The 72,089-nt window shown below is 37.2% G+C and overlaps 1 protein-coding gene and 1 long non-coding RNA gene across 5 annotated transcripts; both read left to right on the top strand.

The window, feature by feature from the left end:
- The first annotated feature begins 37,784 nt into the window (after window positions 1-37,784).
- On the top strand, window positions 37,785-41,969 carry LOC139125365 (uncharacterized). Of its 4 annotated transcripts, XM_070691454.1 has the most exons (6): window positions 37,785-38,326; window positions 39,259-39,335; window positions 40,057-40,473; window positions 40,916-41,068; window positions 41,294-41,384; window positions 41,608-41,969. In XM_070691454.1, exons 3-5 carry the CDS (start codon window positions 40,111-40,113, stop codon window positions 41,354-41,356), a joined length of 579 nt encoding a protein of 192 aa, XP_070547555.1. In that variant the 5' UTR covers window positions 37,785-38,326; window positions 39,259-39,335; window positions 40,057-40,110; the 3' UTR covers window positions 41,357-41,384; window positions 41,608-41,969. The 4 variants fall into 4 exon arrangements, with proteins under 4 accessions (XP_070547555.1, XP_070547556.1, XP_070547554.1 ...); XM_070691453.1 differs by lacking the exons at window positions 37,785-38,326; window positions 41,608-41,969 and adding an exon at window positions 38,799-38,933 and having other exon boundaries at window positions 41,294-41,535; XM_070691455.1 differs by lacking the exons at window positions 40,916-41,068; window positions 41,608-41,969 and having other exon boundaries at window positions 41,294-41,535.
- An 11,633-nt stretch (window positions 41,970-53,602) lies between these two features.
- LOC139125620 (uncharacterized) lies at window positions 53,603-56,639 on the top strand. The gene is made up of 2 exons (XR_011550304.1): window positions 53,603-54,984; window positions 56,452-56,639. It is a non-coding gene; the product is annotated as an uncharacterized lncRNA (long non-coding RNA).
- Window positions 56,640-72,089: the final 15,450 nt, after the last annotated feature.

The raw sequence follows: 72,089 nt of genomic DNA on the forward strand, positions 1-72,089 counted from the left end.
GCAAAATATGTCTAGCAACTTTTGTGGAGTTTGAGGCAGGGGTTCTTTATTTATAGTGGAAATTGCTTAAACTCCTTAAATATTCAAATTACAGCAAATTTCTTTTGTTCTCGATGGTAGATGTCTAATAAATATTAGTATGTGCACAAATAACATGGTGTTTGTTTAACTATATTATGGTGGAGATTTCAGAATCCGATCGTTACCACCCCTCACAAAGTCTAATGGTGCGTCCCTAAGAGAATTGTTGGTATGGGGAAGTAAACTTAACATTACATGATTTTATTAGAGCCAGTTAAGAGGCCTGAGAGGTAACTGCAAAATTTAACCAACCTCAAGTTACCATTTAATTTTCGCAGATATTCATTGCTATCTATAAATTTTGCTTATGGCAGAATAGGCTAAACAAAGAAAAGATATTTGTTAATTCTGCCATTTTCCAAAGCTTGCCATACTATTTGAAAAAAAGGGTACAAATGGAGTGGATTCCTGTCCCATCCTGAAGTAGGTTGCACCATGTTGTATTTGTAAAAGATTGAAAGATTGCACGTGCACCATTTTTGGTGTTTATCATAATTGTATGGCAGTACTGTGGCCATATTCGGGAAGAGAACTGGTTGCCTTACAGAAATCTATCCTTGTAGTTCAACTCAATGGATAATTATACTTGAATAAACATCGCAGAGTCAGAACATTTCCATGAACTAACTTTAATATAATAATAAAATCAAAAAATATTCTCAAAAGTTGTGCAAAATTTGCATCAACTTAATGAGTGTTTGATATAACCTACTAATCTATGAACTGCTAGACAAACTTTTGAACTGTTAATCAAGTGTCAAACATAGCACCAGAAATCGAAGCACAATCTGGAAACCTTTTTGAAAATAACACAACTTGGGAGTTTTTTTTTTCCTGAGGAAACATTAAAAACAAAACTGAATTAACTATATTATCAAACAACATGTGCTCTTATTACACGTAACTCTCTTGACATTTGGGTTTGGAAAAATACAAGATTATCCACTAAACGAGTGGTAACCTACACATGTATGAAACTATTGAACACGTTTATCAAACATTCATTATCTATACAAGTTGAATAGTTGTTTGAATGGAAATTGTCAGTGAAACATGGTTAATTTGCCATTCTATATGAACAATGAGAGGAAGTGAAAAACACAACATAATTGGCTTTTAAGGTTATTTTTATGACAATTAGCAAAATGTCACCACAACAGATTACACTGCATTTTTAGAATTGGTAGACTTGCTTTTATTAAACACTGCAGGATTATCGATTAATATGCCGAGTTAGCACTAATTTGATGTATCCAGACGCAGATTCTGAAGTGATTGCATGCATGCATGCAAGCTGTTGTAAAACGAGTCATTGACAATGACATAGTCCCCACTTGTAATAGGAGTATTAGTCTTGATGGGGCAGGGAAATGTGGTCATTAAGAAGCATCACTGAAGTGTACATGTTTGAGATCTATGGGCACATAGGTCTATGTTGTTGTTCCCAATTTGAAACATCAGGCATGTCTAAGTTCTGGTTCTAAATCGGGAAAAAAGATCAGACCTCTATTGAGCCAGACCCCAAAATTGGTCGATTGGTACCATTGGGTGGGCAAATTCCCCCATATATTTTCTGAAAGCCCGAAATCTGAACTTTCTGAAAATCTTTTGTGGACATGTCTCAGAAGTAGCTTTCTGTCTCAAAAGTTGTTGTCATGGCAACCATACTAAAAATCTTAAAAGTTAAGAATACTATACAAAACTGACTATTTACTGAACGGCAAAAGATATTTACATGATTTCATGACACATACTGGTACCTCACATTATGGCCTTTCAGATGACCCATGATCTTGAACATTCTGGGTCAAGGTCAATAGGTCATGCCCATAACATCTCAGAATTTCGATAAAATAGAGCATCTTTCATAAATACTTTTCCGCTACGTTTACATAACATATAATAGAAACTCAAAACCTTGCTCAACAATAGCCACAGATGTGTGCTCTTTGAAATTAGTATGTTCTGTATCAGGGATGATATCGTTAGTGAGTAATTACCGAGGCAACCATATGTGTGTTTTCAGTTATGCATGTAGCCTATGAGCAAGACCCAAAATTTTGTCAATTTGCTTTCATTTGACTCGAGTGGGGAACAAAGCAGCCTTTTAAACCTGAAAATCTGAATATTGAGAAAATCTTTATTGGACAGTTTGCTGAATACACTTTCAGTGTAAATATTGTTGTCATGGAATTAAGCATATTATGTAAAATAGATTATCAAATACGCGACAAAAGATATTTGATTGATTTAAGGATGCATATCAATAGTTCCCATTGCTTCTTAATTGACCCCATGACCTTTAGATTTGTAGGTCAAGGTCAATAGGCATTGCCTTCAGCAACTTAGAAATCGTTTAAGGTGGGATTTTTTTTGCAAATAGCTTTGCAACATTGTTATCAAATCAAAAAGTACAAACATGAAAACCTAGTCAGCTATACTATAAGAGCTAATGCGATCTCTTTAAAATACTAGTGTTTTTTTATCATATACCTTTTTGACAGGGCGGCAATCACCATAGCAACCATCAATGCATTTTCAGATACAGTAATAGAGCGACATTGGACATACCTTTGCATGTATATTAATGGTTATAAAATCATAACTTTGTGTGCTAAGTACACAGCAATGTCAACTAAAGTCATATCGACAGTAAAAGAGGTCAAAAGGCAAATATACGTATGTGTGTTTGATTGTATAAAGACAAAATTTTATCCAAAGTTTTATGTTTTTGTTTTCACGATTGAAGTAACATGTTTACTTATCAAAATGAGTATCTGTGTCGGACAACGTAGTTAGTTGGAGATGATTATAAGCTTGTCACCAAGTAGACAAGTAGTCTGATCTCAAGAGATACCGATATACTATAACTTTTTCCGGATTTCATATTGAGCTACCCTGTATCTCCAGATAAATGCTTTTGGTTGTTATTTTCCATCGGGGCGGAGCTTACGTCACATGGGGAAAAGCTTTAACAAGAGGCCTAGCAACCGATAGACTTCTGCTGTTATGTATTGCTTAAAAATAAAAAAGGTCAGGTTTTGTCTGTAAATAAACTTTATGATACTGATACATCTACTTATGTTGATTTTAGGAACACTGAACAAGGACATCCTTGAAAATGCATGTATTACGACTATATAATAATGGGCTCTTGTTTTTCATCTGTACCATAAATATGCAAGTATATTAGCAAAATTTGAAGAAACTAAAGTAATACCTAGGAACCTTTAAAGATAATTGTGGGAAAATTGTGTTTTTCAAACAAAAACGAAAAAAGGCCCCAAAAATTTCAAGTACGAAACTTTTCTTCTCAACTTGAATAAACCTCACCCACGTTGTCCCCAGGAACCCACATAACACATTTCAAAGTTGATAAAAAGGAAGAAATGCCCCAAAATACAAATATGTAAATTTCACCATGATTTGAGCAAATCTAACTGAACTCAGCCAAATGATTTGCATACCAGTATTGAAAGCAATAATTAGACCAGCAGTTTCAGAAAATAAAACAATTGTTGATAGATGACGGATGACGACGGACAATCCACCTATCTGATATGCTCCACGTCACTGACAGCGGAGGTAAAAACTGTGTAACCACCTTAATTCCTGAAAAATGATCGCTGTGTCGTGAATATGTTGGTCAGGTTAGTTGGGCTGATTGATGACTGTCGGTTTCAATGTTACACATGTTGCTACAGCAAGTAGAACTGCAACTTCAGTTCGCCTTTTTTGAATCTATCTATTCGCCTTTTGTTGAAGTTTTGAATTTTGTCTAGGCATGTACAATACACATATCATGCGCATATAATATCCGAGTAATTAAGTAACAAAGAAATCATCAACATATAAAATAATTCAGCTTCATGCGATATTTCTTATAAAACTGGAAAAGTGAGTTGTGTAAGTAATAAAATCAAACATCTTGAAATTAAACTTCACTAGTACTCCAAGGGAGTGATTCATTTGTTGTACATCCTATTGGTTTTGTGGTCATATACTCACTTATTTTTTCAGACATGGAAATTCACTTAACATTTGGTGATTAAAATACAATTAGCCACCTCTTTAATATATTTAATTTCAATAAAGTAAAAAAGATTAAGTGGCAATTATTTTTTCACGTAATATCATTGTCTCGATTGATTTTGTGAAAGAAATTGTTAAATCTTACGTAATGGATGTTTCAGAGGATGTTAATCAAAACAAGCGGGCGAAAAAATATGCAAATATTACGTCCACGTATCATTTAAGGTGCTATGGCTCACATCTTAAGGCTATTGTAGCGGCTATTTTAAAACACTAACCGTGTAGTACCTTGTTTTCAGAGTTTGTCATCTTTTTGTTGCAGTAGATGGTAAAATGCAGTGCAGGGGGAAAACCGGATATTCGATTGCCATGGCGACAATTTTAGGGTTAAAAATATGAGAAATTTGTGGCAAAGATATCTATTGAACGAAAAGTCATACAACAACCGAATTTTTTCTGTAGCATTCAGATGTATATGTATTACAATATAAACCTAAATCTATGACTGTATAAGATGTCAATATAAATTAAATCATAGTCATCTCGGTAAGATTGAAAAATTAATAAATTTCACAACTTTCCGTCAAGTTTTTACTATGACATGATTGGATGACCTTGTTTTTTGAAGTTTATTTTGTAAAGTATTTAATTTCACATATGTTGGCTGATTTCATTGCATCCAACCATTCTTTCAAGAGTTATTACTGCCACAAGAAACGAACGCAGTACAAAACACAATTGTTAGGAGTATTGGATTGAAATGTTTACAACATAAAGGTGATACTCATACTTCATGCAAAGTTTACGACCTCAAAATAGGGTATTGGACAAGTTTAAATTGTCAGTTAGAATTCTATTTACAAAAGCCTGGTTGTAATTGCTTTCTAAGTGAAAAATGAACTGTTAATTATGAAAAAAACATTGATTTTATAATCAGCATGATAATGAAATTCATGTGAGATTCTTTACTTGTTATGTATATGGACATCATAACGTCTAATATGGTTTGTTTTCTGGTTTAATTGCTATACTTGAATGAAAATCTTCATATGCCTTACAGTAATATCTACACAAAATATTAAACAGAATCATTTGTTGCAAATTTCTTCCCGATTACTCATTGATCTGGCTTTTTTAGACTGCAATTAGTCTCAAACTCACAATTTCCACAACGCCATATTTTTACCTCTGAAAAAGCTGCTTCAATAAGCAAGCAAATGGTCACTACTTCATACATGATGCCATAACTCAACAAAGTTTTTAGGCAACCAAAAATAGCGATTTACCTGTTTTGAATATATAATTAGACTAAATAAAATTTGACCAGGGGTCAGTGGGAAAAAAACGCGATTTTTCTCGATTTTAGTTAATATTTTTTGAAGAATGATATAGCTTATTTGAAAGTATACATGTCGAGGGTGACAACGAAGGAAAAAAATAAAATTAGATTTTTTGAGCATTTTGACCGACATTAGCCCAGACAATGGCCTTAATAAGCTCGGGGAACTAAAATTTGGAAAGGTTTGTTCAAAGCAACCAAAATTCGCAAATTTGAAACTTTATTACATATTGTATAATCTAGACCGCGGAGAAAAAGTGTTCCCACCAGAAAACACTTAGTAGACTTGAATGTGAAAATTCAGTTCAATGTACTATTAACTGCAATCTGACTCTAGGGTGTCACAAAGGGATGCTACAAATGTAAATACTGGAGTCTATCAGAAAAAGATGTATAATTTGTGAAAGAACAGAATATGTTATAAAGGGGCTAAACACGAGAACCCCTACATCAAGCTGTAGACTTGAGGCCAAACATAAGTCTTTGGGAAAATGCTGTAGAAAGGATGATGGGTATAACGTGTAGCGGTTTTGTAGCAGCAGAAGCACACTGCCACCGCAGCTGTACCCGACAGAACTAACGCAACAAAAGGCAAGCCTCGGGCAGGCCATAGGCTTGCCCCAGGCCAGCTCAGGCTCACATAGGCTTGCCTGGGTCTGCTACAAAAACCCTTGATTTTACAGAATGCACAGTCTGAGCTTGTGTTTGATAGCTGGCATACCTTTACCAACATTACCTTGTCGTGATTGGCGACAGCAGCTGGAAAATTTGTCGTAGCTTACGCTTCGTTGTTATAATATTCGACAAATATTCGATATAATGGCTAACATGAACACATCTTGTAAGACTGAAGGACAGCCAGGGCGTAAGCAAGTGACAAGATGGAGTTCAGTTCAGATACAGCGCTGTGATGGAGATACTTGTAGAGCTCAGTAATTTTTCCTCACATAAATGAAATTGGTAAAGGAAAGAGCCGATACCGTGCAACAAAATATTTGGAAAATGGAATTCGATTGTATGGTCGTAAATGTTCAGAGTCGTTCATTGCCGTCCACACGACGTTAGGTAGTTATCGTTCAGCTGTCAGTGATTCTGATTCCGCTGGAGCCATTCACGTCATTTCCAAACCCGTCGAATATGTTCCGACGAAAATTCGCCTAAGAAGTAAATATTTCCTTCCTTCGCTATATATGTCGTTTTACCTTTCTGCCAAGTTTTCTTTTAAAAAGTACGCCGAAGTTTTCTTTTTTGTTCTTTAAAATGTATGGACATGCATCATTTCTGATCTCAAAATTGTATATGTCCCAGGACAATGGTAAATAAACACCCTAGCTGTCTTTATTTTTGGGCACATTACTAACGCTGGGATTTTTTTCAGAATCTGAATAACAGAACTATTATTGTTCGGAGTTTCCACTGACTTTTGACGGCAGGGCGTGACATCTGGCCACATTTAAGGTAACAGAAAAATTGTGTATTTTGTCCATTTACCACTCAGGCTTCCATTAGGAGATGAAGCCATGCAAGTGGTTCTGAAATTTTATTTTTAATTTACTAAACAACAGACATCAAAACAGGTCCAATCATCTTTAACATTCAAGGTAACTAAGAAATTTACCAGGTCCAAGGAATATATCGAAAATGACAAAGGCAATGGGGTCATCTTGAACCACGAAATACTTTTGTACCACTTGTCCGGAATGGGTACGCGTACCCTGCCAGCTAGCTGCCCCCGTCAAAATTGACCTAAAGCGACAAATCTAATACAACGTTACCGGAAATTTGATAAATATCTGATAAACATTACGTCGATGCGCAGTTAGTTTGTTCAAGCGTTTGGTTGATACTTGATGTCTTGATATCGATGATATAATGCGTTGATATGCAGTCAGCAACAGGCTGCCCTAGTTACATTGTCCGCTGGTTCAGTAAAATTGGATATTAAATGTCTAAACCTTCGCCAATTTCAAAATTAAGACTTTCTACAGCTGAGCAGCATACACAGATATAGATCGCTTAAATTTGATAATTTTCTCTTGATACATTTTCAGAAGCATTCCCTTGTCTTACTTGTTCGGCGTCGATTTTCATGATGAGCGTCCATTTTTAGTAATCCGCGTTAAAGGGGAAGTTCACCAAGGATGATTTCTACATATGTGCTAGCTTTGTGGTCACTTACCCCAGAAAAGCAATTTTCACCATTTATAACTTGCAAGATTTTTTACAAAAAACGATAGAAATAGTACAGGAAGTTGCCCATGTAATTTGAATCATGAGAAAAAGCGCCAAGCTTGGAGCTTGCATAATGTGATATGGAAGGGACCATTTTCCCATGGGTATGGCATTGTCCACTGACCAATGCTTAAACCAGGCTGTGCGTATTTACATAATATTTGTTTATATTGTTTATTCTTGCATAAACAATGATCACTTGTAATAAACTTTCCACTGTCAGATTATATGTTGCTGTTTACTACTGTGTTACTGTGAGTGGACAATGTGGGGGCCATACCCGTCCGAAGATGGTCCCTTCCATATCACATTATGCAAGCTCCAAGTTTGGAGCTTTTTTCCATGATTCAAATTACATGGGCAACTTCCTGTACTATTTTATCGTTTTTTGTAAAAAATCCTGCGAGTTATACATGGTGAAAACAGTTTTTCCTTGGTAAATGACCACAAGAGCTACCACATAAGTAAAAATCATCCTTGGTGAACTTCCCCTTTAAGTACCCGAGGAGCCCTATATATGTAATTATAGGAGATACGTCAATCCGAAAACCACTGGCGCAACTGGGGCAGCAACGGGTTGTCTGATGAATCTGATTAAAATCAGATGTAGGGTACGCTGACGCCTATATGGTATTCTGCTGCTGTTACCTCACAGCACCAGAATACCTTTTAGATATCTCATGACCTCTTTAGGTGGTGTGGCATGGAAAAATGTGATTTTGGCAATTTTCACCTTTTTTTACATAAATCAGTACGTCATATACTACCACCTTGTGAGGATTGCCTTTACATGCATGCTTTGCGTGCAAACTATCAGACTGCTGTCTGGAAAGGAAGCCTTGCTTGTCATCCATATATACTGAATTTTCATAAAGGGCATGGTTGGGTTATTAAAGACCGTTGTTTGTCAATCAAATCGATAGGGGGCATACCAGGGTTGTTGGAGTTTGAGGCATGTAAATGTTCAAAATAGTGCAAATTTCCGCCATGTCAATGTTTGGTAAACGGAATAAGGTATACTCCGGTATATATAATGTCCTGACATATGGAAATATTGTTGAGTTTGTAGAACAGCTAGGATACTGATGATGATGAAGATGATGATGATGAAGACGATGATGATGATGATGATGATGATGATGATGATGATGATGATGATGATGATGATGATGGAGAAGAAAATAATAATGAGGATCAATGTAAAGATTGTTACCTAGATATTACAACTTTCTTATGAAATGCTTTATAGTGTGTTAGTGGTGGTTGACTAATGTACGTAAGAATTACTGGTACTGTATTTGATAAAACCCATGCCAGGGAAAATGTAGAGGATCATAGAAAGTCAACATAACATTGGTCGTTGGTCATTTGTAATTAGTAAGTTAACGATGAACGTTAATATGTTTGTTTTATTTAGTGCTATTTACTTTTGATCAAGCGATTCAAACAGTAGTTTTATTATTAGCTCTATCAGACACAATTCATTTTGTTATCTATCGTTGATATATTTACGGCTGAGGTCCACCAGCATTAAAACTTATTTCTGATTGGTCTATTTCTTTGTTAGATCAGGTGCGGGCCACGCATATAAAGGTATAAGTACTGGGGCTCAGTACGTTGTTCAAATTGTCACGTTAAAGTTCAGATGTCATGTCACTAATGATTTTGCATTTACGTAAACATTAAAATGACACATGTTTGTTTACAGTAGTATGAAAATTCTGAAGATATACATTGTTGGCCAATACGTATAGCTATAGCCAATAGCTGTAGGCTGTTAGCTAAATATAAGCTTGTTGATATTGCTTATTATTGATAATTATGATGCTTAATACAAACTGGTACCATAAAATACTCTTTCCGTGTAAAAACATATACGTAACACCATAGAAATCACCATTTTATTCTATGTTAACCTTGTTCTTTCATTGACCTTGACCTTGGTTTGAAAAGAACATCAGACAATGTGGTCAAATTTAATACCGGTAGAAGCCACATGTATTGTTTATCAAAGATAAGAGTGCATCTTTGCTGACAAGAGTGCACCTTGCTTGAAAATGTCAAAAAGTGCACAACAAAGAGACACCATTTCTGTGCATAGCCACCTGAAATGTAAACTTTCCATGTTTTGAACTATGGCCTCATTTGGTCATGTACGCCTGACCTTGACTTAATGGTCGCATCTTGAGTGAAAGTTAGAATGTGTAACATATCCTATTTATGTTATCAATTTTGGTATGAACATTTTTATAAAGCAGGATATTCACTTTTGTATACAATTGTACTTTCTAAATAATTCAGATGTTTGTTTCTATGGCAACGGTTTTCACCCATTACTAAGCTACCAAACTTTTCAGAAATTCAGTTTCAACTTTCAAAAATATATAAAGTGTGAGATTGCCCTCTGCTTGCCCCAAATAGTACCAATTGACCATAATTGGGGCCTGGCTCATACAGTACATGTTTAACTGAAAACACACTGATATTTGCCTTGGCAATTACCCACTACCAACAACATCCCTGATACATGACATACTATTTTCAAAGAGCACATATCTGTGGCTATGTCTGAACAAGTTTTTGAGTTTCTATCATATTTTATGTTATGTAGCAGAAAAGTATTTATGCAAAATGCTCTATTTTATCGAAATTCTGAGATGTTATGGGCATGACCTATTGACCTTTACCCAGAATGTTCAAGGTCAGGGGTCAATTGAAAGGCCATGATGTGAGGTACCAGTGTCTGTCTTGAAATCACGTAAATATCTTTTACCGTTCCATAGGAAATCAGTTTTATCTAAAATTCTTAGCTTTTAAGATTGTAAGTATTGTTGCCATGACAACGACTTTTGAGACAAAAAGCTACTTCTGCAACCTGTCTACCAAAGATTTTCAGAAAGTTCAGATTTTGGGCTTTCAGAAAATGTATCGTGGAATTTGCCCACCCAAATGGTACCAATAACCTATCTAGCTCATGGACTACTAGCTGTATTGGCCAGCCAAGAAATACATATGTGCATAATAAATGAGGTGCAAGATGTGACATCTTAGGGTCTTATATCTTATCAAAATTGAAGGGTATAGAACTTGTGGTTACTGAGTTATGCATATATGTATAATCAAGGTCAAAGGTAATCAACACTGGACAAAATGCTTGATATGCGCTTTCCATATGTACGTATATTTACGTATATGGAACACAATACTAATTGCATATGCAGCGTATATTTTGTATATGGAACATTCCAATACGTTGATATTGGTAGCGTATTTCTATGAAGATCATGAGTATAAGTAATGCAGATCTTTGCACACTAAGTGTACACTGTAGTTTTGCATTTTATTAGCATACGTACTGTATACTTAATGTATTTGACACATGTACAAAATCTGTATATGTGTATATATTGTTGTATATCAAGCATTTTGCTAAGTGCAAGGTCACGTGACATTTGGAAAAAAAACATTGTATTGCTAATTTATCCCTATATGCCAAAAATCAGACCTCTAACTCTATTCGCTCGCCAAGAATTATATATGCGCATAATTAATGAGGTAAAGCGTTTATTGTCATAAAGTCACCCATCCTACTAAATATAAAGAACATAGCACTTGTGGTTACTTATTTAATGGCATAAACGTATATTTAAGGTAAAAGGTCATCGAGGTCACATGACATTTTGTCAAAAAATTTCTACCCTATAGTTATCCTTATATACCAAAAATCGGACATCCAGCTCTATTGGCTTGCTCAGAATTATATGCACATAATTGATGAACAACAATATGTGGCGTCTTAAGGTGTCCCATCATACCAAATATGAAGGATGTAGCACTTGATGGTTACTGAGTTGTGGAAAAGTATGTATATTTGATGTCAAAGGACATTGAGGTAACGTGACATTTTGTCAAAATAATTGTATTGTTAAGTTATCCCTATATACAAACAATCAGACCTCTAGCTCTATTGGCTTGCTCAAAATTAGATATGCACATAATAATGAGGTACAATATGAGGTGTCATAAGGTGTCCAATCATACCAAATATGAAGGTGTGGCACTTGTGGTGACTGAGTTGTGGACAAATATGTATATTTGATGTCAAAGGTCATTGAGGTCACGTGATGTTTTGTCAAAATAATTGTACTGCTAAGTTATCCTATATACAAAAAATCAGACCTCTAGCTCTATTGGCTCGCTCAAAATTAGATATGCACATAATTAATGAGGTACAATATGTGGTGTCATAAGGTATCCAATCATACCAAATATGTAAGGTCTAGCACTTGTGGTTACTAAGTTATGGACAATAATGTATATTTTCGGTCAAAGGTTACCAAGGTCACATGATATTTTGTCAAAATGTCTGAGATATCTGCATGAACGGATGGACTCACTGATGGACTCACGGACGGATATGACCCAATCTGTAAGCCCCCTGGACTTTATCCTTGGGGACAAAAAACTGTGTCACTGCATCCTTTAGGCAATATGAATACGATGAGAAACTAAATTTTATTTTTCTTGGCCTTATACATGGGAGTCTATGGAGAACTGCCTTATACATTGGAGTCTATGGAGGTGTAAACTAAAAAGTCCTCTAACACGGCCAAATTTGATCGCATTGTGCAACAAATCGACGTGCATCTGTATGGGTTGGGTACTATTCTTGTGCAAAGTTTGAAAGAAATTGACCAGGGCATGTCTGAGATATCTTCGTAAACAGACGGACGGACGGACAGACGGACATGACCAAACCTAGCACTAAAAACAATGCAACAGTTATTACAGCTACACCGGCGGTAGGTTCATATCCAGAGCCCCGTACGGTCTGCCGCCGTTGCTTGAAAACAATCTCATACACCCGGCCATATGGGCAGCTGTGTATAGGCAGCTGGATGCTGACTTCCCGGAGAAGGCGAGCTGTAACGTTAAAGCTCAGGATTATTTGTCGATCAAATTTCAGTAAATTTACCCTACCTAGATGAAATCTTGTCTATAGGCTGAAATTTCGCCGAAGTTTGACAAAATTACATCGATTTTTTAGGTTCATATCCGACATTTTAGAGTTTTGAGTGAGACAGAAATACGTTTGAGGCAACATGACTGCGACCGCATGTTGACCCCAAGTGAAAATGTGTTCGCGATCAAATCTTCAGTGTTCTCCCCAGGATCAAGCAAAAGCGTAGCGGCTAATTTGCATAATCATTTGCATATCATTAATTTATATTTGCATATGGATACAAGCTTGCACATGCACCCACGCATTCATAAACACTCACAACAAAATGCAATGGTAACACACAAGTATGCAATTTTAACATCATGGAAACTCTTTATTACATTAAATAAATCATCACAGTATGGTAGAATTGCAATTAAAGTAGAAGATTCAAACAGTAACAGCAAGTTCAGATTGAAATAAGAAGTGGTTCGTCTGATTTGAGTATCGTTAATACATATACTGCTAATAAAATTGTTAAAAATTGCCAACAAAGAGGAAAATTCACAAGTTTAAGCTTTACACAATTCAAATGTAATTGAGTTTTATATCATTTTTGAACAACAAACACCGCGAATAATGTTTCATCACGGGGATCAATTTCAACCAGCGGCGCGCCCCCCCCCGCATAACTACCACTGCCACTGAACATCGTCGTTCGATTCTTCATTTTAAAAATACCACCAAGATGATCACAAGACATGAACTAAGTATGACTAGAATCACTCGAAAATCAGGTGTAAAATCTTTCAGAGAACGTGTCAGAGTGGAACCACACGCGACGCCAGGATCAATGTCAACACGTTATAAACACGTCGGCCAACATGGCCGCCGCCATATTGGAATTTGTGCAATGTGAACGCGATCGCGATCGTGATCGTATTCGGACAAAAAAAAAAGATCATCGTTGCAAAATCATAATCAACCTCACTAGTCAACTGCTTCTTTTGTTTCTTTTGCGGTCCATTTCGTTGATCAAAGCATGGGAATGTGATCAAAGGCCCCACTAGTGCTACACCGCCTAACTCTGTGAATACTTGTCCTCGATGTATACCGACTAAAGGTCTTGTTGAATGTGGTCGTAATAGTCGTTGTAGAATGAAAACTTGTGAACAACCCAGCTGATTCTTCTATTGTTCTAACGTTCCTCTCAACACTTACAGACAACTTATCGGACGCATACCATACTTCACACCTTCCACTCTTTCACCAGGTTGAAAGTTGCAGTGAGCGCTAATGTGTAGACAATGCATGCAACAGCTGGTAGCTACGCAGAGCGCTAGCGTGTGAACTAAAGGATGGCAGGAAATATTTAAAGCGTAGCGGGGAGAATGAAAGCGTAGCGGGGAGAGGCGAAAGCGTAGCGGGACTGCTACACTAAAATGGCCTGGGGAGAACACTGAATCTTCCTATATTTTTTTCAGAGTTTTCGACAAAATCATTGCTTCTTACGTCTTTTGTAAAATATAAAATTTAAAATAAAAATGCGATGTGCCATGTCTCCAGATTTCTAAAATATCGTTCGTTGACCGTTCGACGGAATACTCATTTCGCAAACTTGTGACGCAGTTGAAACTCAATACTGACCGCTAAACAATCTTAATGAGACGAGATCATTCCAGACATCCTCCAAATTATCTAACCATTCGTATTGGAGTTCAGCTCGCTTAGAGTATCATAACATTCTTCGGCCTTCTTTAGATCGACCCTAATTTCTCCCATTTAGGAAATAAATACACAAGCTGCCTTGACAAAACTTCGTGCACCATCCATCCCAAAGCACTACAAATCTGTCTTGACGTCATCATCTCCTTACATGGTAATCGGTTTACCATATTTTTTAGCAAAGGAGTGTGTGATGTTGTCAAAAAAGGTAATGTTACTGCAGTGGTATAAATTAGAAAACACAAAAGTTCAAATCAGTTTATTTTGGACTGGCTTTACCCAACATTTCATATTGTTTCTTATGCCAGATTTGACCACGTGCTTACTGGCGACCCCTTTACATGCAAATTTTGTGTCAAATGGTGTGTTCTCCTGAAAAAACAAACGCACGATTTCTAAATGAAGGAGGCGAAATTTGCCCTCAAGACTAGAAACCACCCCTTTATGGGATGTACCGTACCTAGCTATTTTGAACGAGCTTCTCGAATCTGCAGATCTATTTAGAAATGATGGTCTTGTTTTCTCAGCTCAAGGATAAGTGTTCTCCATCGCTGTGGGCATTACTATTCTCAACTGGGGGTACATTTTCCAGTCGTAATGTTTTTCATTGTGTCCGGGGTATAAAACCTTTCCTTTTCACACTTTCACTTTGATTAACACTAGTCCACATCTTGTCAGTGATTAAACATGTTTCAAGTTTAAATGTTTAATTCTCGTCTCGAGCCTCCTGTTCGACCAAACTGAAATTACCCTCCCACTTTGGCTCGTCCAGTGGGTGTAGCAAGGGTCGTGCCATCGCCTAGGAAACGGAGGGTGCATTAATTGTTGCATTTCGATGCACATTTGATTATATTCAGAAGATTTTGTGGCAAAAACTCAGATAGAGAAGCATTAATATTCACATCTCACTTATTCAAGACTGGCTGAGAGCAGCACTTCCATTCAGTTAACATCATTACGCCATTTATTATGCCAAGAAAGATGAAGCCAAGACATTTTGCCCTCCCTGGTCTCAGCCAGAAATGGTTATACCTTACAGAGTTTTTTCCCACGGAATGAAAACAAATGTACTTGGGCTGAGGCCCAAGTACAATAATAATAATAATAATAATAATAATAATAATAATAATAAGAATAATTAACGCAAAGGAACGACACGGAGACAAGTGTTTGGCCGAAATCCGGGGTTATGCATGTACTGCCATGGCGGGGGCAACGAGGCGTCATAGCGGCCTGGATGGCGGTACCGGGTTATTGGTACCGTGCATCAGGCAACGTGCTACCAGTCGCCCACAGCAGACCCATGACAGTACCCCCCTGGAACTTTATTATGTAAAGTTAGCGATATAGAGACATACAGTATATTTTATTGTGAGCTGCTAGCCTGCAGCGAGGCTTTTTTTTTCTAGTGGAGGGTGGGTGGGAATTTTGTGGTGTGAACTTGAGCGTGGCAGAAGTTGAAATGGACGATCTGTGGCTTTGATCATACTGATATGCGCATGGATAATGACGTGGCAAGGGTGACGCAAGTTGTTTAGATAACGGTAAATTTGAAGGCGGTTGGTAGATAAGGTTACGTCTCCAGTGCATCCAGCAAGCAGTAGAAGTAGTGGTGCATGGTGACCCATACTTAGCAAGGTCTAAACCCTTCTCCCCGTGTCCCTCCAGACGTTAACAATGATTATAGCAAAGCCATAATCACCCATAATAATAATAATAATAATAATAATAATAATAATAATAATAATAATAATAATAATAATAATAATGAATAATTAATATAAGTATTATATAGTAGCTCAAAAACCGTGTGTCCCTCGGATTATCCTTCAGGATGTTACCAAGACCTTATACGTGCAATCAGAGGGTAATTTTATCACAGAAATGGAGAAAGCTACCAGACAATTAAACCATGCAAATTGCTACTGACTGACTGTTTAAAGTCATCTCGAGCTTGTGATTATACAGGTTCCATTACAAAGTGTGGTATTAAAAACTGCAAAACTTGCAGTATGCTCATCACTAAAGAACAGTTCAGTAGTAGTTTGACAGGTAAGACCTATTCTACCAAATGTCTGGAACCTCTGAATTGCACTACCAAAAACGTAATCTATGGAATTGAGTGTTCTTTGTGTGGGCTCATTTATGTTGGTGAAACAGGAAACAGCTTACGATCTACAATGAACGGACATCGAGGTAGAGTGAATCGATCTTTGGACGTGCAACTTCATAAGCATTTTAACCAAGACGATCACTCCACTTTGTCTATGCGTGTCCGTATTCTTGAAAAAATATACCATCCAACCAACAGCCCCACACTTAGTTCACCATTCCGTAGACAGAGAGAATACCACTGGATTAGACAGTTAGGTACCGCAATGCCTTATGGATGTAATGACATCAAAGATATAGGCATTCTCTCAAGTCCTGGTTGTTCAGAAGTGAATGTGATGGACCTTTTTCAGTCTTCTGTCCGTAGAAGACGTAGTCATGGTCATAGGCGTTACCATTTGCCTAAATTGAATACATCTACCTCCAACTGCCATGAAAAATTTCATGAAATGCTTCTTTTATTACAGAAGCCTTTAGGTCTCCATCACATTCATACTTCATTATTTGCTTTTTCCACCAAGGACTTGAGAAGGTTGCAAGCCTATACATTGGGATTGTCTTTGACAGATCCGAACAAGCAACCGTACAGACTGCTCAGTATTATTGCTGATATTGCACTATACAGACTACACAAGCCTGTTCATGCTAAACCTATGACTGATGATCATCGTCATTTCATACATCTTCCATTTACTAACAAAGGGATTGATGCCATTATATGAGCAATATACTTCACAACAAAAAGGTTACATCAACTATACCTGTATACTTTAAGAACCAGTGTGTACCTATTCTGTCATATCGGTACACCAAGACAATCTCGAATAAAATATTCAATTACAATAAGGCATTGCGGAACTTAAAAATTGATGAATTCCTTCAAACACCAGCATCCTGTGACTGCACTACATCTCCCTTCAAATATACTCAAGTTGGCCATGTCATCACTGGTGATCTGAACTTTGTTGAACATCACCACCTTCGTAAGATATTATCTTGTGGACCCAAGTTCAGAGAACTTCGCAGGATCAATGGAACCATAATTTTAGATCATTATGGACTCTGTTGAAGAATATGCCAGGAAATGGGCTAAAAGGGAGGATGTAGAGTTAGACACACTGTCAGAATGGGTCAAATCTGTGAGGAAAATAGTTCGTGGCCGTATTGATCGACTAAAATCACATTTTGTAGAAGACCCCATTCTGTATTTTAAGATCCTGATGCTGTGAGGTGTTTGAATGATATCCATGACAAATATGTTGTCGTTCCTGCTGATAAAGCTGCAATAACATTGTATTTGTCTGTAAGAAGTATTATTTTGAATGTCTTATAGACGAACTTGGTGTAACTAAGACCTCCACCAACTCCACTTACAGACAATCAATGTTCAACAAATCTGAAATTTTGGCAAACCATAAGTCATTCATGGATAATTTTAATATTACAACAAAGGATGGCCATAATAAGTTGCCTAGCTTATACTGGATACCAAAGCTCCACAAAACACCGAACAAAGCTAGGTTTATCGCAGGATCTTCCAAATGTCCAATAACAGAGTTATCGAAGATACTGACGTCTGTTCTTTGTTCTGTTAAACGGGGACTTCAAGCATACTGTGATGTTGTCTTTTCTCGGAGTAGTTTAAATCAAATGTGGATATTAATAATTCGAAAAACTCTTAGAAAATTTGAAATCAAGATCTGTTTCAAGAATAACATCTATTAAAACTTTTCAATTTTTCCACCTTGTATACTACAATACCACAAGATAAATTGAAAGAACGCTTGAAAAACATCATCAACCAAGCATTTTTCTACAAAAACGGTTCACACCGCTACAAATATGTGGTATTGGGGTATAATTCTCTATATTTTGTGAAAAAATATTGCTAACGCTAAAGTATTTTATACCGAGAAAGACATAATCAGTATGCTTGATTTCCTCATTGATAACATATTTGTTGAAATTGGAGGACACATTTTCCAACAGTATATATGAATTCCTATGGGCACTAACATTGCTCCCTTGCTTGCAGACTTATTTCTGTTCTCATACGAGGCAGAATTTATCCAGAACCTTATCAAACAGAAAAAGGTCTCTGTAGCTCGAGCTTTCAACCATACAGTTAGATACATAGACGATGTTATTTCATTGAATAACTCTGAATTCAGTAACTATCTCGCTATGATTTATCCTCCAGAATTGGAGATTAAAGAAACTACAGAAACGGCCTCTTCTGTTTCATATCTGAACATTTTACTTGAATTTGACGCTAATGGTCACCTTTCTACTAGGCTATATGACAAGAGAGATGATTTGGACTTTCGTATAATCAATTTTCCACACCTCATCAGTTATATTCCACTCCCACTTGCTTATGGGGTATACATTTCCCACCTTATTCGATATGCAAGAGCATGCAGTTCATATGGTGATTTTGTAGAGAGACATGGCCATCTCTCTTACAAACTGTTAAATCAAGGTTACACCAGAGCAAGACTTGTCTCTACATTCAAACGCTTTTTTGGCAGGTATCGCAAGCAGGTAGATAAATACAATATCTCTCTTCGACAAATGATCACTGATGGCATTGGTGACATGGGGCCTTAGTTAGTGACCACTACCTATCTGACTTACAGATTGATATATGGCGGGTGCCACATGTGGGGCAGGATGTGCTTACTATTTTCGAAACACCTGACATCACTTCTTGGTATTTTGGCCAGAGGTTCATATATCTTTCTTTCATGAATTTGACTTTGTTTGTGTACCGTCTATTTACTGTCTGTTCTGAGCTGTTTTGTGTCTATGTTGACAACTATTATCTTACAAATTCTGACCTATAGAAATATTTACGCGAATAAAGATATTTTAAATTTCACTGAAAATTTCACCACAAGGGTATTTTCGACTGAAAAGACCCAATGTGATATCGATTTTACTGCCCCATGTTTCCGTGGTAATCATTTGAGGGGTTGAAAATTTCAGTTTTCTAATATCCCATGAAAAGTTACTGTGATTGATATGAAAATTATCTAGTGGGTTAGTTCAGGTTAGAAAAATTAAAAACGAGACTTATTTTAATGTTTCAAGTTGCCATGGTAACTATTTTGGGATTGCAAATGTTACTTTTTCCCTAATTCCTATCAAAGAACTATTGATTGATGTAAAAAATTGATCATAGGGGTTTTTCTGGTTAGCACAGCAAAAAAATCACACTAACTGTAATGTGAGATGTTTCCATGGCAAGCATTCAAGAGTAAAAATTGCCAGTGTTTCAAAGATTCCCCTTAAATCCAGTAATCAAGAGCATGTTTTATATCAAAGGGACAGTTTGGGTTAGAAAGACCAATATCCAGTGTAAAAATCCAGTAATCAACAGAAATATTATACCAAAGGGTTATTTTTGCTTAGAAAGACAAAATATGACATCCATTTTTAGTGCCCTGTGTTCCGTAATAACCTATTTGTGTTTTAAAATTTTCTTTTTTTTTCCAAATTCCATTAAAAATTATCCCAGTTACTATACAAATGCTCTCCTAAGTGTATCTATAACAGCATGAACTCCATGTTCATTTTTGTTTTATGTTGCCGTGGTAACAATTTTGGTTACAACAGTTTTTTTTTATTTAAAACATAATTCAGTTTTTAGCTACGATAGACTATATAGTCTATAGAAGCTATTGGGATGGGTATCCGTCCTGCGTCCGCCATCAGTCCGTTTTTTTCTGTCTGTCTGTATGTATGTATGTACGTATGTATGTACGTATGTGTGTGTGTGTGTGTGTGTGTGTGTGTGTGAATGTATGTATGTATGTATGTATGTATGTCCGTTTGTGAGGCGTCCGTCCACTCAAATATCTTTAGAACCGCAGTACTTACTGATTTGATATTTGTTGTGTGGATGAAAAATATGAGTTTGAGAAACTATTTTTTTTTTAATTTTTTTTGATATTGTTGAAAATATGCAAATTAGCGCGAAAAAGGCTTTTTTGGTAAAAAATCGTCTTCTTCATAACCGCTGGTTAGACAGCTTTGTTATTTGGTATACAGGTCCCCAGACAACCCAACTTAGATTTGTTCAAATTATGATGAAATGCACAAATCTGAATTTTTAAGGATGTTGTTGGGGTCTTTTTTGGTCAAAACTTTATTTTATCAAAACCGCTTGTCTGACCGCTTTGATATTTGGTATACAGGTTCCTACAGATGAACTTAACCTGATATATTGAATATATGACGAAATCTGCAATATTGTGTTTTTGGTGCAATTTTTTGCAGTTTTTGGTCAAAAATGTGTTTCTCAAAACTAGTTGTCTGATGCCTTTTTCATTTGAAAAACAGGTTCCTAGGGGTTGTCTTAGTGTGATATATTGAAATTTGATGAAATATTCAATTTTGTATTTTTGCTCCTAATTTTGCCATTTTGGTTAGGCCATCCTGAATGAGCTATCAAAGATATCCACCTTCTTCATTAATACATGAGTCACAAAAAGTTATTCTCTACATAACACAGCAGAGGTCTGTCGACTGTTGGGTCGCTTGTTTTTCAAAACCGCTGGTCAGACAGCTTCTATACTAGGTTTACAGGTCCCTAGGATGACCTGAGTGAGATAATTTCATACAGTCAGGAAATACTTAACTTCGTATCTACTTCAGGGACATTGGCCCTATGTTTTATTTATTCTATTGATTTTTAAGTAACAACTTTTAACATTTGTTCTATAATAATAATAATAATTGTAATTTCTGTGCCTCAAGCTAGGAAGAATAATAAAGATAATGTAAATTTGGGCTATTCTGGTGAAAATTATGTTTTCCATTAATTTTAGTTCGTTAGAATTAATTTTATATAGACCAGGAATAATTTTTAAGCATTTTCAATTTTGTTTCATGCGGTTATCCCAAATAAGTGTTATATTATAAAGTATAGTACTAAATTATTATGCAATCATTGAATTAAGTTTATGCCTTCAAATTTCATGTGCTAAAATTAATTCTACTAGTATCTCAAGTTAATTTTATGAAGCCAATTCCCCTTAGCACCAATGTACCATTATTTATCACAAGCAGTAACAGTAATAATTTATTTTGATTTCGTTGCCTCATTCCAGGAGAAGAATTATTTCTGATTGTTTAACTAAGGTAAAATTATGACCATGTAGTGGTGCATTATTACTTGTGTGACCTGGCGTGACCCCATAAACTCTATAATTAGCCAGATCTCCCCTTTCCATGGTAGCAACGGCTAAATTTGAACATGGTGCACGATTACATTTAAACACTTTTTTTAACCCAGCAGGCCAAGAGAAGAGGGAAATATTACAAGTAAAATGTTTTGTGTTTACTACAGCCCTACTTGTAAATAAAATTAAACTAACACCAACTCTCAATGAATTTTGCCCTATTTCTCACTTGTGCGAACGTCATAGGAAACACTTATTGCAACAATTTACCCTAAATATAAAGAATCGGCTGTCAATTAAACTGCGGTTGCTAACCAACCGGAGGTACACAGTGAGACCAAAAGTGTCCAGAAATACGAGCGCAATAGATCAATCGTTTTGGCGTGTGCCAACTCACTTATAGAAAACCGCAAGGAGACTAGTCGTTTTGGCGTGTGTCGGCTAATCGGCTAACAAAAACAGGAAACTGCAACACCGCAAAAAGTGATAAAGAAATGTAAATAGATATGGAAAAGTTCCTATAAAAATCTCTACACATGTGTATCAACCTGGGGCCTATAGCACAATGGAATAGCCAGTATTATTGTAAACGTGATAGTCTTATCAAACTATTGGCATCCGACAAAATAATTAATCTTTCCACCTTTCAGCTTGGTGAAAAAACGCATTTATTGATTTGACAAAGGCCTGTCGATTCGCTTATTTTTGCACAAGTGCAACATGGATATTATCTATAGAAAAAGATCGACTCATCATCTCGATTGCTGTTTCAGTGAATCGGCAATGATGAGAGTTCTCGAATCAAAAACTGTAGCCGTGCTCGAATACAAATGTCTTCTCATTAAATTACGTCATTGTTATACAAGAGTTAGCATTCCAAAGTCTGTCACCCTATTTTTTTCAAAGTTTGGAGAAGGGCGGCGTTTCCATCTTAATGATTGAACGACGTGAAACGCAAAATTCCATCGCATATTATCCAGCAATATGTACAGTAGAAATACAGTAAATGCTCCAGGTACGTATCTTATACTCCAAAAAATGGCCACAGGCGGCGTGAACTTTCTGAAAGGATTTCCTAAACGTCCTACTTGTTACCTTAGAGACTCACATATGTTGTCCTGAAAAGTATTCTCTGCAGTAATTCCAGTTTCTGTCAACTTGCACATCATTTTAAAAGCTCAACGATACGCACGAGACGAAGAAGTTCCAGACTGAACGTTCACGCGCACGGAGACTCAATTGCGCATGCTCATATTGTCAGCTGCACTGGCATAGACTCTCCACAGTCGCTAGCGCTGTGCCTTGTTTTGTGCGCGCCCACGGTGGGCCTGCATTCGAAGGCTACGCTGTGCATGTGAGCACGCGCTGCCAGACACAGTGACTGTCGGTTTTTGCAAGATATGAATATTCATCAGGGTAGTGACGTCAAAAGAAACACCTATCTAACTGGGCAGAGAGAATATATACTAGCTGGTAGACCTATAGTATACGCGGTATGTTTTTATTTTTCATTTTTAATGTTATTCGCCTAGGGTAGTTCTCATTTCTTTTTGATTAATGGATGTGTGCATTTCTATAAAGAACCCGGGTCAGGCTAAAATCAGACCGGTCGCTTGCAAGAAAGTCCAGACCCTGGGAATCGCGTGCGATTTGCGTCGTGTCAATACCTGCTGGTATCGCTTAAACTGCTTTGTGTCACTTTTCCGACAAGCATTACCCCTTGGCTTAATGATATCCCCCTCTCTACGTACAATATGATGCATATCTCGGCGCTGCACGTACGACAAGTCCCCCCTATGACAAAATTAAAATAACCAACACCACTTTTTCAGAATTCCCACAGCTTAAATGAATTGTTATTAGATTTCTATATAATACTTATAGCCCCTAAACTTGTAATAATAATAATAATAATAATAATAATAATAATAATAATAATAATAATAATAATAATAATAATAATAATAATATTATCATACATGCTATGCCTGTATTGCCATTCTCCTATTGTTTAGACGGTACTTATATAAACCGTATTTTACTAGTGAAAAGACGAATTATATTTTCATTGTAACCGAACTACTAACAGCTACGCGTACGCGTGACCTTCGCTGGGATATTCACATACATGTAAAACTGCTGAGCGAATAGACTTGTGACACTCCGAAACGCCGTTGTGAATGTGATTATGGTCAAAATTTTGTTGTTTGCAGTCAGTTCATGGGCATTGCACCTAGGTACAAGTACTGTTGTACCAAAAACATACAAATGAACGCATTGAAAATGGGTATATTTTACCGACCCGACACCTGTCATCGTTCACGGCCAGTCCCATACGGTGGTGTTTTCGTGTCGTCTACTCAGCGCTGCCGAAGATTGCGATCGACAGAACCGCTATATGAAAAGTCCCTGTTGACGAGTTTAAGTATCTGAGTGGTGAATTACATCGTTTACTGCACAAATGAGCCACAAAAATCCAACCGCACTTAAAATACTCGCGACAGACGATGTGCACATATTATATTCCCGATTTTTACAGGTCTGTCAGCGAAATTCACAGGTCATGATTGTGCCCAGTGACACCGGTGTGGGACAATGTAAGATACTAGGGAAAGTCAAAGCTTTCGTTTACGCTGTCGTTAAAGAAAATAAGTTCTATTTAGGCAAGCCAGTAACGAGAATATACGAGCAGACATGAAAATACCTTTGAAATGTTTTATTCGTACAGCAACATAATCACGAACGAGTTACGACGCTACAGCTTACAGTGTACTCACTTCACGTTTTCCCTATTCCGCTCACAAATTCCTTTCTAAGATGTTTCCATGGTAACTATGTTGGGATTGGAAATGTTACTTTTTCCCTAATTCCTATAAAAGAACTATTGATCGATGTAAAAAATGATCATAAGGGTTTTTCTGGTTAGCACACCAAAAAATCACACTCATTGTAATGTGAGATGTTTCCATGGACACCATTCAGGAGTGAAAGTTACCAGTTTTTCAAAGATTCCACCTAAAATCCAGTAATCAACAGAATGTGTTATATCAAAGGGATATTTTGGGTTAGAAAGACCAAATATCTAGTGTGAAGATCCAGTAATCAACAGAAATATTATACCAAAGGGATATTTTGGGGTAGACAGACAAAGTATGATATCCATTTTTACTGCCCTGTGTTTCCATAGTAACCTATTTTTATTTTAAAATTTCATTTTTTTCCAAATTCCATTAAACGTAATCCCAGTTACTATGCAAATGTTCTCCTAAGTGTATTTATCACAGCATGAACTCCGTGTTCATTTTTGTTTTTCGTTGCCATGGTAACCATTTTTGTAATCACTGCTTTTTTTATATAAAACCATACACCCTTGGGAGGATCTATGTTAAAACTTAATTTACTGTTTTTTATTTATTTTGTGGATCTCTAAGTAACAATTTTTAACGTTTTTTCTATAATAATAATATTTGTAATTTCTTTGCCTTCATTCTAGGGAGAATAATAAAGATAATGTATACTGGGGCCGTTCTTGTCAAAATTGTTTTCCATTAATTTTAGTGTGTTGAATCAATTTTATATAGACAGAAAAAAGTTTTTCAAGCTTTTTAAATTTTGTTTCATGCAGTCATTCCAAATAAGTGTTAAATAGTATAGTACTAACTTATTATGCATTCATCGAATTAAGTTTATGCCTTCAAACTAATTTTATGTGCTAAAATTAATTCTACTAGCATCCGAACCCAATTCACCTTATCACCCAATGTACCATTATTTATCACAAGCAGGAACAGTAGCGCACAGTTTTTTGGTTTTATTTAAAAATAATTCACTGATACTTATTTATTTCATTGATTTATAATTAACGACGTGTTAATGTTCATTTTATAATGATTTATTTTGATTTCTTTGCCTCATTCCAGGAAGAATAAGGAAGACAAGCTATTTCTGATTGTTCAACTAAAGTAAAATTATGGCCATATAGTGGTACATTACTTTTTATGTGACCTGGCGTAAACCTATAAGTTCTGTGATTTGCTAGATCTCCCCTTTCCATGGTAGCAATGTCTAAATTTGAACATGGTCCCTGTATACCTTTAAACATTTTTTTAAAACCCAGCAGGCCAAGACAAGTGGGAAATATCACAAGTTAAATGTTTCATGTTTAAAACTGCCCAGGGCTCAAAATTATTTTTTCCCTGGTAGTCCACTTTTTGCTACCATTTTCTGAAGTTGGTAGCCCAGTGGCTGGTAGTCCATGCACATTTTAGATCAGGGATATCTTTTTTCGTTAACCAGACAAGAGGGGGCTATTTTACAAGATCTGCATAAAGTGAATTTTGTAGTCTTTTTATGTGTATACTTGCACACCTTTATACTCAAGGAAACAGGTATTATGGACGACATCGGGAGTTTTGTGACCTATGAACACGTTTCACTCTCAGAGTTGCATGTAAACGTCGCCATGACAATATGAAAACAATATGGCCTTTTATCAACACTAAGACATAATGTAGCAGGGCTAAAAATATACCATGGCCCTTCTGTTGGGAGGAGGCATAATTTCCGTGTCATTGTGATTGATACATTATTATCAAAATGTAACGAGAATGCGTTTTTATTGGCCATCGTTTCCTGTGCCTGTTATTCAAGTACGGCCGGTCGTCTCCAGAACAAAGTCATACTATGGCAAATTTGTATGCCCAGCTGGGTTTGACTGCAATTATCTAGCTCGTCCAAAAGTGACGGACGCATCTTTCAACCTTTCAGCTTGGTGAAAAACGCATTTATTGATTCGCCAAAGGCCACTGGATTCCTCTACTTTTGCACATATGCTACATGGACATAGGAAAAAGTTGTTGAATACTCACTGTTTTAGTGAATCCGACATGATGAGAGTTCTCAAATCAAAAACTGTTGCCGTGCTCGAATACAAATGTCTTCTCATTAAATCACGTCATTGTTATACAAGAGTTTGCATTCCAAAGTCTTTCACCCTATTTTTTCAAAGTTTGGAGAAGGGCGGCATTTCCATCTGAACGATGGAACGACGTGAAATGCAAAATCAATGGCATACAATCCGGCAATATGTACAGTATAAATACTGTATATGCTCAGGTACGTATAAGCTTATACTCCACAAAATGGCCAAAGGCAGCGTGAACTGTCTGAAAGGATTTCCTAAACGTCCTACTTGTTACCTAAGAGACTCACATGTGATGTCCTAAACGGTATTCTCTGCTGTAATTCCAGTTTCTGTCAACATGCAAAGCTCAAACAATATGATTATAGCACGAGACGTAGTGTACAAACGACACATTCACGCGCAAGTAGACTCTATTGCGCATGCTTATATTGGCAGATTACACTGGCAAACGAGTGCGCATGCATGAAGTTATAGTGCAGCACGGATTTCGCGGAAAATTTCATGTTCTATTTCATCCCAAAACTTCTTCGATTGCTTACAGTTAATGCACATGAACAAAATAACTCCCAACCACGTCAGCACAGGGAGAGGGTTAATGGTTTTCGCCACAACTACAAATGCCACGCTGAAGATATGTTTAACATTCCACTGGTATAGTCTCTGTACAGTCGCTGTGCATTGTTTATGGGCGCCCACGACTGCCATGATGGGCCTCCATTCGTAGGCTACGCTGTGCACTCAGCAGCTGTTCGCACGCGCTGCCAGACACAACGACTGTTGTTTTTGCATATATATGAATATTCATAAGGGTAGTGATGTCACAAGAAACACCAATCTTACTGGGCGGAGAGAATATACGTACGACAATTAGAAGGCACCCCATTGACAAAATTAAAATAAACAACACCTTTTTTTCAGAATTCCCACATCTCCAATGAATTGTTATTAGATTTCTATATAATGCTTATAGACCTAAACTTGATATAATAATAATAATAATAATAATAATAATAATAATAATAATAATAATAATAATAATAATAACAAGGCAGTATTGCTGAAGGCAATTAGTACTGGGCCGTGATAGAGTAATTTTGAGGACAATATATACTACTATTCAAATATGGTCTTGAATTTCCTCCTGTCAATTAGGCATTTGATTAACTTTACACTCAATAATGATGATCAGGTCTATCGTACAGTATCCCTTTCCTGCGAAGTCCATATTTCACCATCAGGTCAAGATGGTTAAAATTAATGAAACACTACTATATGGTGTATTTAACGTAATACTGTATATTTGAAGGCTGTTGAAAACATCAATGCTGTAAACTTGATTTTTTGGACTAAAGATGCTATAACAGACCAAACCAAATGGGATGAAAAATACGTCATGTTTCTGAAAAAAATCAAAATCTGCTAAACTAAAAGCGGCGATTCCGAGGACCAATTTCTTTATTCCGAGCTGCCTGGCCATTACAAATATTAGGGATCTGAATCACTTTTCGTTCTTGCCATGGATGTGAGTGAGAAATATACGTAATACAAGACTGACAAAAAAAAATCGCGTCTCGGAATGTCGCCACTTATCGCAGAATGAAAATTGTTACATTTCTAGTATCAGGCCATAGGAAGTAAATTCTTTGTAATGCATCCATTCACAATTCGGTTCCAGGGCAACTCATACAGAAAATTAAACAATGCCTAGTTAAATGCAGTGCATAAGGAAAGATTTGACTTAAAAGCGTAGAAGTGATGTGTATTGTAAATGCTGTGTATTTTTCATGAAATCTTTAAAAAGAAAAAGACGTACACCAAAGGACTTAGTTTACTTTGCCGTTTCGGTTCAAGCGAGGTCACGACCTCAGAGAACGACATTCTGCTAACATTTTACGCGAGAATTTCAGTGGGAAAAACATGCCGGTGCGTTGCCTTATTTTCAGGAATCGATCTAATAGGAATATTTTTGGATGAGTTTGTGTTCTGCAGCTCTCAATAATTTATCTCCTAATATCATGAACGTATGACTTGCACCTGCAGTATGATAGTCGCTCCATGCCGGTATGCCCCTTCAAGCATTTGATCCAGCGTGACTTTGAAAAGTTTCCTAGGACTATAATCGTGTTCACCACAATAAAATTATTTGAAACGGCGTTGAAAACGATTTTGAAAATTGTGCTTTTATCGGCGGTTGTCTGAAGTGTGAGAAGGGCGAAAATGATATAAAAAAACACACATTTTTTCATGCCCGCAACCCGCAGCCCGCAACCCGCAAAATAGCGCATCCGGTTGACCCCTAGCCCTGCGTACGATGCTATGTGCTACAGCTAACACGCAGCATCGTAAGCAGGGTTAGAGCTTGCTGACTTATTTCTGTTCTCATACGAGGCAGAATTTATCCAGAACCTTATCAAGCAGAAAAAGGTCTCTGTAGCTCGTACTTTCAACCTAACATTTAGATACATAGACGATGTTATTTCATTGAATAACTCTGAATTCAGTAAATATCTCGCTATGATTTATCCTCCAGAATTGGAGATTAAAGAAACTACAGAAACGGCCTCTTCTGCTTCATATCTGGACATTTTACTTGAATTTGACTCCAATGGTCACCTTTCTACTAGGCTATATGACAAGAGAGATGATTTCAACTTTAGTATAATTAATTTTCCACACCTCATCAGTAATATTCCACTCTCACCTGCTTATGGGTATACATTTCCCGCTTATACGATATGCAAGAGCATGCAGTTCATATGGTGATTTTGTAGAGAGACATGGCCATCTCTCTTTCAAACTGTTAAATCAAGGTTACACCAGAGCAAGACTTGTCTCTACATTCAAACGCTTTTTTGGCAGGTATCGCAAGCTGGTAGATAAATACAATATCTCTCTTCGACAAATGATCACTGATGGCATCGGTGACATTGGGCCTTAGTTAGTGACCACTACCTATCTGACTTACAGATTGATATATGGCGGGTGCCACATGTGGGGCAGGATGCGCTTACTATTTTCGAAACACCTGACATCACTTCTAGGTCTTTTGGCCAGAGGTCCATATATCTTTCTTTCATGGATTTGACTTTGTTTGTACCGTCTATTACTGTCTGTTCTGTGCTGTTTTGTGTCTATGTTTACAACTATTGTCTTACAAATTTTGACCTAGTGTTATTGGATTATGGATTGGTATGATTGCGATTATTTTACTACGACCAGGTCGATGCTCCTGCTGGTGGACATATTGTCCCCGAGGGCATCATCCACCTGGTACTTGTACATGATAATGAAGGACTGTATAAGAGATATATTCATACCGGCTGGGACGTCGCCCGGGTTAACAAGGTCCCGACCAGCTACACGGGGCACAGTAGCTCAAAATCCGTGTGTCCCTCGGATTATCCTTCGGGATGTTACTAAGACATCATACGTGCAATCAGAGGGCAATTTTTATCACAGAAATGGAGAAAGCTACCAGACAATTAAACCATGCAAATTGCTACTGACGGACTGTTTAAAGTCATCTCCAGCTTGTGACTATACAGGTTCTATCACAAAGTGTGGTATTAAAAACTGCAAAACCTGTAGTATGCTCATCACTACAGAACAGTTCAGTAGTAGTTTGACAGGTAAGACCTATTCTACCAATGTCTGGAACCTCTGAATTGCACAACAAAAAACGTAATCTATGGAATTGAGTGTTCATTGTGCGGGCTCATTTATGTTGGTGAAACAGGAAACAGCTTACGATCTAGAATGAACGGACATCGCAGTGGAGTGAATCGATCTTTGGATGTGCAACTTTATAAGCATTTTAACCAGGACGATCACTCCACTTTGTCTATGCGTGTCCGTATTCTTGAAAAAATATACCATCCAACCAACAGCCCCACACTTAGTTCACCATTCCGTAGACAGAGAGAATACCACTGGATTAGACAGTTAGGTACCGCAATGCCTTATGGTTGTAATGACAACATCAAAGATATAGGCAATCTCTCAAGTCCTGGTTGTTCAGAAGTGAATGTGATGGGCCTATTTGAGTCTTCTGTCCGTAGAAGACGTAGTCATGGACATAGGCGTTACCATCGGCCTAAATTGGATACATCAGCTACATCCAATTGCCATGACAAATTTCATGAACTGCTTCTTTTATTACAGAGGCCTTTAGGTCTCCATCACATTCGTACTTCATTATTTGCTCTTTCCATCAAGGACTTGAGAAGGTTGCATGTCTATGCATTGGGATTGTCTTTGACAGATCCGAACAAACAACCGTACAGACTGGTTAGTATTATTGCTGACATTGCACTATACAGACTATACAAGCCTGTTCGTGCTGAACCTATGACTGATGATCATCGTCATTTCATACATCTTCCATTTACTAACAAAGGAATTGATGCCATTAATATCAGCAATATACTACACAACAAAAGGTTACACCAACTATACCTGTATACTTTAAGAACCAGTCTGTACCTACTCTGTCATATCAATACACCAAGACAATCTCCAATAAAATATTCAATTACAATAAGGCATTGCGGCACTTAAAAATTGATGAATTCCTTCAAACACCAGCATCCTGTGACTGCTCTACATCTCCCTTCAATATACTCCAGTTGGCCATGTCATCACTGGTGATCTGAACTTGGTTGAACATCACCACCTTCGTAAGATATTATCTTGTGGACCCAAGTTCAGAGAACCTCGCAGGATCAACTGGAACCATAATTTTAAGATCATTATGGACTCAGTTGAAGATTATGCCAGGAAATGGGCTAAAAGGGAGGATGTAGAGTTGGACACACTGTCAGAATGGGTCAAATCTGTGAGGAAAATAGTGCGTGGCCGTATTGGTCGACTAAGATCACATGTTTGCAGAAGACCCTATTCTGTATTTAAAGATCCTGATGCTGTTAAGTGTTTGAATGATATCCATGACAAATATGTTGTCATCCCTGCTGATAAAGCTGCCAATAACATTGTATTTGTCTGTAAGAAGTATTATTTTGAATGTCTTATAGACGAACTTGGTGTAACTAAGACCTCAACCAACTCCACTTACAGACAATCAATGTTCAACAAATCTGAAATTTTGGCAAACCATAAGTCATTCATGGATAATTTTAATATTACAACAAAGGATGACCATAATAAGTTGCCTAGCTTATACTGGATACCAAAGCTCCACAAAACACCTTACAAAGCTAGGTTTATCGCAGGATCTTCAAAATGTTCAACAACAGAGTTATCGAAGATACTGACTTCTGTTCTTTGTACTGTTAAACGGGGACTTCAATCATACTGTGATGTTGTCTTTTCTCGGAGTGGTATAAATCAAATGTGGATATTAAAAATTCGAAGGAACTCTTGGACAATTTGAAATCAAGATCTGTTTCAAAAATAACATCTATTAAAACTTTCGATTTTTCACATTGTATACCACAATACCACATGATAAATTGAAAGAACGCTTGAAAAACATCATCAACCAAGCATTTTTCTACAAAAACGGTTCACGCCGTTACAAATATGTGGTATTAGGGTATAATTCTACATATTTTGTTAAAAATACAACTAATGCTAAGTGTTTTATACCGAGAAAGACATTATCAGTATGCTTGATTTCCTCATTGACAACATATTTGTTGAATTCGGAGGACACATTTTCCAACAGTGTATAGGAATTCCCATGGGCACTAACTGTGCTCCCTTACTTGCTGACTTATTTCTGTTCTCATACGAGGCAGAATTTATCCAGAACCTTATCAAGCAGAAAAAGGTCTCTGTAGCTCGTACTTTCAACCTAACATTTAGATACATAGACGATGTTATTTCATTGAATAACTCTGAATTCAGTAAATATCTCGCTATGATTTATCCTCCAGAATTGGAGATTAAAGAAACTACAGAAACGGCCTCTTCTGCTTCATATCTGGACATTTTACTTGAATTTGACTCCAATGGTCACCTTTCTACTAGGCTATATGACAAGAGAGATGATTTAACTTTAGTATAATTAATTTTCCACACCTCATCAGTAATATTCCACTCTCACCTGCTTATGGGGTATACATTTCCCACTTATTCGATATGCAAGAGCATATGGTGATTTGTAGAGAGACATGGCCATCTCTCTTTCAAACTGTTAAATCAAGGTTACACCAGAGCAAGACTTGTCTCTACATTCAAACGCTTTTTTGGCAGGTATCGCAAGCTGGTAGATAAATACAATATCTCTCTTCGACAAATGATCACTGATGGCATCGGTGACATTGGGCCTTAGTTAGTGACCACTACCTATCTGACTTACAGATTGATATATGGCGGGTGCCACATGTGGGGCAGGATGCGCTTACTATTTTCGAAACACCTGACATCACTTCTAGGTCTTTTGGCCAGAGGTCCATATATCTTTCTTTCATGGATTTGACTTTGTTTGTACCGTCTATTTACTGTCTGTTCTGTGCTGTTTTGTGTCTATGTTTACAACTATTGTCTTACAAATTTTGACCTAGTGTTATTGGATTATGGATTGGTATGATTGCGATTATTTTACTGCAGTGGTATAAATTACAAAACACAAAAGTTCAAATCAGTTTATTTTGGACTCGCTTTACCCAACATTTCATATTGTTTCTTATGCCAGATTTGACCACGTACTTACTGGCGACCCCTTTACATGCAAATTTTGTGTCAAATGGTGTGTTCTCCTGGAAAAAACAAACGTACGATTTCTAAATGAAGGAGGCGAAATTTGCCCTCAAAACTCGAAACCACCCCTTTATGGGGTGTACCTAGCTATTTTGAACGAGCTTCTCGAATCTGCAGCTCTATTTCGAAATGATGGTCTGGTTTTCTCAGCTCAAGGATAAGTGTTCTCCATCGCTGTGGGCATTACTATTCTCAACTGGGGGTACAGTTTCCAGTCGTAATGTTTTTCATTGTGTCCGGGATATAAAACCTTTCCTTTTCACACTTTCACTTTGATTAACACTAGTCCACATCTTGTCAGTGATTAAACATGTTTCAAGTTTAAATGTTAAATTCTGGTCTCGAGCCCTCCTGTTCGACCAAACTGAAATTACCCCTCCCACTTTGGCTCGTCCAGTGGGTGTAGCAAGGGTCGTGCCATCGCTTAGGAAACGGAGGGTGCATTAATTGTTGCATTTCGATGCACATTTTGATTATATTCAGAAGATTTTGTGGCAAAAACTCAGATAGAGAAGCATTTATATTCACATCTCACTTATTCAGACTGGCTGAGAGCAGCACTTCCATTAAGTTAGCATCATTACGCCATTTATTATGCCAAGAAAGATGAAGCCAAGACATTTTGCCCTCCCTGGTCTCAGCCAGAAATGGTTATACCTTACAGAGTTTTTTCCCACGGAATGAAAACAAATGTACTTGGGCTGAGGCCCAAGTACAATAATAATAATAATTAATGTAAGTATTATATAGAAATAATAACGCGAATAATAATAGGTTCAATTTCCGTGAAAATTTCACCATAAGGGTATTTTGGGTCGAAAAGACCAAATATGATATCGATTTCACTGCCCCATGTTTCCATGGTAACCATTTTAGTGGTTGAAAATTTCAGTTTTTCTAATATCCAATGAAAAGTTACTTTGATTGATATGAAAATTACCTAGTGGGGAGTTCGGGTCAGAGAACACAAAAACCAGACTTATCTTAATGTTTCGAGTTGCCATGGTAACTATTCTGGGATTGAAAATGTTACTCTTTCACTAATTCCTATTAAAGAACTATTGATTGATGTAAAAAATATAATAAGGGTTTTTCTTGTTAGCACACCAAAAACAGTCACACTCATTTTAATGTGAGATGTTTCCATGGTAACCATTCAGGAATAAAAATTACCAGTTTTCAAAGATTCCACCTAAAATCCAGTAACCAACAGAATCTGTTACAGCAAAGGGATATTTTGGGTAAAAAAGACCAAATATCCAGTGTAAAAATCCAGTAATCAACAGAAATATTATATCAAAGGGTTATTAATGGTTAGAAAGACAAAACATCATATCAATTTTTACTGCCCTGTGTTTCCATAGTAACATATTTGCGTTTTAATATTTCAAAGTTTTTCCAAATTCCATTAAAAGTAATCCCAGTTACTATGCAAATGCTCTCCTAAGTGTATTTATCACAGCATGAACTCCATGTTCATTTTTGTTTCATGTTGCCATGGTAACCATTTAGGTAACCACAAGTTTTTTTTTTTATTTAAAACCATGCATATTTTAGATCAGGGGTATCTTTTTCGTTAACCAGACAAGAAAAGGCTATTTTACGAGATTCTGCCCATGAAGTGAATTTTCTAGTCTTTTGATGTGTATACTTGCACACCTTTAATACCCAAGGAAACAGGTATAATGGACGACAGTGGGACTCAAAAGTTTTGTGACCTATTAACAACCCGTTTCACTCTCAGAGACATACTGTAGCAGGGCTAAAAATTGGCCACTGCCCTTCTGCCGGAGGAGGCATAATTTCTGTGTCATTGTGATTGATACACTATTATCAAAATGCAACGAGAATGCGTTTTATTGGCCATCGTTTCCTGTGCCTGTCATTCAAGTAGTCAGTTCAGATATTGAAACTTTGTTGCAAAGTTCCACCGCACGGCTGGTCGTCTTCGTAATTTCCAGAACAAAGTCACATTATGTGCCCAGCTGGGTTTGACTGCATTTATCTACCTCGTCCCAAAGTGACGGACTGATCTTTCAACCTTTCAGCTTGGTGAAAAACGCATTCATTGATTCGCCAAAGGCCTGTGGATTCGCTTATTTTTGCACAAGTGCTACATGGACATAGGAAAAAGTTCGACTCACCTAACCCTCTCGATTGTTGAATACAACCACGGTCCATGATGAGAGTTTTCGAATCAAAAACTGTAGCCGTGCTCGAATACAAATGTCTTCTCATTAAATTACGTCATTCTTGATATACAAGAGTTAGCATTCCAAACCTGTCACCTTTTTTTTCAAAGTTTGGAGAAGGGCGGTATTTCCATCTGAACGATTGAACGACGTGAAACGCAAAATTCCATCGCATATCATCCGGCAATATGTGCACTGTACAGTAGAAATATTGTATACGCTGCAGCCAGTGCAGGTACGTATTTTACGGTAGCTTATACTCCACAAAATGGCCACAGGCGGCGTGAACTTTCTGAAAAGGATTTCCTAAACGTCCTCCTTGGTACCTTAGAGACTTACATGTGATGTCCTGGAAAGTATTCTCTGCAGTAATTCCAGTTTCTGTCAACATGCACACATGTTAAAGCTCAACGACATGATAGCACGAGACAGTTCTACGCGTACGGTACTATACACATTTTCGCGCTCGCAGGCTCAATTGCGCATGCTCATACTGGCAGACTACGTCACCTGTGTTTTGCTTCCGGCGCGGCCGACTTGGCAACTTAGGTTGAGCAAACAAATAACGAACAGCCGAACACACTCTCAGTGATGGCGGCCATCGTATTGTGTGCATACCGAGACGATCGCTCACCGTGCGCGTGTTGTTCCTCGAATTCTGACCCATAAACATTTTTAAAAATGCATTCAAATGTGATAGTGAAAGCTGTTCTCAATTAACAAGGTGGCATACTCAGCATAGCTGGATGTTTATCGCTAGTTTACCTTTGACCTCGCGATATTTGCAGGAGAAGTTTCTCAGCACGGACAACTTGATAACATGGTGGTCTGTAAGTATTTTCATTAATGTGTTGTGTAATTTACGAGGTTCAGATTTTAAGTAAATCTATTTTAACAAGATTGAAACCGATTTAACCGTGTCCGCAGTGATTTAATCTGTACATTTCATGGCGTAGATTTGTCATGGGTTATTTTTTATGCGTGTGGGTTTTTTATTTACGTCCATGTGCGTTGCAGTTGAGCATAGTTTTTCGGACCATCACGCATGTCTCCCTGGTAACGGGTTTGTTTACACACTGGCATATTTTCTGGCGCCTTTTTCAATCGTCTGTTGGCCTAGACTGTGAAAATGTTATTCGAATTCATGCTCGTGTGCTAAAAAACCAGTCTCGTATTTGTGCACGGAAAATAAATGGCACAAGTTATCCATGCTCCAATTTTATCGTGGAGTTAAAGAATTGTTTCAGAGTACAGTTTTAGTGAAGACATTCTGACGTTCACCCGTCCAATTTTTGTTGTCTCTGTAAGAGAGTCATTGCTTCATGGCAGCAGGCAGAAAGCAATAACAAAACCTATCGGCCAGGGACACACGTAGTGAAATGGTCCAGACACTGTAGAGTACGGAGATGTGCGGTGTGTGATGCATTGTGTAAGGCAGGAAAGAAAAAAAAAGACAGTAAAACAAACAGGGGCAGACCAAGTCAATACCAAGGCAGTGACATTTCTGGTATCACTGGCAAGGAGACAGGAAAGACGGGAAACTACAGAGTGAAACTCATGGCAGTACAAATCTAACAGCAGCTGTAAAACAGAGGGACAGGAAAAAAGATGAGAAGATTCATTCCCTTGCAGAGACAGAGGTTCAATGATCTCATTGAAGAAATGGAGTGTCACCTTTGCAAAGACATAATAGATGGAAGTAATACAACTTTTGTGTGATGGACCACATGTGTTTTGTGCTGAATGTTTGTGTCAGTGGTTGCAAGTTTCTTCGTCCTGTCCTGTGTGCCGTCTCTCTATTATGTGTGAATCTATTGTAAGTCCCACCATTGCTTTTTCAAACATGCTATCAAATGCCATAGTCACATGTGATTATGGGAATGTCGGTTGTAAGTCAATTGTGCCACTGCAAGATCTGCAACACAACACGGAACAGTGTGTTTACAGTCCATTGCTGGAGACCACTGCTACTCGTCAGTGAGCCCATTTCCCTTCAGAAGCCACCCTACCCCAGTCCCCATTCTGACACAATCAATACCAAGACATCAAATGATGAAACATCAAGGGATAGGCAGAACAATATATGTGCAGTGAAGGCCGCAGAAATTGTATTGCAGAATGTATCAGCGGTGCATATGCTGCTACAGTATGAAGAAATGGCAACAACATTTGTCAAGAAAAAAATAGAAGCAAACAGAAGTGATGATAGTTTGATAAAGGTTAAAACCAAGGGCCAGGTGAGTTTTTTACCAGCATTACTCTTGCTGATCTATACCCACATATCAATATACAGTTAGATTTTGGAGAAAATTCTTCTGATAAAGCTATCATGGAATATGATAATTTGTAAATTTGTATTTGTAATAACATTTATTTGGTTTTGTAGTACATGTGTGACCTGGTAGTGGTTCAACAAATTAATTTCATCAAGTAATGAGCTAGTCCAATTTCATGAATTTATCACCCACATATACTTTTGAAAGATAAATTTGGTTTTTCAATTTTTGGTGTGATTTTTTTCAGCCATTGTGTTTAACATATACACCAAAGCCACGAAAAACAACCTCAGAAGCTAGCACTAGGACAAGACGTCAGAGGGTGTTGCAGTTAAGTCAGAGGAGAGACATTGTCAGTGGTGGTGATGTGATGCTGCAGCTGAGTGAGAGGAGGTGAGACACCAACAAAAGGACAAGAAGGAAAATCCTCCAGATCTTGGGACTCACTCCTGACATACCTCCAGGTGCTGGCCTTCACTTGAAAGTTGCTATGGGAACAACATGGGCTGCCAAGAGGAAATTACGGCGTTACTTCAAGGCATGGCATGTGAATATTGGAAGTGAGGTATGTTATGCAGGTCATTTTCCCCCACACTCATCAAGGTCACTGTCCTTCTTGACCTCACAACCATGAATTTAATTAGTCATGTTTGGAATTTTCTGGAAATTTAATTAGTTGTGTAAGAGAGAGAATTTTAGAACAGTAATTAGCATGTCAATAAAAGTTCTAGATTGTTCTTATATGCTCTTATATAAGCACATGAGTATTAATATTGGGACAGCAGGCTTGCAGTCAGACTTTTGGGATTGTGTGCAAACTCTATTATGATCATGTAGAGAAAGACTGTGGATAAGTAATCTTGTTGTCACATATTACTGAATATATGTGTTACTGTTGTTTTTGCATCTTGTTCATATTTGTCTTCAGGTCCAGCAAACTTACCTGGCATGATACAATACCTACCAGTGAAATTTGAATAAAGTTAGGTGGGGACAAGGGTCAGGGAACCATGAGAATGGTTTAACCAAGTTGCTAACATCAGTAATCCAAATGTAGCAGATAATACAGTGATTTGGAGTACATTTGCAGCACCTGATTCCTATTACAATTTAGAAATAGCTTTAGCTGTTAACAGAGGTCAGGTAGACAAACTGGATGGTACAAAGTGGAAGTAAGTCTAAGCATGCATACTGTGTTTTACTAAACAATGAACAGATTGTACCGTATATCTATTTTGGTACAATATTTAGAACTTAAGATACAAACATATTGGTTATCCAAGTTTAATACATTCATTATACTGCTGATCCAAAAATCTGAAAAACAATGTGCAAATCTGATCAAACTTATGCAACATAAATATGATACCTACATTAAATAGTACAAAAGGCAAAGTTGTTTTCTTGCATGTACAAAATGCATTGATGTGTAGAACATGGGCATTAATTTAGAATGGTGTGGACAATTGTCTTACATTCCACTTTGATTTATTTCAGGGACAAGACACTATTAGCACGGATGATGGGAGATTATGAGTATCTGGCCAAGAGTTATGGATTGTCTGGACCAAATGGTATGAAATGTATACTTGCATGCTATGATTTATACATAAGAAAAGTTGAGGCACTGACAGGACAGGCAGTTTATTGTGTACACTTCAGTTTTACCTATGATTTTGTTCCTTGTCTTCCTCACATTGAAATATTTTAGGGAAATATTTTTGCGTATGCTGTGTGATCAGCAGGAACAAGCACACACAGTTGCCGAAGGAGGAACAACCATTGTCATCAATGACGAAGAGAAACCTTGATGATATCAGAAAATGTCACAGTGAATTCTTTCAACTGGTGGACACCTAAGGCATGCCATGCAGCACTACAATAGTGTCACAAAGCCACTTTTCAATGTACCACTGCACAGAGTATGAACTAATCAATTCAATCCACTATGTTGTTTGCTTCCATTGACCAACTAAACATATTAGCTCTGTTCTGTTTCAATCAGTTCACTTTACCTTTCTCTGAAAAGTTCAACAGACCACCCTGTGACCTATCTACATGTATGCATGCCACTATGTTCATAACGGTGTGCACAAATAGAAGTTTATTAGTGAAGCTATATGGAAAACAAGTTGACAATGAAGCCAGCACATATGTCAGCATTTGTGATCAATCTAGTTGTTGTATATTTGTATGTAGTGTTTTCTTCATAAATAGGTAGGTATGAACGTTACAAGATATTGTCATACATTAAAAGTAAAAGATACATGTGCTAACCCTTATATTTTATCACAGGTTGCAGTCCCAGGGTTGCACATCAGTCCTGGCTTGTTTTAAAAGTTTTTCACCATGATGGAAGCTAGCTGTGCAGTACTGGATATCAAGATCATCACGACTCTGGAGAGAGATGATGACATTGATGAACCCGTGCTGAAGCCTGCTGGATTTGACACATATGTGGCCATGTTGAAACAAGTCGAGACATTACAGTGTGAAGCGAAAGAACTCCAAGAAGAAGCTAAGACCTTGGCTGATAGTGTTGAAAAGGCTCTCCTTGCTGATGATGACTGTGACAATGATGATGATGATGATGATGATGATGATGATGACGACAACAGTGAAGATGATGGCAGACCGCCACTAATGACCTTGGGCAAAGTTAAAAAAGCCCAGGAGAAAGTGCAGGAACTCAGTGAAGAAGCTGACAGGAAGGTTAGTATTTATGAATAGAAGACCATACTACATTAACAAAATAAAAATACATGATTTTGTGTAATTTGAAATCTTGTGAGACACAATTAATTTCAGTGGCAGTGAGTTGCTAGCCAAGTCAAACTTTTTATCAAACTTGAATAGTTGCCATGTTAAATAAACATGTAATGTTTGTTTAGCATGGTGTGAAATTTCCTGTATCATGTGAGAACACCCACAGATAACCTGTCTAGCAACCTGAGATCTCAGAGGGTCTCCTTCATCTTTGAAAATGGCATATTGATACAAGAAGTAAGATCATTTGTGTGATGATAAGCAATAACATTATAAATCTCAAGTGCACAGTCATGTCTATGCTGCATTTTCAGAATTTTGGCTTGTGCACATTTGTAGTGCAGTCAATACTTTCCAGACAACACAGTGTTTATCTTTGTTTTCTTAGATATCTGAAGCTACAGACGTAAAAGCGAAACTGCCAAAACAATGTGGTTTTGTAGTCCGCGGTATTGACCAAGCTCTACAGTCATTTGGTGTTGGACGTCATTCTTACCACGGACAGGCATTCATCAGAAATCATGTGAACAAGTGCTGTAAAGTATGTGTTTTACAACTGTACACTGTTTTGTTGCTAAGGTCATTAAAGGTTCAATATTCTGCTTGTCATGATTTTCAAGCTTCCAGAGTCAGATTTATTGTGTGTTATATATACTACAGAAGATGTATTTCGTCTACATTATTTTTGACTACTTTCAGTGAAACAACTCTGTTTGCTTCTTTGAAAGAAAGTTATCATATCCTTTTTTTATTTTTTGTGTTTCAGGAAGAAAACATTCAAACGTTGTGCAAGAGCGTCATCAGGACCACAGCAAGAATATGCCCATAGCTGAATGAACAGGCTGCACACATTTGTGGTCTGTATAAGCCAATATTTTCAAAATTTGCAGCCTGCCATAATCTTTAGAGTACAAGCAATAGAATGTCAGATGAATATATTAGCATTCTCAGTTCAAACATATCACATTTAATGGCATATTACAGAGAACACTTTCCTAATGAAAGTGTACCCCCAAAATGCATATGTTAGAAGATCATGTCGTCCCTCAGATACAGGGTTTGGCTTTGGTTTCCTCACAGAACGGTGTAGAGAGTATCCATCATGAGATTAGGAAGGGAATGGACCGGTATAGTAAAGTACCTGGCCATAATGGTTTAAAGAAATTAGAACTTATGGTAAGGGAGCATAATGTGATGACCAATCCCAGTCATGTGAAAGTGCCAAAAACACAAAGGGGTTCATACAGAACCAAATAAGCAACGTGAAATAATGATGGCCATAGTGATAAAAGTAAAGATAAATCATGATAAAATAAACATGTAAAGAACAAATTAATTAAGTCAATAACAAACAAATATGTAAATAAAAACATTGAAATCTGGTTCTTTCTATGAATCATATTTTTACTAAATTGATGCTTGTATTTTTAGTCCCCACAGATACCGTCCGCGGGGACTATAGGTTTGGTCATGTCCGTGCGTGTGTCAGTGTGTGCGTTTGTCCGTCCATGCATCCGTCCGTTCACGCAGATATCTCAGAGATACATGGAGCGATTTCATTCAAACTTGGTACAAGATTACTTGATATATGCACTACAAAAACGGTTCACGCCGTTACAATATGTAGTATTAAGGTATAATACTACATATTTTGTTTAAAATACTACTAATGCTAAAGTGTTTTATACCGAAGAAAGACATTATCAGTATGCTTGATTTCCTCATCGACAACATATTTGTAAAATTTGGAGGGCACATTTCCAACAGTGTATAGGCATTCCTATGGGCACTAACTGTGCTCCCTTGCTTGCAGACTTATTTCTGTTCTCATATGAGGCAGAATTTATCCAGAACTTAATTAAACAGAAAAGGTCTCTGTAGCTCGAACTTTCAATCTAACATATAGATACATAGACGATGTTATTTCTATGAATATCTCTGAATTCAGTAAATATCTCGCTATGATTTATCCTCCAGAATTGGAGATTAAAGAAACTACAGAAACGGCCTTTTCTGCTTCATATCTGGACATTTTACTTGAATTTGACTCTAATGGTCACCTTCTACTAGGCTATATGACAAGAGAGATGATTTCAACTTTCCACACCTCATAAGTAATATTCCACTCTCACCAGCTTATGGGGTATACATTTCCCAGCTTATTCGATATGCTAGAGCATGCAGTTCATATGGTGATTTTGTAGAGAGGACATGGCCATCTCTCTTACAAACTATTAAATCAAGGTTACACCAGAGCAAGACTTGTCTCTACATTCAAACGCTTTTTGGCAGGTATCGTAAGCTGGTAGATAAATACAATATCTCTCTTCGACAAATGATCACTGATGGCATCGGGACATTGGGCCATAGTTAGTGACCACTACCTATCTGACTTATAGATTGATATGTGGCAGGTGCCACATGTGGGGCAGGATGCGCTTACTATTTTCGAAACACCTGACATCACTTCTTGGTCTTCTGGCCAGAGGTCCATATATCTTTCTTTCATGAATGTGACTTTGTTTGTGTGCCGTCTATTTGCTGTCTGTTCTGTGCTGTTTTGTGTCTATGTTTACAACTATTGTCTTCCGAAGTACGACCTACTGTCATTGGATTATGGATTGGTATGATTGCGAATATTATACATATACACGTCGATTTGTTTTGTGATATGATCCAATATGGCCGCCGTGCGGCCATTTTATTTCATTTTTTTTTATGTACAGAGCCATAACTCCGACATTTTTCAACCGATTTTATTGAAAGTTGGTACAAGGACATTGACCTTCATCATACATATGCAAATCAATTTGTTTCACAACATTATCCAATATGGCTGCCATGCGGCAATCTTATTACAATTTTGTCATGTACGGAGCTATAACTCAGACATATCTCAACCAATTTTATTCAAAGTCGGTACAAGGACCATTACCTATATCATACATATGCATGTCAATTTGTTTCATGATATGATCCAATATGGCCGCAAGGCAGCCATTTTGTTACAATTTTTTCATGTCCTTAGTCATAACTCAGGCCCGTCTTAATGGATTTTATTCAAACTTTGTACAAGGACTTTGACCTATGTCATACATATGAACACGATATGGCTGCCATGCCACCATTTTGTTACAATTTTTTCATGTACAGAGCAATTACTCAATCATACCTCAACCGATTTATTCAAAGTTGTTACAAGGACATTGACTCATGTTATACATATGTATGTCGATTTGTTTCACGATATGATCCAATATGACCACATGGCGGCCTTTTGTTACGTTTTTTTTTTCATGTTGAAAGCCCTAACTCTGGCAAGTCTCAACCGATTTATTCAAAGTTGGTACATGGACATTGACTTATGGCATACACATGCATATAGATTTTTTGGACAGTAAGATTAAATATGGCTGCATGGCGGCCATTTTGTTCGATCTTTTCATGTACAGAGCCATAACTGAGACATCTTTCCACCAGTATCATTCAAAGTTGGTATAAGGACATTGACCTATGTCATACATATGCACATCGATTTGTTGAACGGCATGTAGCAGTATCATGTCAATTACCTAAGTTTCATAATTAGACTGATATGTCGAGAAATACTGCATCAGATTTCATGAAACTTGGTACAGATGTTAAGCTTACATTGCTTTAACAATGAAAAAGGCATTTATCAGTGTAATTTTTAATAATGTGTAATTGCTAATTTAATGAACATTCCTAGAGATATATATCCACAAATACTGCGTCAAATTTGATGAAACTCGGTACAGATGTTGATCTCATAGTTTGTAATACTGCATCAAACTTTATGAAACATGGTACCAGTGATAATCTATTAATGTTAGGATAGTATGCAAAAATATTCGGCAACATCATGTTGATTCATTACTAATTGACTCATTTAATGACCTTTTGTAATTAGGATGGCGGCCTACATTGGTTTTATGTTTTCACCACCGTGGAACTCATTCTTGGCCATTTAGCGCCATCTGTATCACAGTATTTTTATCATAGACATAATTAATGAAGCGGACTCTATCCTCTCTGAGGACTTGTAATTAAAGTACCAATGAACAAGTGGGGACTGTGTCATCAACGACTTGTTCAATTTAAAATTGATGCTTGAAAAGTCATCTTTATGGTGAGTTCAGTATATGAAAAATGAATTAAATGTAAACTTACCATTTTAGGATGTTTTCACATGTTCAAATGAAACTTCCATCAGTTTTATCTTACATGAAATATCATCGGAAAAGTTAAATTTTTAGCATGAAAATAAGAATGAATAATTCTAAATTCTTTCATTATGATTTAGTATAATATACTAACAAGTACAGATGTAAATAACCTTGTTTTGCTTATCTATTTACAGAATACAACGACTCTGGAAGTTGCAAGGTGTCCGTTTGGTTTCAAGTATTTCTCATTTTTTAATTTTGTTTGTATTTTCAGATTCTATTTAAAATAAACGTATTTGATCATTTCAATTTGTATATTTTCAGTTTCTGTGTACCTTTCCTTTTCGTTTCCTATATTTTTTGTTTAGCTCTTTATTTGTCCTTTTTTTAAAATGCAACTTTGTGGGATAAGTTACTTTTGATATTCAGAGAGTTTGTAAAAGATGTTTGCCCGAAACTTTGTTACCGGTACATGTAATTTATTTGAGTCTTGTCACTTCAAGAAATAATAAAAATGTTTATTCTTTATGCACGTGCCTGTTTTGATCATTTATGTTATGGTTTGAAGTAATTTTTAATAACATTACAGTTAATTTGCCATTGTGCAGTTAAAACAATCACCGTACAATACAAATAAGGCAATAATACATGATTTCTGCCTATATGATGAAAAAGGTGCCTCGTCTAATTTTTGCCGTTTGTGGCGCTGTTCTGTGGCTTCCGATTGAATGTGTATCTATGAAGTTCGCACACAAGTTAAAAGTCTGGGCCTGCTGGGTATCGCTTTAAACTGCTTAGTGTCACTTTTCCGACAAGCATTTAATTACTCCTTGGCCTAATGATATCCCTCTCTCCGTACAGTATTATGTATAATTCTGCGCTGCACGTACAACAATTAGAAGTCACCCCTTTTGACAAAATTAAAATAAACAACACCTCTTTTTCAGAATTCCCAGAGCTTCAATGAACTAGTGTTATTACATTTCTATATAATACTTATAGCCCCTAAACTTGTAATAATAATAATATAATAATAATAATAAATAATAATAATAATAATAATAATAATAATGATGATGATGATGATGATGATGATGATGATGATGATTTTGGTGGTCATGGTGATGGTGATGATGATAATGATGATGATGATGATGATTATTTTAAGTTTGAGGCTTAAAGAATTTATGACATTCCCTACTATCGCAATAAAGCCTATTATAAAATAGCTGCGACATGACTGATTGCTTTCACACAGGATGAAAAACATGAAGCGTGCTAAACTCACCTCATGTATCGACCAAGTACATGGTACCTAAACTTTTGGCTACTTACAATGTTAGCTACATCCCTTGATGCACATTTTGTTGATAACCTTAATATTTGTATATACCAAACATACCTTTAAGAAACGATAGCTGCAAATGTGCAATTACGGATCTCAAAATATCCTTAGTTCTCGAATAATTTTCGTTGATTAAGACACAGTAAAAATTGAAAACGTGTATAACACTGACACAAGTGTCGAAGGTGGCATGTAAACAAAAACTTTAACACGATTTAAAATTCCAAGCATTAAAAAAGCATGTAATAGAAAAAAAAATGATTACAACAATAAAATGTCGGCCCTCGAGTTTTATGCATTCAAACATATGCCACCATGCTTGTTTTTTTGTATGATCACGATGTGAATGTGCAGGAAACTCTAACTCTTAAATGGTTGCAATGGAAATATCGACATCAAAACAGACAATCTTTTTCATCGTTTTGTCAATAATTACCCCTGTGCTCAGATTTTCGTGAAAATCAGACCCTTTATTATTCAGATGATGTCAATTATACACTTCTTTATTTAATATTTCTTGTTGTTGTAGTTGTGAAATATGTGAAGTCAGAGATGATCAAAAGACGGCTACTCAAATATAATGTTAATGATAAGGTAAATAAGGCACTCAAAGTTTCTAGGTATACCTTCCTTATAAGCGACAGGTAACCACTGGAAAAACGATGACAGGATATTTTTTCAAGGGCCATGTATTGACATGTAGGCGCCTTTTTGCTTTTCATGTCGGCTGTTTACATACCACTTGAACATTAACATAGATTTCTTCAATAGACTTTATTTTTGGCTTGACTCACATCTTAATTGAAATGTTGAACTCAAAATATTAGGCACCAATGCTTCATTTGATGTTACATTTTAGTCCAACATGTTACGCACGAAAAATAAATAAATAAATAAATAAATAAATAAATAAATAAATAAATAAATAAATAAATAAATAAATAAATAAATAAATAAATAAATAAATAAGTGAATTACCTTTTCTTCTCTGTGGCTTTCTACGATCAACCTCTTCTTTTAGATTGTCATGACTGACATACGTATCGAATCCCATATCATATCTGACTTCGACCTGCATTGCCAAGGCTGTACAATTCGTCTTTGTGAGCAGGTACACCAATACGTCGTAGCGGTTTTCACATAAATAGGCAGTGTCATGAAGCTTATTAAATAGATCAACCAGTTTTCTATTTTCTTTTCTGCCTTTTGGAAAGGAGGAGGATCGATGGACTCACCAATGAAAGAGCGCCTTGTCCAAAATATCTAGTTGAAGAAAATAAAACGTAACATCAATTTTTCTATGCATAAGATAATTTTGATATAATTCTACAGTTGCCCAATTCAACGTTATCAGAAAACTATTTTTTGCGAAGCAAACACTACTTCTTCTGAAAATCATCTAACGGTGTTCTTACATGACACAGTTTTTCCGACAGTGATTCAGCTGTCATAGTTAAGGCCAATTTTAGCCAAACCGGCCATCACTCTACCAAAAAGCAGTCTTGAACGGTAGATAAAGTACCTGTCAAAGGTAGTCAAATTTCCTAGTTTGACGACATAGCTGACAAATTCCACATTTGATATCAGTGTCACAGTATATGTAAATGTCTATGTTTACTCTGATAATTCACTGCTTTGCAAAGGCTTTATATATACATATATCTAATTACATTTCCCTCTGAGCAAAGGGACATATCTTCAAACAATAAACACACAGGGCAAGGTGGCCATATACGGCTGATATTAAGCCCCCACAAACGTGAAATAAAGCTACGTATACAGCACACTCTCTTAAGCAGGTACTTTTCATCAATTTCACCTTGGAATGTAAATGAGGGCAAAGGTGGCCATAAGCCGCTGAAATTCGTCCCGGACACATGTGAAATAAAGCAAACACATACAGCACCCCTCTTCATGCGGTATGCCTTTGCTATACCTACGAAAGATCAGATACCAAGACTACAGCAAATGCACTGATGGAACACTTTTGATACATTATGATTTCCCTGTTCGGCTGCTTCTATCGAGTCAAGGTAATCCAGGAGCTGTGTAAGATGGTAGGTGTGAAGAAATCCATAACAAACATAATAATCGGCAAGGAGATTCTCAATGTGAAAGGTTTAACAGAACTAATGGATATGTTGGGTACCTTAGATGAGGATAAAAAACAAGATTGGAAGAAGTACATTAGTTCAATGGTACATGCATATATTGTACTAGAGGAGAGAGTACTGGTTTCTCACCATATTTTCTGATATACGGTCATCATTCGAGACTTCCAGTTGATGTATATCGTGGTTTTTATCCTTTAGATGAGGTAGAAGACTGTGTTGAATACCATTAGGGAAAGACTTCATTAAATTGCATGTTACCTGAAACCTGGGTCCTTGCCTGACCAAATCAGGTGACAAACAGAAGATTTTTAATCCCGCTAAGGTGTGAATGTTCCATTATTATGTTTATCTTATCCAGCTGGTGCCATTGTAGTGCCATTGCAGGAAAGGTAGGTCTATGAAATTGATCCTCTGATAACTAAGTAGGGAAGTAGGGTATTCCTAAGTCAATGAACCTTCCCGTAATGCTATGTCAGTAAGTTTCAAGAGAGACTTCAAGTGGCGTATGAGTTAGATTCAAAAGAGGCTAGATAACAGCAACAAGCCAACAAGAGGAGATATGATGCCAAAGCTATGATGCCAAAGCTCAAGGTGATCTGTTGAAACCTGGTGATCGAGTATTGGTTCGTAATGTTGGTGTGAGGAGAAAGCACAAAATTGCAGATCGTTGGGACAAAACTGTGTATATTGTGGTTCGCCAAGTCAACCATGATATCCCTGTGTACAAAATGAGACCAGAATCAGGAAAACAGGTGACCAGAACTTTGCATCGCGATTTGTTGTTACCCTGTGGACCACTACCTATGTCTTATTTTATGCGACCGATGAGGAAACTGTACAAGTCAATCTTGTCAGAAACAAAAGACCACCAGTTCAAGTAGTGAAATTGTGTCATCTGACAGTGACGGTGAACAAGTTTATTGGCTTGGATATACAGGATGTGACAGATTACAGTCTGAATACAGAAATGGTCAAGTTGGAATCTTTTCAGAGAACAATATACGCAGTACTGACCAGCTAATAAGTTCCAATGTTGAGCTGAGACACACTGCACCAGAGTTTGTACCTACTACACATATAGAGAAGACATTTGAAGAATTCACGAATGTGAACAGAGACTACATAAAACAGAACGAAAAAGAGTTCCCACTTACGAAAAAGTCAGGTTTTTCTCAATTTCATGTGAAAAATGGAAAAGTAGCGGCATTTGATTGCTTGTTTTGGATAATTTATCTCCAAAATTGTGAATTCTTGAATTTGTGTTAAATAACTTTAATTTTTCTTTGCATTTGACAAGATTGCCATATTTTGACACAAAGATACAATTTCCATTTTCACAGAGAAAAAAATAATTTTGGTGATGTACATAAATTTACCTCTTGTGAATGGCATGAAAATGAAGGAAAAAACTGACCAATGAATTTGCACATTTTAGATACCAACACACCTCATTAATTTTCTCTGAAATAATTTTTTTTAATAATGAAACCCACCTGTACTTACATTTTTGCAAAGAAAACTTGCATGCATCAAATTGCTCAAGGTAGTTTGCAGATTTTTAAAGAAAAAATCCTCTTATACAATTGACTACAATTATTTTCTCTCATTTTTCATTATAATTTGCGAAGACTGGATGTTAAATGAAGCAACTCCTCTATTTTGTGCATTTTTTACAAAATTTCTGTCCAATAAGCTTGTCAGCTGACAAAAGTGTACATTTAGAAAGCCCATGGTACAATTACCCTAGCCATCTCAACTTTTGTTCACTTTGAAGTTCAAGTTCAACTTTTGTTGATATTTGGAATCCAACCGTGCCTAAGGTAACTCAACTTTTGTTCACTTTGAAGTTCAAGTTCAACTTTTGTTGACATTGGAATCCAACCGTGCCTAAGGTAACTCAACTTTTGTTCACTTTGAAGTTCAAGTTCAAGTTCAACATTAGTTGACATTTTGAAGCTCACCATGCCTATGCTATTGTTCGCTCTGAGTTGGACCATGCCACCCTGGAAGATATCCAGAATTCACCACTTCATCTTCCCTTCACAAATGACGGCCATCTAGCGATATAGCGGTAAATACGCTAAACTTTCAAACTAATTTCAGAGCCACTATGTAATTTCTAGTAAACTCATTTCACACCATCAGTGTTTTATTGCCTGATGTACAAGGTAGTGGTATTTTTTACGAATTTCCATTAGTTCTACGCATGAATTTTTTGATCGAAAAATTGATGCTTTGTAAAGTTTGGTCAAACATCCCACGCATTCACTTTTCCAAGGACGTTTTTCGATAAAATTTGTATGGTCAACCCAATGTAATATCATTCGACTCTTAATGGTACGAAATGTGTCAAACTGTCAGCCGACCCCTATCGACCCCTAGCATTTTGACGTAAGGGGGCTTTATTTCTGCCCACTTTTAGTGATTTTCTAAAATGTGGACGCCTTATGTAAACATAGCCAGGGCTGCAGCTTGGGGCCGGGGCAGCAGGTAACCTCGACCCCTGTCCATTTCGACCCAAGTATTCACACCCTCTTGTTGTTGTTTGTGGTCAGATCAATCCCGGTGCCTTGGTCACTTCGACCTTCAGTACTTTTCATGTTACATGTACCTGACAACGTTTTACTGAGTACATTATGAAACTTGTTTCTGTGAGAAAAGCTGCTTGCTTCGAATTCGCTACAACAACCTGATACTTGTGTACGCCGCGTGATACTTGTGGGAGGCCTGGTGTACCCCAGCGGCCCCATTGTCATTTACTGACTAGGGAATGTGTGTCACTGAAGTGGGGATGGATTACAGCATGTCATTTACTGATTTTCGGAATAAGGCATTCGTCATTATCGCAATTGCTTGTCATATGCGGCAAGACTGGATGAGAGAAGCCGACCCGCTCGCCTTGGTGTCTTGACGCCAAATGAGCCGATTTCCGGTTTAAGCGTTGGACTTACAGCAATGCATTATGGGATATCTTCCAGGGCGGCGTGGAGTTGAACTTAAGCTAATGTCATCTGTTCACTTTCAAGTGACACAAAATTTACTGGTGAGTGTTGTGGTTTTACCATGTGTAGCAGTGCATAAATAGCTTTAAAATAAAAATAGTGCTTACACTATTGAATACATATAACAGGAGAGATAATGCATTTCTAGTTAAAATAAAGTATTTTTTTAATTAAAATTGACAGAAATAAGATCATACAAACTACAAACACATGGGACCATTAAGATTTATGCAAATTTACAGGGCTGCATACATTTATAGAAAATCATTTGAAATACATAGAAAATATTAACAACATACATTTGTATCTTTGTAAAGACTGGACTGAAATTACTATGGATGGCAAATCTTTTCAAAGTGATGCTACACAAAAGCGTGACCCTTCAAGTGTTTTTGCATGACAAAGTTCCACCCTCCCAATTATCATGTGCTAAAGCAGTAATCTATCCTCTGTGTGTCAAAGTCTAATAATAATAATGTCTGATTTGACACAGACTTTCTCATTTGACCTTTGAACAATTATATATTTGTCCACACCTGAATGGAAAGTGATATCAAAGAATATAAAGGAAAAAGTTTGAAAACTGTCACAAAAGTGGTTTCAAAGAATGTTACAAAATATGTAATTACATCCTCTTAAATTCTTTACAAACATGAATAAATCTACATATATACAGTGCCATCCAATAATATATCAGTATTTGAAACTTATCTTTTGATCACCAGGTGTTTTCATATTCATAGAAGATAAATTTCAAGTACAGAAACTGTAAATTGTGATGGTTTTTTACTATTCTTCTTTTTTATTGCAATGTTCTATTCCTAAGGTATTAAAGATACACAGTATTCAGCCTGTCACTTCAGCCTGAACACGCATGTTTAACTGAAAATGTACATGTGAAAAGTGTATTATTGATGAGTGAATTCTGGTGCAGACTAGAATTCAAATGTAAACATTAAAGGCCAAGAAATGCTAAATGTTTATGACTTTACCAAATTTCAGCCAGATTGTCTTGTCTTACTCCCATGAGTACGTTTGCGTGCAGGGTTTTAAGCCTGTCAATTCAGCTTGTATATGTAAACTGCATTGCCATTGTTGACAAATGAATTCTGGTCCGGACTAGAATTCAAGTTAAACAGTTTCCCCAATTTTGGTAATGTACAGTCTATATGCATGTGTTTGTATATCAGCTTGTGTGTCCTCTGTTAATTACACAGAAAATCTGCAAGATTTCTCAGAGCTACTTGTAAATGTATGCCTTTACAAACTCCCTCCCATCATTGTCATCAGTTTGTCTTTCTGTACTGCATGAAAGTGAAGGTGTTTTGTAATATGGCAGTTTCCCCAGTGTTGTGTAGTGAGGAAATTTCATGTAATGAGAAAAGTCACACAACTACATCTGAGTGTCTCTACACTGTAATTTTTTTGGGGGCCTTGAAAAAATTACCCGTGTAGGACTTGAACCCACGTTCCCAGAATTCGGTTAAAGTTGGTTTGACATGTGCTGTCCTGTTTGCCTTTTTTCTTCCGAGAAAAAGACCTCAGATTTTACACTGGCTATTCTCCCAAAGGAGATGTTTTAAGGAATCACACACCTACACACACAACACACACACACACACACGTGTATATATATATATATATATATATATATATATATATATATATATATATATATTATATATATATATATATATATATATATATTATCTTTGTGTGTGTATGTGTGTAGGTGCGCGTATATAGTATGTCTATGTATGCAAGTGTGCTGCACAGAAAAATTTGCACAATTTTCAGAGCTACACTGTATGCCTGTACACAGTCACTCTATCATTGTCTTCTCATTGTCTGTCTGTACTGTCTATTCACACATTTGCACGGTATATATATGTGAATATACATATATGTACATATGTAGTAGTACAGTACATACAGGGACTATGATGTGCATATGTATGCACGTTCATGCCTGTTGCAATGTAAAGACATAAATAATGCACGTCCATCTCAACCCATGTTGTTTCCCTGTACACCTGTAAAAACATTTCCAGTGTGTTAACTTATTATTTTCCATTTGAGGCCTCGTGTTTCAATTAACACCAATGCAGTTACAAATATTTTAGTATGCTTGCTATGACAATGGGTCAGAATTTCCACTAAATTCATGACAAGCATTGTAACATATCGATTGTAATGACAACCACCATGTTCATATCACTGGAGTAAAATTACCAAGCTGTTGTGAGTTTGAAATAGAATAAATTATATGCAGCACATAACATACATTGGCCTGAAAGTGTTCATCTTAATTTGTTCAAAGCCTTGACAAGGAGTAAATTATTTTACCTACAATTTTATGGCATTAGAATATTCATGCAACAGTGTCCCTTAATGTTTTTGGATGTCACTGACACTAAGTAAAATGCAAAATTGCTAAAGTGAGCATATGTTGCTTATAATATTATTAGTGAAGTATCTTAAAGGTACCCCCTTTTTACTCAACATTTTGGAAACTTCAAGCTCAACTTGGATGGGTACACCTCAAACCGCACCTCCCCCCCCCCCGTGTAATGATGAGTTTCTCCTTGCACCATAGGTATGCAATATGCATGTTTAAATGTTTGACCCCTTGTTAACTTCAAAATAGATGACCTAGGCCTATACCTTCAACTGTTTCATCCGATGTTTTGTTTACAGCTTGTCGGGTATTCCTTCTCGTCTCAAGTGCAGATTGTTGCATTGCATTCCTTTGTAAAGCTGCTGCTGTTATTAGCCGCGATAAGTACAACGTTCATATGATTTGAGGCAGATCGTCCAACGCGCTGGGATTACCTCCGGGGATTACCTCCATTGAAGGGAAAAAGTACCTGCCGTGTGCCGGTGCAGTAACGATCGGTGACCCGAGTCAAACGATGGAGGTAGCAAACTAAGTCAAACATCGCATTTCGGCATGGTTGAGACATCTCGCTTCTACTCTCACGGTCAAAATAATCTTCGCAGCCGCTGCAGCCGCTTTTTCTTTGTCCTTGAGTGCAGCTGTGCACTGCTTTGGTATGTAAGCTGGGTGTGTTGTGACGTAACTGTATATACTATTAAAATAGGTAGGGGTCAGTTCCTTGTGCCATGCCGCCAGAAAAAATATTGCAATCTTAAAGCTGAAACTATATCACATGACGAAAACACAGTAGTGATTGTAAGTGATATACAATAGAATTATACTCAAGAGAGAAATGCACACCTAACGCTTAACAGGCAGTACAAGATCTGTTCCCTACTGCCCTTCCCTTTTTACAATGGACTACCCGACCCTTGACCTTCACTAAGGTAAAAGGTAAATATGAACCGAATCTCGACACACAGACAGAAACCGGCGGAACGCATAAGTCATGTCACAGTTTTTGTGGAGGGACCGTAGTCATGCACAGTGGCTGCGTGCACGATTTTGTGGAGGGATCATGCTGCGTATCATACCATTGTCAAAGATTCGCACAATTCAACATTTATTCGACCAGTCTTCAAGGCGACAGCTTATGCAGTGAACTGTGCGTGGATCGTCGCTCAGACCTGCTTATCCAGGTCATGGATAATGGCGTGCAGTTGCAGAAAAAACAGCCGGCTTTAGACTCAAGCACCTTACACAACATGTACTTTTGACCACAGTCGAATCGTGACTTTAAACAGCGTGTATGTATAACCGACATACTTGTTCATCTCAGGAATTTGACCACTTCGGTTCACTGTTGCGGCCGGCCAGGAATGTAGTGTAGTGGAGGTATCTCATTCACACACTCTTCCATGCCTATACAAAGGTATGTCAAGTTTGTAATCTTTATCCAAACACCCTTTTGGTTCAAATCAAACAAACATTGACCAGTAAAGCTCAATCTTCAAATAGCAAGGGAGGAGTCCTTGGGCGAGGGGGAGGGGGTTGTTACTTTGAAATGTATTATGCCAAGGGACACTTTGTAAATTTTAGGCATGTCCATTGATCAACAGACATTCAACTGTAGACATTTACATTTCAATTACATTCAGCATCGCCCTTCAGGCTTTTTATACTCCATTGTGTAATTATACAGACATACACGGTATAATATTGCAAATTCCAAGGTACATTTTCTTTTAACATTGCACCTCTGCTTCTACAGTACATGCATGTGCGTTTCTCAGGCCCACTTCTCCCATTGCCAATATCTTGTATTGAAATATAAAATATATAGGATTTCACTGAAATTTTCCAGCTCACAGAGTCAGAGCCATTCATTGTGGCACCAGAATTTTGCCAGCACTGAAGGTCGTCTAGCCTTGTGTTAGGAAACCTATAAGTACATATAATTTTACTAAGTTCAGTGATTTTCAGAGACATGCACAAAAATTTGTATCTTTTAAACCTCAAATTTAATTAGGCCATGTTGATGCAAACTGTCAATGTAAAAGTAGTGTACAGTTTGCAATTTCCTGAGAAAACTGACAAGAACTTTGCCATTTAAACAAATCCAATCATGGTGCAATGAAGCATTTGATAACTAACACTTCTCTTACATGTTCCCTACCACAAGTTTGTTGAACTGATTGCACTCTGAATAATTGCCTGTATTTTCACCAAAAGTACCACATTATCTTTCACAATATACAAATTTTATGTTTTGTAAATTCATTTAACACTAACAAAAGAGCTCTCCGTTATATTTAAATGATTAGAGAAAAATGAATTAAATGTGAACTGACAAATGTAAAGAGACTTAAATAGTACATGTACAGTTGTGTACCAGTCAAACATACATTTGATGCTGAACACTTGCAATAAGTAGGTCTTTCATACTCTGGTATTTTAATTGCAAAGGTAATTCTGGAGTTTTAAATGAAAGAGTAAGTGAAAACTACACTGTACAGGTACATGTGACAGCCAGCTATAATTATAATACTGTACTGAAATGCCAGTGTCAGTTGCTTTGAGACAAACAGCTTATTACACCTTGACTAAACTGCTGGATCTACTTTCCCTTGGACCCCTCACCAAAAACAAAAAATAGAAGCATAGTCACATAGGGGTCATGATATAAATCTATGAAATGGTCATGAATGTGAAGACAGCCAGAATTGAGCTGACGATGTTCTGGTGTACAGTACTGAAAATGAGAGTAATTATACACATGGTACATAGTGAATTTAAATATTTTTGTTTTTTCTTTCAATTACATGTCAATACATATTTTGTATGCTGTTTGGTTTGTATGGCTCAACTAATATGTGTGTTTTATTATCTTTGATTGTAGATCATTGCCATGAGGACACCAACAACACAATAGAGGCTGAAGAATTACATGGGCACATGAACAGTACTTCATTGTGTGTAGAGTTGATAGAGATTGATGACGGAAACAAAACGGATGGGACCCAGAATACTTGCCAAGACTTCAAGACCATATTGAGGAGTAAGTAGTCAAACCCTTGATGGAAAAGCTACATCATATGTCAAAGAAAATCAAGGGACTATAGTTTAGGTAGATTCTACAAATACTCAAAAAGTTTGAAGTTTTCAACTTCGTTGATTTAAGAACATTGTCACAGAGTTTTCCTTTTCCTTCCTCCAATTTGGTTTTAGAATGGATACATGTAGCGAACAAAATTCAAATTGACATCTTTTGATACATGTACAGTAAGATTGAAGTCATGGTCAAAGATACGAGAAATTCCCCTGACAAAATACTGGTTCAGTTGCTTTGAATATTGAAACAAGGACTCTAAGGGGTGTCTTTAGCTCATACTTGTATACATGTAGTTAAATACATGTAGCTTTTTATGTGATGTGTACTTGCATAATTGTAAAAGAATGTAGCAGTTATACAGGAATTTGTTTGGCAATACTATTACTAATTACGTACAGTTTCAGACTTTTCAATTCAGTCTAGTTTTTGTGGGTTTTTAGCTTGTCAAGATCTGTTGTTACACATTTAGAAAATGATTTCATTCAATTCTATACACTGTTCTATGGCAGAGTACTAATGTGCAATATTTTCTTCACAATCTGATTAATTGCTGGTGGCTGAGATAGGACCATACATGTATATGTACATGTACAACTCACATATGATTGAATTATTTCAACTCTGTAAACCAAAACAAAAGATGAAATCATGTTTACTTTGATACATGTATGCTTACTGTCAAAAGAGAGCATTGATATACTTTTATAAAAAAAATAAAATTTAAATAGAAAAGGCCATTGCTTTGAATCCTCAACATTTTGCAAATGTGCCATGATAAACATGCAGAAATTATTCAATTCTGAAAATTGATATTACTTACATTAACCCTTTTCCTGCCAAGTCCATATTTCACCACCAGGTCAAGATGGTTAAAATAATGAAACACAACATATTCCAATTATTTATTTTAACATAATACTGTACATTTGAAGGCTGTTGAAAACATAAATTCTATAAACTTGATTTTTTTTATCAAGCCAAGTGGGTGAAAATACGTCATGTTTTGGCTCAATACCGCTTTTACTGACTTGGCTGATGGGGAAGTGATCCTGTCTGGCACGAAAAGGGTTAACATAACACTTTTTTACATCAATCCTTAAGCAGTCACAATATTTCAACAGATCATTTGCGGTATTTGCTTCGTTAGATGGCTATTGTTTTTCTCAGGCTAGAACTGAAGGAGCCAAGTGTAGTTGGATGTTTTTAATTGTTGTAACATGGCAAGGATATTTTGACGGTAGATTGGAGACAATGTGTTCTCTCTTGTAGACAATGTGTCTCTCTTGTAGACAGCACACAACATGTATTTCCATACATGTAGGGACTAATAAACAGAATTGAAAATTTAATTGTTTATGGAAACTCCACACAGGGCACTCTGCAGTCCATTTTGTTGTCATTCACAACTGTACATTTTCCTCATCTTTTAAAACCCTTTGAAGTTTTTATCAGTTTAACAAGAGGGGTATGTGTTCAAAGACTTGTTCATCAAATTTCCTTCCAAAATTATTATAACTTTTTACAATCCAAATTCATTAGTTACCATATTATTTTTTATTTAAGTATGATGCTACATATACATGTATCTGTATGTAATGATTAAGCCCCTTCATATCAATCAACATGATTACATTTTATTCTGTATCAGATTTGTTCTTACATGATTAGGTTTTCATTTTTCTCTGACACTTCTGTGTAGAGCTATATAGGCTGGCTGCAAGGTCACTTGTAGTATGATGTAAAACTCTGTCTTTCAATTTGAAAATAGTATAGTAGGTCTCCAGTGCTACACTTAACTTTGTGGCCACCCAGTGTATGGTTCATCATCATGTATCAGGACCATCAACTTACAATGATAATTCAAAGACACTAAAAATTTGCATTCATTTGCTAAGAACTATGTATATTGTATATCATCTGCTTTTTACCAGTCAATTACATTGCAGTAGCATGTATATACAATGTATTATCTGTTGAGAATTTGTTGAAAGCATTACTACTAGATATTGCTAAATTGTTGTAACATTGCAAAAATAATGATATGTTAATTGTAAGGTGGAAGGGTTGAAATTTAAACTTAAGGCTGCATTCATAAACACCTCTGGAGGTGAAGGGCAGGAGATTTCAGGGAAGACTTGAAAAAATTTAAACATGCCCAGGGCATCATAAAAAATTGACATTGCAAAGGATGGGAGACTTGAAAATTTATTGAATATCAAATTCCTTTCAAAATACCTTCTGGCACTTTCATTTCCAGCCATTTCCATTTGCGGCGTGACATAGTTATATGTACTTATGAGTACATGAAATTTCATGTACTCACAAGCACATATACATTGTAATTACCATCTTCTAATAATTATGTCAATTATTCAGGTCCATAAATGCACCAATATTGCAGTTTTAAATTAGGAAAAAATTATTCACAGTTTTGCCATAGACTCCAATGTATAGGGATCAACATTTCTTGTACACATATGCAGTTTTTGCCTGCCAATTCAAGCAAAGTACATTTAAATGAATTATCACACACATATAAATGTAAAGGTATAGCTTGTTTTTATGGGAACAAATTGAATAATTTGCCCAATAGCCTCGCATGCATTATGATTTTATATTTTCAGACAAAGCATTATATTGGCCACATTTTGCCTTCCTTTGGGAGTGACTAAAAATTATAGCAAGTCAGAAGGGAGGGGAGGGGGTTTGAACACATTGTAATTTTAATTTAAAATTTGTTAGGGGGTATTTGAAAAAATCTGAGAAGTTATTTGGGAATCCCCCTCCAGAGCTGTTTGTCAATGCAGCCTAATGGCTCAGTGTAGAAAAGCATTCAATCTAAGTATGGCAAATTATAACTGTAATTTTGAGATATATTTTGTTTGAATATATTTGTACCTGATGTAACACAAACATTGACTTTTCTTCAAATCAGATGCTCTCTTAACATAATGTACAATGTATTTGTGAATATATTTTGTAATGTATATTACTACTACATGTACTCATTGAAATGTTAAATTCCTTATATATATATGTCAATAAATGGTTATGAATTGTAATTGAATGTAATTTATGCCTGTCACTTTCGTTTTTTCCACAAAGAATTTCACTATTACCTTTATCTGTGCACACATTCTATATTTACACATATTGTCCTCTAGTGATGGTGATTCAATTAAGGAAATGTCTAAACAGTCATAACTGAGTATGGCCAATAGCATTAGAACAGACGAGTTCACCATGTGAAGTATCGTCAACAATTGTTCAGATTTGAACTGACTATATAAGTAGTGTTTAATCAGATTATTGACTTTGAAGTGTTGTCAACTAAAGTTGAGATGTTGAACAGAGTATAAATGTTGCAATTTTTCGACAATGGTTGACAAACTGAATCACCTTACTCTGAAATTGAAATTTTTTATAATATAAGGCAAGTACTGCTAATCACGTATGTGTTTTGTGGACTTTTCCTTGGAAAAAAATGAATTTCATGTGCAGTAATTTCTCGGGTCACATTTTCATCAGAAAATGTTACATAGCCATATTTGCATCAAGATGGACTCTCTTTTTCATAGAAAAATAGAAAAATGAAACCACATTAATTTTTGTTAGGATTTTCAAGCACTTTTCTTTGAAAATTTGAAAAGAAAAAATTTGATTCCATGATTTAAAGAAAAAAACTCATTTCACCTCCACTTTTCGTAAAGTTGGAACTGTTTTTCGTTCTGTTATAATAGTGTATCTGAGACCAGTGTCCAAGATGTTTAGCAAAGCAATATGAACGAAACTATAGATGCTTTTGAGTCCGTGGACAATGACACTTTAAGTCTGAGAGAGGAAGAAGCAACTGTTTCCAGTGGTGAAACGCTGATAAGAGAGACTACTGCCATTGAGACGGGAACGGAGACACAGGTAGTGAGAAGGTCAACCCATATGAGAAAAGTTCCGGAACGATAAGGATGGGCACAGCAGCAACAGTGTGTGTCTGGTCAAACTTACAAAGAATTGTATTGACCATAACTTGGAGGGGTAGTGTGTAACCCAGGGTTACTTGACATTGGTTTCTGTATTGCTATATAGCGAAACTTGCAAATTTCCCTTTATAGAGAGTGCTTTTTAGTTTTTCTTTATTTGCTAATCAGTAAGTAGTACGCAACGTAAACAACAAAAAAAACAAAGTTTTGAGCAGTGCATGCTCAGCATTTTATGTTGACATTATCAGCCCTTACAATAATTACCTGCCGGCAGTATGATTTGTAATGCAGCAATTAAAGTATTTCATAGATTACAGTATACACATATTGACTGGCCACGAGGGCAACAGCATACGTCATGGTATAGTCAATGTCGTAATGAACTATCAAGAAATCCTATGGTTTGGCTTTCAACGGTTCTGTGGCGATGATCCCACTCAGTAACAGTCACCAGGTATCCCAGTATTTCCAACTTATTGGAACTCACCATGGACCTTAATTATTCGTTTAATAGAGTTGTTTTATGTTGTTTTGCGGAAAAATATGAATTGTTACACTATTTAAACAAAATTAAAACTAGTTTGTCCCGGAGCCTGATCATCCCGGACATGCAATTCACAATGTAACAATCTTTGATGTGATATTTGAACGTTTTGTCAAGTAGTTTTTTGTCAATTATAAAATAAACATGACAATAATAGTTCACCCACAGGAACCCAAAAATTGGCATTAAAAATCAATATGAACACACTTATGAACTCGTCTGTGAAATTCTACTCATCATTCAGCAAAACTCCTTCTAAATGTATTTAATCACGAACAATGCTAATTCCTGTATTCTTTTTAAAGTTGGTATTGACATAATATGGGAGTGCCATTTGAAAAACCATGGATCATACAAAACGATTTTGTTTGAATTTGTAATTTTTGTCTTCTACTGGAAATGTTCAGCTTTCACTCTGTAAAAATAGGAATTACTGCTCCTACACAACCACCTGTTTGTTGTTAGTATCCTTTGTTGACGTGCGACGGTGAATTACGCGCAGCCTGAGGAGTCTTAGTGGGTAGTATATTTGCTGGTCAAATAAGGTGACAGGTCTCTGTAGAGAGTAAAACGCGACTGCATAGCTGAATGATTAATGTGATATAAATAGACAGGGTCTTGGTATATGGCTTCAGTGACCAGTGAATCTTTCACCTAGGACGACATGTGTTGAAGAGGCTCTGATTTCTAAAGACCTGACCTAGGGATCAGTGCATTATTCATCTTAGTTACACTGTTCAAAACGATGGCTGTTTACTTACCTATTTTGTATATCGCTTGCGACATCAGTTATCGGTATATCTGCTGGTATTTGTGCCCGATTGTGTTCTTGGTAGAGTGTTACTATTACACTGAACAGGTATTTCGAGGTATCAAAAACGGAGGAGTGAGGGACAAAGTGCGGGACATGCAAACTGTAATTTATGGCACTCTGAGGGACGTCCTGCACTGTAAAATATGGAACTCTGAGGGAACGTCCCGCAGAGAGTTAAAAACTGGACTCTGAGGGACGGGGGCACCTCCAACAATGTTCATTGGTATAGCACAAAATCACGATCGGGCCATGGAGATCGGGCGGACTAAACATTGCGCTGCAGGTCACTGAAACTGCATGTACTACGTGAAAATTTATCGAAAGGCATGTAGGTGAAGAGAGTTGCGTGTTCCCCGTGTTGGGGCTGTAGGCTATGGGCAATCTTGCAGCCAGTTTCACGAAGGTGGGAAATTATGTCCCAAGACTAGAAAAGTCAAAATTTCGATAAATAAACAGACAAATAAATAAATAAACAATTAGAGAACGAAATATTTTCTCTGAACACAAGAAATGCACATGGACTTAAGGTAAGTAAATCATATCTAATGTTGGATAACTTTTACAATCGAATCACGGTTGCAAGTTTTGATACACTTGATATGATGTACAGCAATATCAGGGCATTTGAATGTTCCCTAATGTCTATCAGTGTCACTGCCATATAATCACATATCAATTAGTTTTTTTGTATTTCTTCAAGTACAGCACGATATCGGCACCCTGACATGTACATAACGGCAAATAGTGTACAGATTTATTTCACGTCTTAGTCGTACTCAAACTTGATTTTTCTTGTCGGTCATTATGCTCATGCCGTCGCTTTTGAAGCGGATAAACTGCTCAAGAGAAACTGGGAGAAACTAGGTGCCCGCTGCTACGTGCAAGGACGTTTACTTAAAAAGTTATAGCAGCGTCCTCTGCCTTGCTATCCCCACCTTGACAGGCTACTGAAGTATGCGTCTGTGGCATGGAGTACAGTAATCGACGATGACTGTGACAAATGATTAGTTTCTTAGCTGCAGAAATATCTGTGCTTTTTTGTCTGAGAGGGCACTTAATTCACTTCGACAGAGCTGCTTTACTGCTTGCTTTTAATGAACGATAATATTGCATCACACATTTCTGCCTCTGTCTGATCGTAGATTATCCTGTGATGTATCCACTCTCTAGAGTTTCAAATAGTTTTAACCCTAATCAGCACACCTGGGGTCCGCCTGGACCCCAATGGAATATTTTTTCTAATATTGTTTCTCTAAATGCATGTCAACTTTTCTCCTTTTATGTATTTGTCAGGTAACAATTAGCAACAATGCTGTGAATTTATTTTGCTATTGGGTGATCTATTTAGTTTTTAGAAAAAAAATCAGTTGGGGTCCATGCGGACCCCGGACAATCCTATCGAAATACGCTGTTGATTCGGTATCTCTATTATGTCCCTTGCAAAAAAAAATACTATTCTAACCCACTTTCAATACACTAAGAGGTATGTGACATATTATGCATCTGTTACACTACCTTTTCATACTTTTTTAGGTTGAATAGCACGTGATTGATTAGATATGGACGTTTCCAAGCACATTACACAGCGGGCAAAGGCATCAAGTCGGGGTCTGGTCAGACCCAAGACATTATTTGTGACGTTTTATTGATTTTCTTCTCAAAATTGCCTCTCTGTATGTTAAATATGATACTCATGGTCTGTTCAGAGGTAAATAAACTTTTGTTAAGTATTCAGAACATGGATTTGGACAGAAAATAACCAAACTGTACTTTTCTCACCTATCAGCCAAGTAAATCGTTATGTTTATTGTTGTTATTATGAATAAATCGTTATGTTTACTGTTGTTATTATCAATAAATATGTGTTTTGTTGCAAATTCATATTTGGATGATGTGGCAATTAGGAACATGAAACGGTATGGCATGTTAAAAAGATGTCTGTTACAATATTTTTGGTGTAATAAGCAAGGAATCTCCTTGGGGTCCGCATGGACCCCAGGTGTGCTACAACGTATGTTTCGGAAGGTGTCCTGGTGAAGGTTAAACAGTGATTCGTATTTCAACATTGCCACATCGTCTTTTGTGAGCCAGTACACTGACTTCATAGCTGCTGTGACGTGTCATGTGATTATTATTCATGAGCTGTCATTACCATTCATGAGGGCATGTCTATCTCTCTTGGCCCACGTGTACTCAAGCCAGTCTCCAGCTTACCATCACTCTATGTACGTAGCTTAGAGCTTAGTGTAATAAAGTAGCATCTTAGATTATATAGTACTCGCTGTTTCCAGTCGTCTTTACATCCCTTCATCATTGGAATACCAGCCTTGCCGGCCCCGACACGCTACCACATAACCGTCAATACCAACGTAACCTCGGTTATATCACATTGTGAGTTAGAATCCCATAAGCTGGCTCCATTCTCAGACGGACTTGGAGGAAACCTGGTTGTAACACAAGCTTAACCCGTGAGTACTTTAAAGACACTAAAGCCGTGTGTAAGACACACTCTGAACTTTGAAAAATAACTGTGTGCTACTAAAAGCTGAGAGACTCGGAACGAACGCTTCTATGGTTGTTGTAACCTGACTTTGCTACAAGCAGCAAGTTAAATATCTGCCGGAACTTTGGAAAGTTATCTGCAGGGGGAGACTGTCGTCATTTTTATGTATGCATTGGTATGTGGACAGAAGACGGACGACAATTAAGAAGACAAAAGAAATTTTGTGTGAAGTGAACTTAATTGAACTCTGCCGTGGACACTGTTAAAGAAGCAACCGGACTTGCTTTTTTATGACTTTTAAACTTCTTGAAAAATTATGTGTGCAGAGAATTTTCACAATCTTTTTGTTTCAGTGTTTAATTAATCTTTCAGTATATGCGGGAAGACACACCTGTTGACGCAAAAGACTGTAAGTACTAATATAAACACTTATTGAAACAAAGTCTTAACGATCTAAAGATAGGTTGTTTTTATGGGGTGAACGCCCCTTAACTAAGTACCTGTGCAAATCGTACGACAGGAAATTTGCATTTCTGTGATTGTGCACTTGTGTATCTTTTCATTAGCAGTGAAAAACAAAGATAAGAAGCCGTGGGAAATACTATCATTCAGTTGCATTCAATTAAGAAATTTACACTGACTGGGTGGGGTCAACACACTTTGTGGTTGATACCATTGCATTCTAGGGGTGACCAGGTAAGTGCATATCTCTTACTACAGCTGTGTGCTAGTGAATGAATGAGTATGTCCGATACGGAGGGTGAAGTAAGCTTTCCAAGTATGACTGAAAGCCAAGACCCTAAGTTAAAAGAGGCCTATTGATGATTTTGGCGCAACAAGTGGTTTAATTGGAAAAGAATTAGCTGAAAACCTGTTGCATAAAAAAGAAGTTCTTCAGCTCAATTTGAATCTGTATAAACAAGAGCAGGCAAATCACGCGCAGCATTTAGAGACAGAACGCATGCGTCTGAATGCAGAAAAACAGAAACATGAGCGAGAAAAAGAATTTCGTAAACTTCAACCAAAGGCAGAAAGAGAACAACGCAAACATGATTTGAAAATGAAAGAATTAGATGTACAACAAGCGAAAGCAAATTCGCATGATACGGATCGTGAGTTCAATGATTGGACTGCTAAGCTCCCTCAGTTCAAAGAAGGTGACAATGTTGACACACATTTGCGTACATTTGATAGGCTAGCTCGAACATACAGTTGGCTAAAGCGGATTTTGCCAAAGGAATTAGCTCCAACTATTGTTGTTATGGCCCAGGAGGCATATTCTAGGTTGAAAGAAGACGATGCACTGGATTATGATAAGGTCAAAGTTGCTATACTTAGGAAGTATGAGCTCACCAGAGAGTCATACAGAGTTAAATTCACAGCTTGCAAACATACAGATGAGGAGACATTCTGTATGTGGGGTGATATTGTTGCCGATACTTTTGACTGCTGGATGGAAACAAGTGGGGTTCCGTCATTAAGTGGTGAAGAAAAATATGAACGGGTACGTGAATTATTCATAATAGAGCAATTAGTTGAAGGCGTGCCCAAGCAAATGCAAACATATTTGAAGGAAAGAGATCCTGAAAACTATAAGGAGTTGGTAAAACTTGGTGAGACATATAAATCTGCAGACTGAGCGGAAACAAGGTTTCAAAAGTTTTAACAATAAGAACAAGCAGCAAAAGGGTGAGGGAAAGAAGTTTGATAACTCATCCCAGAGTAGTGAGAAGTCAAAGCCCTCAGCTGCGTGTTATACTTGTGGAAAACTGGTAATTTAGCAAGAAATTGTCCCGAACAAAAGTCTGATAAAAATGCAGGTTCAGCGAAGACAAAGGTCGTTGGCCATATCAAAAGTCAGGATGACAAAGGCTATGATATTTGGGCTGAATTTGGTAACGATTATCTACTTGGGAGAAATACTTACATTGGGTGTTTAGACGGTAAACCAGTGAGTATACAGAGGGACACAGGTTGTTGTCAAACTTTGGTAAAGCCAGAGGTCGTACAACAATCTAACTATTTGCCTGGAGAGACTTGCAATATTAATTTTGCAGACGAAACAGTGCACAAAGCGCCTCTTGTCAAAGCCCACATCGAAAGTGAAATTTTCACTGGACCTTTGCGTATGGGGTATGGAAAGGTATATCTAAGGACGTTCTGCTAGGTGAGGATGCGCTTGCCTTGCAGGATCGCCGTGCTTTAGGGTCACAAGACGTCAAAAGAAAGCGCAGGACGAGCGCGAGGCTATAGTTAAGCAAAATGAAATGGCGTCTGGTGTGAGAGCAATACCTGTTGAGGAATTGCCGACTCTCAGTGAAGCAGAAAAAAGTGATGATGACTTCGATGAGGAAGTAGAATCATCTGATGAAAGTAACAGTGCTTCAAAACACATTGACGAGGTCAATGAAATCCAAGAGGTAAATGGGTCACATGACGAACACGATGATTCACTGCGTATCTCTTGATTGTTTGATGAAGACAATTTAAACGATTGGAAAGCGGATGATGTAAACAGTGAGAGTGAGTGTAATGATACCTCCCATGATGCATCAGCCCTTGACGAGCCGTTTGATGAGACTTTATCAGATCTGAGTGACATCAGTGATGACGAGGAAAGTGATGACGTCACTTTGAAAGTGTCCAAAAATATTTCCACTGGATCGAAATGTGAGCAGGAATATGCTGAAATATTAAGATTAGATCGGGGTAAGTTAAGAGAACTTCAATCGGCCGATCTTACTCTTGCAAAGGTGCGAGAGCATGCAGATGCAAATCAATCGTCGGAAAATCAAACTGGATTTTTCTGGCATGAGAAATTATTGTATTGTAAGTGGATTTCTTCACATAGGGTGCGTGAAGTTAGACAAATTGTAGTACCGGCGCAATGCATTGTTAAGAGTGTCACATGACATACCACTGTCAGGACACCTTAGCATTGAAAAGACTAAACAAAGGCTGCTGCAATACTATTATTGGCCCGGTGTTTTTAAGGATGTTGCAGAATACTGCAGGATTTGTAGTCCATGTCAAAAATCTGCAAGACGGAGAGCGTCTGAGAAAGCGCCTCTCGTTTCGATGCCTATTATAAATATACCATTTTAGTTGATTGCAATGGATATTGTGGGTCCCTTGAAAAGAACTCGACGTGGAAATAAGTTTATTTTAGTCATCTTGGATTATGCAACTCGGTATCCAGAGGCTTTGGCTACACCAGACCAGGAAGCCGAGACTGTTGCGACAGCGTTGATCGAAGTTTTAGTCGGATTGGACTACCTGGTGAAATTTTGACAGACCAGGGTACAAACATCATGTCACGCCTTATGACTGATATGTGTGCGAAGTTGAAGAGCTCAAAAATTCGACCGTCCCCATATCACGCTCAAGGTAACGGATTAACTGAACGGTTTAACGGAATAGTCAAGGCCATGTTACAACGTTTAGTAGCAGAAGACCCGAAGGAGTGGGACCGATATTTGCCTTACCTTCTTTTTGCATACAGAGAAGTACCGCAAGCGAGTACCGGTTTCTCACCTTTCGAGCTAATGTATGGTCGAAGTATAAGGGGACCACTCGCTGTGATCAAGGATCAGTGGACTGAGAAAAGTTCACAGGAGGAAAACTTGGCGCAATACGTAATAACGATGCGAGAAAGGCTTGCCAACATGAGAAAAATTGTCAAAAAGAACATGGAAAAAGCCCAGGCACGACAAAAGAGGTGGTATGATAGGGGAGCAAGGAAACGTTCTTTTAAGAACGGTGATAAAGTACATGTACTCTACCTTCTCCACGCATAAGTTGAGTGCTCAGTGGCAAGGATCATTCACTGTGGTGAGGAAAGTCTCGAACGTTGATTACAAAATTGAGCGAGGTGGCCGTAGAACACCAAAACGGGTTTATCATATCAACATGCTGAGAGCATGGAAAGAGAGAAATAAAACGGTGTATTTTGTTGACACTTTGATGCTGTGTGCAACAAGGACATAGACAACTCTATGTACTACACACCGGAGGATCAGAGGACAGAGATTTGGAGAGACGTAGTAATTGCAGATTCGGTAACTGCGGATCAGCGTGCGGAACTGTTACGCTTACTGCAAGAGTTCAGTGATGTTTTAACTGATATACCCGGTTGTACTGATCAGGTAGAACACGATGTGATAACTACTGACAAAACGCCAATTTGTCAGAAACCATATCGTCTACCGCAGGCAGCTAAACAGACAGTTAAGAGGAACTGCAGAAAATGCTGAAAGCTGGAATTATTACTGAATCAAAGAGTCCCTATGCCTCGCCTCTTGTTTTAGTCAAGAAAAAAAACAGGGCGGATTTTGATTCTGTGTTGACTATAGAAGACTGACTCAGGTTACGGTATCTGACGCATATCCGATGTCTAGACCAGATGAATTGATTGAGGAAATTGGTGGATCAAAATATATATATACGATCGATCTCACGAAGGGATATTGGCAAATTCCCTTGAGCAAAACGTGCTCGGGAGAAGTCCGCCTTTATCACTCCTTTTGGACTGTATGAGTTTACTGTTATGCCATTTGGGATGAATAATGTGCCAACAACTTTTCAGAGGTTAATGGATAAGACATTTAATCAGCCCATAGAAAAAGCATATATTGATGACTTAGGTCCGCATGATCATTTGTGGGAAGATCATGTTAAACACCTGCGTAGCATATTTGAGAGGTTACGTAGTTGTAAACTAACTGCTAGACCAACTACGTGCTATCTTGGTGGCAGTGAAGTTTCTTTCATTGGTTACGGTGCTGGAATTAGAAAAATCAAACCTTTGGCAGATAAGGTTAATGCTGTTGTCAATTATCCAACACCAGTGACAAAGCGTGACGTCAGATCATTTTAGGATTAGCAGGATACTACAGGAAGTTTATCCCAAATTTCTCTGACATTGCGACCCCATTGACTGAGCTGACGTGTAAAAATAGCCCAGCCAATGTTCAATGGACTCAGAGCTGTGTGGATGCTTTCCAGAAGCTGAAAGATGCTTTAGCATCATCACCAGTTCTGGTGGTTCCAGATTATAATAAGCCGTTTGTGGTGCAGACAGACGCGTCTGACCATGGTATTGGTGCGGTTTTGTGTCAATATGATGACATGGGAGAGGAACATCCGGTTCAGTATATTAGCTGAAACTCCTCCCCAGGGAGAGAAATTACCCAACTATAGAAAGAGAGTGTTTAGCCATTGTTTGGGCTGTGGAAGCTTTGAATCCTTACTTGTACGGGAGAGAGTTTACAGTTCAAACAGATCACAATCCGTTGGTTTGGTTAGACAAAATGTGTAGTAAAAATCGTAGGTTGTTGCGATGGAGTTTAATACTGCAAGAGCATCAATTAAGATTGAGTACAAGAAGGGCAGCGAAAATACAAATGCAGACGCATTGTCGCGAATGTGGAGCTCGGATGTATGGTAGTGTGTGAAGGTGCATGAATGATGTAGTGAAAGGGCTGTAGTGACCAGATATACACTGTGTTGGAAAATGCATGTTGAATTTTCAACCCTTATAGTAATGGTGTTTGCCCAGGTTGCTGTACCCAACTTAGACCGTTATTTTTTTGTCATGTACTTTCTTTTAGATTCAGTAGTATTAGCATTGTATTATTTCATTTTGATTTTTGCTGATTTTCTGAGTTATTTTGCCGTACTAGTGATGTAGACTCCCTGTCTCCATCAAAATAAGGAGGGAGGAATGTGACGTTCTCATGTGATTATTATTCATGAGCTGTCATTACTATTCATGAGGGCATGTCTATCTCTCTTGGCCCACGTGTACTCAAGCCAGTCTCAAGCTTACCATCACTCTATGTACGTAGCTTAGAGCTTAGTGTAATAAAGTAGCATCTTAGATTTATAGTACTCGCTGTTTCCAGTCGTCTTTACATCCCTTCATCATTGGAATACCAGCCTTGCCGGCCCCGACACGCTACCACATACCGTCAATACCAACGTAACCTCGGTTATATCACAGCTGCAATGATCGCTTTATAATTTTTAGATCCTCGAGAGCCTGTAGCCAAAAAATTACTGCCACTCAATTTCCTCATAGCTTTTGTAATAAGCAAGAGTCAAATGTTGAGCTGATGTTTAACTCTGGAAGTTTACATAAGCACTTTTCTCTGTAAAATGCCCCTGTGTCGAGTCGTAGCTTGCAGAATCATCAGACATACTTGTCTTTCCACAACCGATTTTTGTTAAGTTGATGGTGTTGCCCTAGATGTTGACTCAGATCAATGGTAGATGATATTATCGCATCGGGACATTTGTTTGAAGAGTTACTCTACGCTGTACTCTGCTGGTTTTACCGTGACTATACGGTGTTTTCAAACAGGTTCCAACTAACAACATGTATGCGGAAAAAGAAATAATATAAATATAAATTACACTATAACCCAAAACGGGATTTGAACCCCCACACACTCACGGCAACATCGCCTAGCTGTTAGGCCTCACACAAAACCAGTCGGCCACTGCTTGCAAGCAAAAAAGAGTTGGTCACAGTTACCGACTTAGATGTTGCAATTCTGTGCACAACCGAGCAACACGTTGTGCGTGGACCCTTACAAAACTGAACTGCCTATTAGCCAGTCCACATTTCTGTGTGGAACAGTTTGAATGGTTATTTGAGGATAAATAGGCAGTCCATAGCAGTCCAACCCGCCATATGCCAGTATTGAAAATATGACATGTTAAAATTTGAACATTCATCACTAGCTATGCATGTGAAATCAGACTCAGCCATGTGAAGTAACCATTCATTACCAGTCCTACTGAATTCATGACAGAAGGGAAGATTGTCAATGGATTGAATGGTAGCTTACACATGTGGTAGTAAAAATTTAGACATGCATTAATAAACTGCAAGGACTGACTTGTTGTCAATTCTCATGTCAATCTCATTCCCTATTGTCTATTTAATTTAAATAAATTAGGCGGCACCCATGTGTAGCGTTGTTTTTACTTGGGTTAAGTTTTTCAGGTGAAATTACTCATGTTTGCACTATAGAAATACTACATGGGTCACATGCACCGGTTCACCAGTTAAATTGTTCTCAGACTTTAACCCCTTGACTACCTATGGCACCGGATATATCCGGCGTCATATTGAATTACCATATACCTTGAGTGCCGGAAATATCCGGCACAGTTAAATAGGCATATTTGCTTCGTTTTTGTCGCTAAAAATCCTGTAATTTCAGCGTCGGCATGCAGCGCGACTAAGATTGATGTATTCCGATCTGGCCTGAATGTGATTGCGCCCCCGTACGTCCGAGTATGGCCAAAATCCGGAAGCAAATGTCGTGACCCATGACCTCGACCCTGAAAGGTCAGGCTGATCACAGAAGCGTTGCGCTGATTGTTTACAGTTTTCAGAAGTACGGACGATCGCGAAGATGTTTATGGTTTGTTTTTTTAATGAAATGAAATGTTTATTTATTGAAAACAAATGATTTATATGTAAATATGTTCTATTAACAGCAATATTCGTGAATGAAACTAGAGGAAATACAATTTTTACTATAAGCCAGTGAAATTTTATAGCAGCCATATAATCAT

Source organism: Ptychodera flava (assembly GCF_041260155.1).
Source record: "Ptychodera flava strain L36383 chromosome 3 unlocalized genomic scaffold, AS_Pfla_20210202 Scaffold_25__1_contigs__length_14229661_pilon, whole genome shotgun sequence".
Classification (NCBI taxonomy): domain Eukaryota; kingdom Metazoa; phylum Hemichordata; class Enteropneusta; family Ptychoderidae; genus Ptychodera; species Ptychodera flava.

Excerpts from the sequence above, each read along its gene's own strand:
- LOC139125365 (XM_070691454.1), top strand. The coding sequence starts at position 40,111 with ATGATGGAAGCTAGCTGTGCAGTACTGGATATCAAGATCATCACGACT. Across the intron at positions 40,474-40,915 it reads GTGAAGAAGCTGACAGGAAG|ATATCTGAAGCTACAGACGT; the intron begins GTTAGTATTTAT and ends TTGTTTTCTTAG. Across the intron at positions 41,069-41,293 it reads ATGTGAACAAGTGCTGTAAA|GAAGAAAACATTCAAACGTT; the intron begins GTATGTGTTTTA and ends TTTGTGTTTCAG.